This window comes from Salvelinus namaycush, chromosome 5 (assembly GCF_016432855.1).
Source record: "Salvelinus namaycush isolate Seneca chromosome 5, SaNama_1.0, whole genome shotgun sequence".
NCBI lineage: Eukaryota > Metazoa > Chordata > Actinopteri > Salmoniformes > Salmonidae > Salvelinus > Salvelinus namaycush.
In genome coordinates this window covers 49476133-49548011 of record NC_052311.1, presented here as the reverse complement: position 1 = coordinate 49548011, position 71879 = coordinate 49476133, and the positions used below count along the sequence as shown (strand labels likewise).

The following is a 71879-nucleotide window of genomic DNA, read 5'->3' as shown; positions in this document are numbered from 1 at the left end:
ATCAATAGGAAAGTTAAACTATGTGTCAATGCTTGGCATAGGTGTGCCGGTCTTCAGGAATCATGCTCAAAATCTGGAGAGAAAAGCTGCACAGTAATCTCAAATAAAGTGGTTGAATGCCTTATAATAACAGTTAACATTCAAATCCTTTATAATAACAGTTAACATTCAAATCCTTATTGGGGCGCAGGGTGTCAGTTTTCCCTACAGAGTAACACACTTGGACATTTACAAATAATATTGAGAACCTTGTTACAGAGCAAAACACACATTTATGGGCCACATCGCTATTAAATCTTAAAGGGGCAATCATCCATAGCACTGTTTGTGATTATTTATTTTTTCGTTACAAACGTTATCCCAGTGGGGTGTTTTTTGTTATGGTTTCTACTGCTGATTGCCCCTTTAATGATTGACAGTCAGTAAAAAGAAATACATAGAATATCATAATTAAATCAATAAAGTACTGTAGTCAGGCAGCAAGTGTAATCACTGGCCATGAATGCCACTATTTACAGACACGTTTCAGAGATGCTTGTATACAAGAGCTACATATTTATATGTCTGATATTGTCAAGGTCACAGGTAAAAATCTGTATAATATTGAATGAGATGCAACATTGGCATGTAAAACAAATGTCAATCTAAAGCCAAAAGGGATGATACATTTATCATGTCATAAAATGACTGAAATAGACAGAGGTTTGCGCAGCCATTCACACTGGGTCTGTTTATGCCTCATTTGGTTTCAGAACCGACCAAACTCAAGCAATATATTTAAAAAATCCCCTAGCATCCCTTGTCTGCAAACTCTAGTAGGCTAAATTATTGCGTCCTTGGTCAGACCACAATCCGTAGAGGATGGACCGTCATACAGACACTGCGTCATTTTCAAATACATGATGTCCAATTAACCAAGCCTAAATAAATATTTGATGTGTTTTATTGGAATATCTTAGATTATGTTTCTGCCAACCGTCTGTGTTGTAATTTCCAATGTTTGAGAAAAAAAATAATAACAACATATAGCAAATTTTGATGCTGACTTTAATTTACTTCTACATTTGTATTACTCCAACTGTAATTAATAACTATTGCAGTTGGGTAGGTCGAATAATATAATAATGATTTGTTTTTATTCATGCCCATGTATGATGGAGACGCACTGTATGGGTACATTTACGCACGCATTTGGCTAAGCCCCGTGAGTAACATTGGGCACACCTTGCAGTCCTGACCCCTGTCTTGTTGTTCGAGAAACCCATTCCTCTCTTACAACAGCACAGCGTTTCTTTACCTGGTAATGGCTCGACTTGTCCTTCACGCCCGATCAGCCCCAACAGCTGCAGTTAAGATTTTTTTTCTTCAGTTTTCCCACAGCTCTCTTTTCACTGTGATGTTGAGGAGAGGTCCAAAAAGAGAGCAGGATTCACCGCCACGCATTTAATATCTGCAGTTTTATACGTAGAGACAAAGAGAGAGAGGGGGAGATAGAGAGGGGGGGGGGGAGAGAGATAGAGAGAGGAGCGCACACTATGCGGTGGAATATCTTTGGATTCCTTCTCCCCTGTCTTAACCACCAGTGCTTACATTTATATGATTTTGGTAAGCTCTTATGAGAGTGGGAAAGATAGATGTGACTGTGCCTGACTAATTTTCACTGATTCTCAGGTACAGGCGTTTGGCTGAAGATCTTGGAAGAGACTATTGCGCACTTTGCGTGAAACAGCCAGCTCTTGAAAATGGGTGCGGAATGTGCACACATTGTCTATTCTGAAATGGTTAAAACAATTCGGTATGTACAACTCTTTTGTATAAATGTGTGATAGTGAGACGTGTGATAGTGTGACATGTTTTAGCAGTTAAGACATTGATCGATGGGTGAGACGTCGATACCTTTTACCGAGCGCATCTCCCTACAGGGAAAGCTTTTATGTACTACCTATAGCAGATCAAATATTTTCTAAGCTAATCTTTTTTGTTTAACCAACATTGTATTCAGGAGGTTTCTTATTGAAATCCAATTAATGAAGTGTTGTATACAATTTGAGAATGTTCATGACTGTTTGAAGCTTTTTGACCTCATAATCATATGAATATTGTGCCATATTGTGCCTCTAATATTGTATAGGCTTATATGACAGTTCAATTACATTGATGAAATTTGTCAATTTTTACAGTTTTTTACAATGAATTGAAACAACTCCCTAGTGTCTAAAACAATTAATTGCATCAGTTTTATTCTCTCTCTCTCTCTCCCTCTCTCTCTCTGTGCGCGCCATAGACTTGGTGCGCGAGCGCGCCTCGCCTCTCCCCATCCCGGCATGATCAGAAACCATTACGGAAATCATTATTTATAAATCATTATAATCTGCATATAGATTTGGTTAATGCACAATTATAACTTTCTATTCATTGATATGTTATGAAACGGATGACATAACACAATTGAATTTAACGGCATTTAATTGCCATTTAATAAAACATATATCCTATTTTCGGTGTCTTTAAAGCATGCAGCGGCCAGTCTCAAACGACGACTTCTGACTGATGCATAAAGGTGTGGGAGCTGCACATATAGGCCAACTGCACATGAAACAAGGGAATCCGACAAGTCATGAAGTTATGCAGGTAAGACAATATCTTATGTCTCAGACAGTTGGCCTACTTGTCTTAATACATCTCAGTTTTGGTCCACCGACTCAGGGGAGGGGAGTGTGGGGGGAAACCTGTTTTTCTGGCTGACATGGGGACATACCACAGAGGAGTAGCCTATATCTGTGTGCGCTGTCTAGATGTCTCTTCTTTAACAGTGCAGTGGCCTCAAACGAAAGCAGACTTTTAAGTAAGCCTACTCTCATAGTAACATATTTTCCCAAATTAATGTATTTTTCATTTAGACCCACCATGAGGCTTATCAAAACGGCCCATAGGCCTATACATTGACTTTGTAATACAGTTTGGTATACACCAGGCCCTCTGGTGGAAATATACAGTACACTCTTAGAAAAAAGGGTTATTTGGCTGTCCCCATAGGAGAACCCTTTTGGGTTCCATGTAGAATCCTCTGTAGAAAGGGTTCTACATGAAACCCAAATAGGTTCTACCTGGAAACAAGCATCTTCACGCAACAGCATCTGCTGGCAACAAGAAAATGATATTCACTAATACATCATAATGATTTATTATAACGATGTTATAACTACTTATGAGTTATGACAGCTAATAGCAAATATTAAAATGCACTTTATCATTAGGTATTAAATTCACTTATATGGCATCGTGTGTTGGTGCCTACAGTAGCAGTGTTACCAAATGTTTAGTTATCAGGATTCCAAGTCTATTCTGACACCTAGAGGTATGAAATTATATTACAGCAGGGATCTCCTACCCTGTTCCTGGAGAGCTACCCTCCTGTAGGTTTTCACTCAAACCCCAGTTGTAACTTATCAACTAGCTAATTATTAGAATCATGTGTGCTAGATTAGGGTTGGAGTGAAAACCTGCAGGTAGGTAGCTCTCCAGGAACAGGGATGGAGAGCCATGTACTACAGTCACTACCCGATTGGCTTTTTGCAACACATGGGCCAATCCCAAAAGGACCCTATACATTTATTTTAATTTTACCTTTATTTAAATAGGCAAATCAGTTATGAACAAATTCTTATTTTCAATGACGGCCTAGGAACATGCAGTTGAAGTCGGAAGTTTACATACACTTAGGTTGGAGTCATTAAAACTAGTTTTTCAACCACTCCACAAATTTCTTGTTAACAAATTATAGTTTTGGCAAGTCGGTTAGGACATCTACTTTGTGCATGACACAAGTCATTTTTTCCCAACAATTGTTTACAGACAGATTATGTCACTTATAATTCACTGTATCACAATTGCAGTGGGTCAGAAGTTTACATACACTAAGTTGACTGTGCATTTAAACAGCTTGAAAAATTCCAGAAAATGTCATGGCTTTAGAAACTTCTAATAGGCTAATTGACATCATTTGAGTCAACTAGAGGTGTACCTGTGGATGTATTTCAAGGCCAACCTTCAAACTCAGTGCCTCTTTGCTTGACATCATGGGGGAAAAAAATGTAAAATCAGCCAAGACCTCAAAAATAAATGTAGACCTCCACAAGTCTGGTTCATCCTTGGGAGCAGTTTCCAAACGCCTGAACGTACCACGTTCATCTATACAAACAATAGTAAGCAAGTATAAACACCATGGGACCACGCAGCCGTCATACCGCTCAGGAAGGAGACGCGTTCTGTCTCCTAGAGATGAACGTACTTTGGTGCAAAAAGTGCAAATCAATCCCAGAACAACAGCAAAGGACCTTGTGAAGATGCTGGAGGAAACAGGTACAAAAGTATCTATATCCACAGTAAAACGAGTCCTATATCGACATAACCTGAAAGGCTGCTCAGCTGGAAAAAGCCAATGCTCCAAAACTGCCATAAAAAAGTAAATAAATAAATAAATAAATAAAATGGTTTGGCCATAATGACCATCGTTATGTTTGGAGGAAAAAGGGGGAGGCTTGCAAGCCGAAGAACACCATCCCAACCGTGAAGCACGGGGGTGGCAGCATCATGTTGTGGCGGTGCTTTGCTGAAGGAGGGACTGGTGCACTTCACAAAATAGATGTCATCATGAAAAATGAGCAAAAAAGACTGTATAAAATAAATAATACAAATACTGAGCTACTGTGCCTATAGAAAGTCTACACTCCCTTTAACTTTTTTCACTAGAGATCTACATAATCTACTTCACATTTTCAAAGTGAAAGAAAGTTATACAAAAACATTTTTAAATAATAATAATAATACGGAAATATCATAATTGGATCATGTGTATTTTGGATTAAAATGTGTGTAATTGTCCTACAGAAAAAAAAATCCCAGGGTTTTCAAAAGACTGAGGTGAATTATTTTGATCCTAACGAACTCCCCAGTCTCTGCCGGTGACAACCATACCCATAACATGATGCTGCCACCACAATATTTTAAAATACAAAGGGATCAACAACATTGCATTCACTCCATATTACTGGCCTGTATGACAAAGGGGGAAAAAGAAGCCTGTGTTAAAAAAATCCACTCCAAATCATCCATTCTGTTTGCAACAAGGCCGTTAAGTAATACTGCAAGACAAAACAGAAAATAAATCAACTTTTTGGCCTAAATTCAAAACTACATTGTGGTGACAGCATTACATTATGGGTATGCTTGTCATCGGCAGGGACTGGTGAGTATGTCAGGATCAAAATAAATATTAATGGAGCAAAACCAAGGTAAAAAGTTCGAGAAAACCCTGCCTCAATCTTCTGAAAACCTAACCCTGGGATAGGGTTTTATTTTTCAGTGAGACAATTACACACATTTTAATGCCAAAGACACACCAGAATGGCTTTCCAAGAGTTGTATCTGAGTGGTCTAGTTTCAGTCCTGACTTAAATTCGCATGAAAATCAGAGACAATATTTGAATATTGATGTCCATCAATGATTCCCAACCAAATGTAATGAGCTTGAGCAATTTTGATAAAAACAATGGATATATGTTGCCCTAAGAGTTGTGCAAATTTGATGGAATCTTATTCCAGATGATTCACAGCTGTAATGGCTGACAAAGGTGATTCCACCAAGTATTAACTAAGGGGGGTGGAGACTTATCCAATTAGGATATTTCAGTTTATTTTGTATTTGTATAGAAACATTTCTATAACCTTCTTTCACTTTGAAAATGTTGAGTAGGTTGTGTAGATCTGTAGATTTTTTTAAATTTAATCCCTTTTTAGTTAAAATTTTAAGGCAGCAAAATTGAAGAGGGTGTAGACTATATTGCATGCTCAAAAACATTTGTCAATTATTCTTTTATACTAATACAATTGCTCAGAGAACGAGATTTTGTTTAACAAGTCTCAAAAGATAGGGTTAAAAATGCTAGATTTTTGCACCCGTTTTCAATACTCTAGCAGCCTCCCTTTGCGACGGTAACTACACTGAGCCTTTATCAAATTGTATTATTTATTGTATAGACTTTTTTATCAAGGGTGCCAAAAATCATGGACCTGACTGTATGTATTGCCCCTCATCATCATTTTGAGATAAACCAAGTTAAAATGATAATACTATTGTGAATGCCTCAAGATATTTGAATGCATAAAATCAATCTAATACAAGTGATATTTTACATTCAGTCTTTATTGATAGTGCTGCATAGTACAACCAGCCAACAAAGAACAACATAACAAAAAATAGGCTATGAAGTTTAGATGAGGAGCATATATTTTCAGAAAGCCCTAAAGTGGTAAATATATTCCCATCTATTAATTTTAACAATACAGAATTATAACTATTTAACAGCCATACATCTCGGTTGAAACAAAATGAAAGACAGGGACTGGTACCACAGAATAGCCATTCCATTGAATATAGGGTTATGAAACATAGATATGGAGAGCTCTCTTGGATCTGTGAGTATAGACATGGCATCAGTAACACTGGAAATCTGAGTAGTGGGGTTAATAGCACAGAAGAGATCAAATCAAACTGCAGTCCTTTAGAGCACAAGAACAAATGAAGTAAAGAACAGAAAACATAACTTTGCGAACCCTTTCTTAGGCAAAGACACAGTAAGTGGACACGGAACATGGACCACAGTGTAAGAGGAGACACTGTTGGTCAGTCATGAGAGGATTCTTATCAAAATAAAAACTACTATGAAAAATTAAGATATATAAAATCCCGAAAACATATACAAAACATCCCCATAATGTATTTGAGTATTTTTTTTATCTCTTACATTACTTTTGGTGTAAATTGCTTCAAAATATGAAAATAATATAATAGATTAAGTGAAAAGAAAGGGGGTCACAGAGCAAAAATAATTCCCCATAAATTGAATTATTTAGGGTGTGTTCGTAATTTGCGCGCTCTGGGCCTTCATATATTTTGAGTGTTGTCAGATTATCCGTTTGTATATTCAGAGCGTTTCGCTCTTGGAGCGTTTAGAGGGCACAATGGACGCTCTGGCCGCGGAGTAGGGTTGATCTGAGCGTTCTGACCTCACAACGGCAGTCAAGCACCTAAGCTAACTGGCTAAAGTTGGCTAGCTTGCTAGCTACTTCAAGACACAAATGAGAGAACACCTCACTCGTGTTGTCTAGAGTTTTGGTGACTAACTGTGCTGCTGGCAACAATTTAAATACGTTTTCTTTGCAGATGTTTATTGACACCGGTCATATTCAACGGGTGTTGAGTGTTCGAAAATTAATCAGTTATTCTGCGCTCTGACACACTCAGACTGCTCTGAAATCGTAGTAGATGGCCAGAGTGAATTTATGAACGCACCCTTGGTAAAAACAAACAAACATTTTTGCTAATACTTAATTTATCCGAGATACAAGAGAACCAATAAGAGAGGAAGCACTTAAAGGGGGGTTAACTATAGGATCCCCACCAAAAATACATTCTTAGATAACTTTGGATATTTGTTTTAAGTTAGATTTTGGTTAAGTTAGATTTTACAGTGCATTATTTATCAATCGTTTTTTTAATGCTATTTCCAATTAAATGCTAAATAACAGTTAATTTAGCTGCAGATATATAGTTACAAAGGACCTACAGTAATAAGTAAAGTAATACCAGTTAACCCACTGTAAAGTCAATTGTTTTTGTATTTAGGCAATTGGCATGCTATGTTAATAGTGTCCACAGTATAGGTAATGTTTTTTTTTTACTGAAAGTGCTAGGTTGCATCAGTGGCACTATTAGAATTGCATGGAGTATATATCTGTTCAAATAGATACCCATTATGGTGAATCTTACATTCATGCAACAGAATGAGCCTGTTCTCTGTGTCTCCCTCTAAATCACCAGCAAATACCAGCGAGAACAAATTTTTCAAAAGTGCTGAATATTGTCAGACATTAAAACCACTCCATCTTACTCTTTAGAAGATAGGAATGGCATAGTTAAATCTAATTGAGAGCCAGTCCAAATGTTGATCGTCAGACCGCTGTGTATGCAGGTTTCCATATCAACATGCACGTATTATATAGGTCTGTTCATTGACTACTGCTGTGGATGAGGCAAATAACTAACTGTTTTCATTCAATTTACTTACCTCTAACTCATAGATACCAACAGTGAATAGCCATGTGATCATTAAAGAATAATGAATTCACATCACATGAGGCTGATGAGGGGAGAAGGGCTCATTATAATAGCCAGAACTGAGCATATGGAATGGCAAACACCTGGAGACTGTGTTTGATGTATTGGATACCATTCCACTAATTCTGCTCCAGTCATTACCACGAGCCCGTCCTCCCCAGTTAAGGTGCCACCAACCTCCTATGATCCACATTGATAGTCAATTAACTGGTTGAATAAATAGAGACGTTGTATACACAGCTGTCCTGGAGTAAGGAGAAAAGTGATGGGGGGGTCCTAGAGGGAATGTGGAGAGGAGAGAGTCCTACGTATGGAGGATAAGTAGCAGCCTCTACACCTCCTTCTCCTCCTCTTCTTCACTTGCATTTCTGGAGGGCCTCCTGCATCCTCTCCTGCACGTGCTCCATCTTCTTGGTCCACTCGTCGCTGATGCCCTCCTCGTCGTCTCCGATGACAGCGGCGTAACCCATGAGGGCGATCAGGCCGATGCAGAAGAGGTATGTGAGGCGCGTGCACAGGTTCTCCATGGTGCGGCGGTCGCCCTGCGAGTGCTTCAGGTACACCTCCAGGATGGGCCGGCTGAACAGCTTGGGCTTGCCCACCACACCCTCGTAGAGTGTGTGCAGGTTCTGGTCGCCTAGGTCGTTGGAGTAGCTCTCCTCGAAGTCGTCCTTCTTGCGCTCACAGTGCTCGGGCCGTGCCTCCACCATCTCCATGAACTTGCGGAACTGGTTGCGCAGGTTTTCCTCCACACGGCAGTACTGACCGTCCAGCGTCTCCTTCTTGATCTGTAGCAGGGCGCCGCGGTTCTGCTGGGACAGCTGGTCCAGGGCACGGTTGACTGAGCCAAACTCGCGCTTCAGTGTCTGGATGTCCTCATCATCCACGTGGTGCAGCACCACTCGGATTAGAGAGCCGGCCAGGCCAAAAATGGGGTTGACCACAGCCGCAGCAGATGAGATGGTGGCCACACACTGCAGCACCTTCACCAGGCCCTGTTTCAGCTTGGCCCGGTCCTCCACGATCTCCATCTCCGACATGATGGCAAGCAGGGGGTCACGACACAGAAGTCAAAACCAGGTAGTGCTTGAAAGGGTTGGGAAGGATGGTAGCTTCTGATTGAGAGACAGGAGTCTAAGAGAAAGAGAGAGAGTAGAGCAATCTATTGACAAGTTCTTAAAAAAAGAAAAGTGAATGTTTTAAACTCTAATAGTGTTACATTTAAGACAAAAAAGTATCTATTGTTCCACACTACACAGAGTTAATGTTAGCTTTTTTAGGGGCGGCAGGTAGCCTAGTGGTTAGAGTGTTGGGCCAGTAACCGAAATGTTGCTGGATCGAATCCCAAAGCTGACAAGGTAAAATAAATCTGTTGTTCTGCCCCTGAACAAGGCAGTTCCCCGGTAGGCCGTAATTGTAAAAAAGAATGTGTTCTTAACCGACTTGCCTAGTTAAATTAAAAAATTAAACACTCACTGAAGTTCTGTAACTCTGTAAATAGTTTGAAATGAACACTGGCCAACACGGTTGAAAATCAACTTCATCAGTATGTTGTACGCTTTGTAACATTCTCTGTGTAAGTGTTTTGAACCTAATAAAGTGGACTATATTTTATCACCATTGGTGATTACATAACTCCATGTAAGAGCATAAAAATTAATAACAATTAATAACAAGTGCAAAAAAGCATTTATTTAGAAAAAGTCAAGAAGCAAAAGTACACTTAATCGAAGGTTACCATAAAGTATGCATTCAGACTCATTTCTGAAAATAAATGACAGAGTCGGCAGTGGTAAATAGAAAACATGAGGGCTGAAGTGCAATACTGATCATAGCAAAATATTATACAATCTAGATTTAATCCATTCCATTCATTGACAAAGAATATCGCCCACCACCCAAAAGGAAATTACTTTTCTTTTTAAATTGAGGGAAGAGGACTAGACTCCAAACAGCTTTTAACCTTACAGGGATACTTCTGGATTTTGCCAGTGAGGCCCTTTATCTACTTCCCCAGAGTTAGATGACTCGCAGATACCCATAGACTTCCAGTCATTGCGCTAATGCTAGTTAGCAATGACTCACAAAACTACCTCTAACTTCCTTCATACTGGACACAGACATAAAAATGGTACCCATGAGTTCATCTGACTCTGGTGAAGTAGATAAAGGGCCTCATTGCCAAAATCCCAAAGTATCCCTTTAAAGCCCTCATATGCACACCCGACCCTGGGAGTGGATGAGGATCAGTTCCCCTCACACTGGGCCAGCGCCTCATCCATCTTGGCCTGAATTTTCTTCACCCTGGGGGCCCATTTCTCCCTGACTTCAACCTCATCATCCTCTGTGACCACCGTATATGCCATTAGTGTCATCAGGCCCATGCGAAAGACATTAGACAGTTGGGAACACTTTTTCTCCATGACATCTCGGTTTTGCTTGTAGTGCTCTAGGTACACCTCCAGCAAACCCCTTTGTTCAAAAGTTTTATTCTCTTTTACGACACTGCTGTAGTATGTGTCTAGAGCAAGGGTATCCTTGTCTCTCTCATAGACTTCCTGGAAATCTTTCATGTAGCGCTCTCTTCCCTCAGGGTGGTTTTTGAACTGTTCCACCATGGTGTTGAGGGCAGTGTACTGGTGCTTGATATACTCCTCATACTTGCTGTACTTCTCATTGACCTCGTTCAGGTGAATCTGCTTCAGAATCTGTTGGTTTGTCTTGGAGATGCTTTCCAGCTTGGCGTGGATGTGGCCCAATTGTTGGGTGTCCAGGTCTTGGGTGAGGTCTTTGGCGACCAGGTTCTTTGTCACCTTCACCACTGCAGTGACTATGTCGAAGAGTGGGTTGATGGTGGCGGAGAAGGAGCAGACTTTCTCCATGGCTTGTAGGATTATGACCACTGTCTCCTTGTTCATAGCTGCTGCTACACATACGACTTCACTGTCGTCCTAGAGAGAGAAGAGAGTATTTTAGTATTTACATCGCTCATGTCTGCAAGTAGTGCCAACTTTATTGCATTTCAATCATATGGGGTGATTTGCTTTGACTTTTATTCAGAATATTCACAAAGCAGCCTCGTGAATCTTTGACAAACTTTTTAGTGTGTACGCACATTCTGCAACTGCATCTGGAATTTAGCTGAATAATAATAGAATATTGTCATACACCTGAAGAACAGATTACAGTCTGCTCTTTGAACATCGGCTGACTCTCTACAACATTGGGACACAACATTATGCCCCTTATTTTTAACAAACAGAACATTAAAAGTATTCTGCTGCAGCCAATGGTTGCTGTCCAGTTCTGAAACTGGAGTTTAAAATACCATGTATGTCACACATTAGATGGAAATGTTAGTTAAATAGTCTTCTCAGAGTATTTTTTAACTAGGCAAGTCAGTTAAGAACAAATTCTTATTTTCAATGATGGCCTAGGAACACTGGGTTAACTGCCTGTTCAGGAGCAGAACAACAGATTTGTACCTTGTCAGCTCGGGGATTTGAACTTGCAACCTTTCGATTACTAGTCCAACACTCTAACCACTAGGCAACCCTACCGCCCCATTGAGGAATGTACCATTTTTTATGTAATCATTGGAAGGGATTACGTCTTTTGATATCAGTGCGATCTACAACTAGAATTATTCAATCTGAAATTGTGACCAAAAAAAACATGTTATTGTGCTAGATAAATTCAATGTCCATTGATTTAATCTAAAATTATGATTAGTAATCGAATCTTACCTGAGTCAAGTCGGAAGCTGTTCCCCTCCTGGTTCTGTAGTAGTACTCTTGGTAATTGTGGTTCTGTAGTGGTAGTAGTAATAGTTGTAGTGGTCTTGGTATTGTGGCTCTGTTGTCTCTGAACTAGCAGCCTTTACATCCATCTGTAAGACCTTGGCCAGTCCTCCGTGCCATGTAAGGGCAGGGTGTAGGAGTGGCTCATGCATACACAATGCTGATTGGGTTACGGGGAAAAGGCTACTCTTCAATCCACTTTTGATTGGTTCACTATCCCACGGCTGCAGTGTTGAGTGATGCCAACTTCCATGGAAATCTTTCATTAATGTGAATGGAACTAGAGGAATGAGGAGTGACAATGACAAAGTGCTAAAAGATTTTTGAAATATTTTGTGGTTTTCTTTGGCTGTGTCTTCAGAAGGTTTACATGGAAATTATCTAGAAAGTTATGATGCAACTGCACACACAAAGAGCTACTGAGATGAGGGTGACCATGGTTGCTGTTTCGAGACAGCTTCTAATGTAGCACTTGGAGATATGTAAAACTTACTCCTCACCCTGGAGTCTCCCCACTTTGTGCCACCATATAGCTAGCTTTTTGTGTGGCGTGACTGGTAAGACGCGTCGGGAGGGCGGTCACATGTGCTAGAAAACAAGAGGTCCTGGGTTTGAGCCTCTGTGTGAGCCGAATCAGGAGGAAGTGGTACTCGCTAAGCAAGAAGCGTGACATCCATTATACTAACGCCAGTACCACAGCTGTCGTGCAACTGATACCCATTGTCAGCTAAGGGGTGCACAGAGCTATAGCAACAGCTAAAATAAAACTGTACACATTGCAGTAAAGTTACGTAAAACAGAAATATATGTAAAATTGTGACCGCTTTAATCAAAGTGGAGGTGATATGTAGGCTACATTAAGAAGTGTCAGAGCCTTTGTATCATTGTTGTGAATAAAATATCTAAGTAAAATGTTGTATCTTTAAAATTCTGTATTTGTATCTGTTGACAGGTGAGTGGATGAATTGTAATGGCTAGCTCCTGGTCTGTGACTCAGATGCCTATAGTGTCCCTTCAATTTCCAGATGATATTGGACAGCAGTGAAGGTGTTAATCGCCATCTCTGTTAGTGAAAGCTAAATCAGTGTGCCGCTAACAGCTTTGCTTCCTCCACTGTCCCTGCGTCCCCTTACTGGGCTCAAACCAGTGGTGGTCTAATCGCAAACACACGTGACCGCCACACGTGACCGCCCTCATTGACAACTTCCTAACCAGTTGCTCTATAGAAAATGATCCGATACGATAGCACCATTGGCGACATTTAAGCTAGTTGTGTGGAATAAGCTTATGTCACTTTCTTACCTCCGTTACATTAGCATAGCAGCCCTCCTTTCAGTATTTCAGCACAAGACCGATGTGAATGTGCCTTTATGGAGGGGACTGGTCGCTCCAGTGAGGAAGTCATACCTTTTGAGTGGTAGTTAGAAGCAATGGACGCTAACAGCCACTGGGCGGGACACAGTCATACAGAGAAGCAGGTAGAATATCTGAGCTCAGTTTTGGTGAAAGAGAAACCTGTTGTGGGCCAGCACGGTTGACTTATACTGTAGTGTACTACATAAAATACACTATACGATGCCAGATGATACAACTGCACACAAAAAGCTACTGGGATGAGGGTGTTCACAGCTGCCCTCAACCGTACCACAGCTATCGAGCAACTGACACCCAGAGTTGTAGCAACAAACAAAATAAGTTTCCATAAAACACACTTATTATTTGACAGAAATGTAGGTAAAATAGTGAAAGCTGTAATCAAAGCGGAGTATGTAGGCTATATTAAGAAGTGTCAGACAGAGCCTTTGTATTATCCATGTGAGTAAAATATCTAAGTAAAATGATCTGAGTAAAATTTGTAAAGAAGTATTTGTAGCCGTTGACAAGTGAGTGGAGGAATTGTAATTGCTTACGTTGGAGGGTTTGACAAGCTCCTGGACTGCGACTTCGTGCTCTGATCGATGTGACGCCTAAAGAAAAGACAACATCCATCAAGATTTGGGGAAAATATGACTGCATCTGTGCACAGCTAATAGTGTTCTTTCAATTTCTAGATGAGATTAGACAGCATTTCTCTCTACAGCCTTTCATGCAGTTTTTAACAGGGGATCACATTGCCTACTACACAAGGACATTGTATTTGTCAGTGAAGGAGTTAACAGCTATCTCTGTTAGCATAGCAGCCCCCCGTTCAACACTTCAGCACCACGCTGCTTTGAATGTGCCTCTATGGAAAAGAATGATCGCTCCAGAGTAGCCGTGATATCAGTGCTAGTAGGTGGAATGTGGAAGTAGAAGTGGTGGTCAGAACCAATGGAAGCTAACAGACACTGGGCAGGACCGAGTCATACAGAGAAGCAGAGACGACAACAGACTGAGCTTAATCTTGGTGGAAGAGAAACCTGTACTATGGCAACACAGTTGCTTAAACTGTTGTGTACTACATCAAAGACACTACTTTACATGAAGTGAAATAATTTCACAGTGCTAATTTAACCTGCATGAGTGAGAGTGATGGACCTTTTCAAAGAGTGGCAGTTGTTTCCAAAGGTGTACCTAGATCACTGCAACTGAAACTGAGGTGGCTTTAAGGTAAAATGCTGGGTCATCTCTTCCACATGTTTGAAATACAAATACAAAATATGTTGTTTCTTGTTTTTAGCTGTGTTTTTCTTCAGGTGTGGGTTTACATGGACATGATCTTGAAAGTTCTTATATATGATGCCACATGATGCACACAAAGACCTACTGAGATGAGGGTGTTCACTGTTGCGTTTCTGTTTTACAGCTACTAACAACAGTCACACAGCTGTCGTGCAACTGACTCCCATTGTCAGCTGTTTCTAAGGAGCGCACAGAAGAGATGTAGCCAAAATAATATGGGGGGGGGGGATACTCTTCAATCCACTTTTTGCTGCATCACATGGCTACTGCTGCAGTAGAACATACAGTAGCTACAAACCAAAACAGAAGTCTAAAATCTGGAGTAGCAGTGGCATTTGGCAGTGAAGGAGTTAACAATTTTCTCTTTAAGCATAGCAGCCCTCTGTTCAGCACTTCAGCACCAGGACGAGTTGAATGTGCCTCTATGGAAGAGACTGATAGCTCCAGTGTAGCTGCGATAGCAACGCTAGCAGGCTAAATGAGGAAATCATGCCCTTTGAGTGGTAGTTAGAAGCAATGTGCGCTAACAGCCACTGGGTGGGACACTGAGTCATACAGAGAAGCAGAGACGACAGACTGAGCTCAATATTGGTGGAAGAGAAACCTGTTTTAGGGCAGCACGGTTGACATAACTATAGTACTACATCAAAGACATTACTGTACATGAAGTTAGATCATTTCACCGTGTTCTAGTGGAGGAATTCAGAGGCTAAATTAACTTATATGAGTTGAGGATTAATGTCTGAGAAGTGATTTCTCATTCTTCACAGTGGTACTTGTGCTCATGTTCAAATATGTTACAGAAACACGTAATTGTAGTCTAAGGTGTTTTTGAAAAAGCACAGCCTTAATGTACCAAAGTCACGAGTTGAATTTGACAGATATCAGACTGAGAGCGGTGTCAAAGTGAGAGCCTGCTCATAATCTCTCTTTTAGTCTCTCACCTCATTGAGTGCAAATGACAGGATAGGAATGCCTGCTGAGACCACAGCCACTAAAAACATGCACCCCAGTTGTGGGATTACAACAGTGGCTAAATGTACATGGGTTCTGGCAGAGGTTCACCCACATGTACAGGCGGAGACAAGGGTTTATCAAGAATTGAGGCACTGCACACCATAGTGTGAGGAATACCCAGGTTGCCTGTTTGTCTTTGTTCCCACTCAATCTTGTGCCTGAATCTACCAGAGGGGGCAGTAAATGTACATATTTTTATGGGGGAAAAAACTCAGTCAGATTTCAGCACCAACTATATGGACTGCGTAGCAATGTCTCTCCAGAGCACGTTTTAACCCTTTACATTCAGGCAAATATTAGTTAGTGGGTTTGGATAGGATGCTATTTAAATTAATATGGGGGAAATAAGGCACTTGAAAAGAAGCAAATGGGGAGATAGCAGCTTAAAGAAATCTGATTAAAAGCCCAGTTTTCATGAGAATATGATCTGGCTTCCGGTGCCCCTTACCACACCGGTGAGACAACATATGTCACTTTCTGAGATCTGAAATATATCTATGGTTACAATTTCTAATTCATTTGGGTAATTATTTCTATTTTGGTGTCTTTCCCTTTACAGATAACACCGCATCTGAGAAATAATTTGTTACCCATCGGCCCTGACTCAACCCAATACGGCTTTGAAAAGTAGGTCATGAAAGGGTTAATTGTTTTCTTTAACCTGGGGGCCATTTTTTTTTACTTCTAAAACTACAAAAGCAGCAAAGAATTAAGTAAATTAAGAAACATAAAACACTATTACAGACATTTTCACATTAATACTCTGTCTATCATCATCACAGAAATGTAAGCAAGCGGCAATGTAATTTAACCCTTTGTGCAAATGAAGCCTGTGCTTAACTGTTCCTCCCAATTGAATGCTTTATAACTGGTGGTTTCAATTCTACCCATCCCATAGTAAACTGTTTCTACACAGTATAAAAGTGTATGCATGGAAAAGTTGATGTATATGGGCTGTCAACCTAATATGTTATTTCAGGGAAAGAGCTGACCAGGCCCCACGGCAGTTAAACTAACGTCTCCCTTTCTGGTTAACCGATCACCACTGTGCTACTGTATAGCTGAGCCTTCAGAGATTCAGAACATTGCAGCACTCCCTGTTTGAAGCAGTTAGTCTAGGCCCATGTCCTGTAACCTCAAATACCACCATTATTTCCAAAATAATTAACTTAATTCTAAGTTAAAGCTGGTAATTTGTATTCAAACAACACATTTTGCCTGAGCATGAATGCAAACAAAGCTGTTGCGATGGTGCTTCAATCAGGAAGTGGGCAGTTACTCTCACCACTCTCCCTACAGTGGAGCGGCCATCTTTACAGCTCTCTAAAAAAGCACATAGCAGAGCAAGCTAACAAAATTCTACATGTTATCTCACACTAAAATCTTTACAAAGTTTACCATTTGCATGTTTCCTCTTTATTTGAATAATTTGTCTCTTATTGTTCAATCATGACAGCTTCCCATCTTTCTTTACAGAGCACAGCCTGTGAGGCAGTTTGGGCACTTCCCTTTGGACAACAGCCCTGAGACCAATATAAATCTGACAATAACTGACTAATTAACACAATAGACAACAATACAGTTTCTTCCGGAGTTTTACTGACTTTGTGAGTACTAAATCCAACCAACATCTCCTCTGCAGTAGCATAGAGCCAGCAAGCTCCCTTCCTTTCCCAGCTATGGCTCCCCCTAGCCGTGCTTCCATATTTCCTTGTTTATGCACAGCATAATGGCCTGACCCTCCCTTCTCTATAACATTATACAGACACCACCTAGCACCTGAAAACCATAATTTTTCTGGATATATTTTGAGATTAGAGTCTCAATATACCCCATATTCATCCAATGGCACCCTAACCATAGTGGAACATAGCTTTTCTTACCTTTACAAAGTGCCTCTCTCTATACCTCTCTCTCTCCAAAGTCCCAACCTCGATAGCCTCCTTCTTCTTCCCAGAAATCCCTGCAAAAGGGGCACTTCCATGTAAGTTGAATGTGTAGGGGTGCTCATTTTGGACTCAACCATTACTGTAAAATACAGAAGTCCCCAGATGCTCAGTAAGGGCCTATTTGGGTACATAGTCCCACAGGCACCAACATGTCCCTTTCAAACGGTATGCCACTGGCCCTATAGCAAATAACCCTCCCCTAACTCCCTCTGTCCTCCCCCCCAATGGCTTTCACATCATATGGCCCATCCACCAGTCATACAGCCAATACTGAGAAGCAATTGTCACTTGCTGCACAAATGAGCTCTCAGAGAGTTTACACTGGGTTTTTGTGGATTCACCAAGCCTTGGGGCCTCTTAGAGTGGCCCAAAATCATTGCTAGGGGGTATTTTGGACACACAGAGACCCCGTTTTATTGAAACAGACCATTTGAATGCAGAGGAAAATATTATGGTGTGAATATGATGCAATCAAGCAAAAAGAGAGCATTGTCTCCAAGTGTCCCTCTCCAAAAGTGCAGAGATGTATCCACTGGGACAAGGAGCTTTCCACTCACACAATGAGAAGGTAATTAAGCTCCTGAAGTTTAAAATGTAATTTTTTAGAATGTTTTTCTTCATATATTACTAAACAAATCATCATTTTAAGGGGTGGCGGATGACAAATGCCAATTTTGGCGTCCGTGCTTTGAAGCCCAACAGGTAAGCTCACTAATTGACAGGACACATTGCAGTGCATAAGGTAAGGACTTCAATCTTGTTCAAAACTATATGTATATATTTAAATAAAATATTTATTTAAAATATTTTAAGATGTCATATATCAATGGTGTATCGTCTCAAACTGAATATTTACCATATAGTCTACAATGTACACCTACCACTTTATTATAATATTTTATTCAGCACTAGCCTATACTAGCCTACCGTTGAGAGCATGGTCCTGAAACAAGATAACATGATGTTTTTTAAAATAAACTTATCATAAAATGAACAAAACATAGCGTAGCAGTTTAAGACTTGACTGAACCAAATTTGATATAGCCTACCTGAATAAGCAGCTATATTTCAGGATCTGACAGTAGGCATCATCAAGACATGACATGAGTATGCTTTCAACATTTCCAATGTTTTAAAACCAAACACTAAAACCTTGTCTTATTTCACAGTATTTCCAAAGTAGAAGTGGTATGAAAAACAAATGCCAGTATTTGGTTTCCTGCGAGTCCAGACTTGAGATGATCTTTGTCCTAAAACAATAAGCCCCCAAACCAGTCATCAACTGCCCAAAGCAAAAGCAGATCAATCCCAACCTTCAGTATCAAAATATAGCGTAAAACGTGGTCTTCATTTTAAAACCTTGAATAACAAACGCCTAAACACCTGCCCAGAACGAATCTCGGCACTACAGCACAGATATGCTATTTAAAATGAATCATGTATTCGTAAACAATGTTAAATTATATTTAATCGAATAAAAATGAGACACTAGGTGCATTCAGAATATGGAGACAGGCTTCAGCGCAGGACTGGAGATGTCAGCTGCTGGCGCGCGCCTGTCGCGTTTGTTCACGAGAACAGCCGCAGCTGTCTGACTAGAATAGAGCACATTTGTGAGCGGAATAAGCACCAATAACAGAAAATAACTGGCCATTTATCTTAACAGTAGCCAATAGCCATGGTGGTAGTAAGCTTCATATTTTAGTTGTCTGACGGCGGTTTGAATGCGTAAATATTTACATGTAGGCCTACACAAACATGGACGTTGCGAAAGATAGACGCCCTTGTTGATGGGGGTTTGTTTGCACACAGGTAGACCATTGCATGGGCTACAAGGGAAACGCTAACCTAAATACCGGTGCATACTATTCGACAAATTAGGCCTCTTATAAGAGCATATGATTTGAGCATTTTACATTTTAAACCATTCCTTCTAGCTACCTAAAGTTGAAGTATGCATAAGGGATTAATGCAAGGCTAAATGTCGCCTTTCACTACAAGTCCTAACACATATCAATAAAATCAATCAATATCTGCAGTGTAACAGTATCGCATTCCCATAATGACATGAGGCAGTGCAGAGCATGCTATGTGGCTACGCTATGTTATGCGTGCGTAAAACACGCGCCAACGTCACTACGCTTCTACATTGGAACAGAGCATATGGATGAAATACAGTAATGAATGAATGCCTTCACTTTTGTTTAATTAATGTTCTTTATAATGTTGTAATTTTTGAATATCTGTACTATTTATCAGGGGGGTCATGTACTCCAAAAATATGAGGGGCACAAAGTATGTGAGGATGGCTTGGGGGTGGTCAGGAGGGGAACTTGGGTCCTGTTCATTAGTTGGAGAATTTGGAATTTTTCAAACACATTACACATATTTGTCTTGCCATCTAAAGCCATAATCATTATGCTTAATTCTATGTTAAACACTTTTGTTTTTCTGCATATCTAAGCATACCTTTTGAGCTGTCTGTATCCTCCTGATTAGTGGTTATTCTTTAAAGAAACTAAATATGCTTCTCTGCATCTCTGCTAAAATATGGGTAAAATATTGAAAGGAATGTGAGTCTTATTCAGTACATTTAGTTATTGCTTGCTTTTCTAAAGTCTACCGATCTTGCCAGCAGGCATGTCAGCGAAGATGATAGTTAGACAAGCTAGCTACTCTAACTTGATTGATTGCCTCAACCTATCTGGGATAGCTAAAGCCAACATAAAATTGCTAGGTGGCTAGTAGTATTGAATTGTTTTATTAAATTCAGATTGTGTGTCACTGATCTACACAGAATACCCCATAATATCAAAGTGGAATTGTGTTTTTAGAAATGTTAACGAATTAATAAAAAATTAAAAGCTGTCTTGAGTCAATAAGTATGCAATCTTTTTGTTATGGCAAGCCTAAATAAGTTGAGAAGTAAAAATGTGCTTAATTAACAAGTCACATAATAAGTTGCCTGGACTCGCTCTGTATACAATAATACTGTTTAACATGACTACTCCATCTCTGTACCTCACACATACAATTTTCTGTAAGGTCCCTAAGTCGAGCAGTGAATTTCAAGCACAGATTCAACTACAAAGACCAGGTAGGATTTTCTGTGTTTTGCAAAGAAGGGCACATATTGGTAGAAGGGTAAAAAAAAACTGACATTGAGCATTGTGCAGTTATTAATTGTACACATTAGATGATGTATCAATACACCCAGTCACTACAAAGATACAGGCATCCTTCCTAAATCAGTTGCCGGAGAGGAAGGAAACCACTCTTGGATTTCACCATGAGGCCAATGGTGACTTTAAAACAATAACAGAGTTTAATGGCTGTGATAGGAGATAACTGAGGATGGATCAACAACATCGTTACTCCGCAATAGTAACATAAATTACAGAGTGAAAAGAAGGAAGTCTGTACAGAATAACAAATATTCCAAAACATGCATCCTGTTTGCACTAAAGTAGCTGTATCATGTTATTGTTTGGAAATAACTAGGGAGTTTTTTTAGTATAAAAAGAAACGGAATAGAACTAAGCACAGGCAAAATCCTTGAGGAAAACCTGGTTCAGTCTGCTTTCCAACAGACACTGGGAGACAAATTTAAATTTCTACAGGACAATAATCTAAAACACAAGGCCAATTATGCACTGGAGTTGCTTACCAAGACATCATTGAATGTTCCTGAGTGGCTTAGTTACAGTTTTGACTTAAATCATCACCTTGAAAATCTATGGCAAGACTTGAACATCGCAGTCTAGCAGTGATCAATAACCAACTTGACAGAGCTTGACACATTTTTTAAAGAATATTGGGCAAATATTGCACAATCCAGGTGTGCAAATCTCTTAGAGGCTTTCCCAGAAAGACTCCCAGCTGTAATCACTGCCAAAGGGGATTCTAACATGTATTGACTCAGGGAGTTTAATACTTATCTAATCAAGATATATTAGTGTTTTATTTTCCATTAATACAAAATATATATACTTTTTCTTCCACTGACATAACATGGTATTTTGTGTATATCATTAACCAAAAAATGACAATGAAATCAATTTGAATCCCACTTTGTAACAAAACAAAATGTGGAAAAAGTTGAGTGTGAATACCATCTGAAGGCACTGTATATACTGTATATAATGTAAATATCTTTAAACAGGACAAATCTGAGGGGGGCATGTGCCCCTGTGACCCCTTTGGGCATGACACCTCTGCTATTTATGTTTGTGTTATTGTTATAATAAACAATGGGAAAATAAATACATCAGAGCAATATTTCAGGGTAAGGTTCTTCTGTCCATGATATGCCATAAATGTTGATGTTTCTATGTTCATTTATATGTTTTCTATAAACACTAGGGCTAGGCAATGGAAGATGGAGCCTATATGCAATAGATTATTACAAATGACATAGACTGGCTATACTGTATGCTGCTTTAGTGACGATATTCAATGCAACATTGTACAGAGAGTTGTTTTGTCAATAAAATGTAATATTTCAAGACGTTAAAGTGTAAAGTGTTAGATTGTTACTATAACCTCTTCTCATATACATTGTTTATAATTCAGACACAGTGGCGGATTTAGGTATAGGCGACATGGGCATTGCCGGGGGTGGTACAGGGCCCCCACACAATATTTTTTGGAATGGTGACATTTGCACAATAGGTTTTCTATCGTTCATTTGCACGTCACGTCAATGATATCATGTCACCGTGTGGGACTGTGGGTCAATTAACCTTGTCGGAGTGGGCGCCCTGATTCTAGTTTGTGAGCTAGGCAGGCTACTGCCTGGGAAGGTCTCCCACTCAGAAGTACTAGATGGGGAGGGGGGAGAGGGTAGGTTGACCTCAGGTATCCCCACTGGAAGCCAGAGGTAGGGGGAGCGGGGCAATCTATCAAATAGTGCACCTCTAACTTTGTACAGTACAAATGCAATTAGTAAAATCAGTCACACTATGAAATTCTACCAAATAAACCACAATTCAATCACAATACTGTGAATATATAGTTTCACAAACATTTTCTGGTTTGTGCGAAATTGTTAAGAATAATATAAAACCAGTCTGCACACCACCAAGGTGAATTGGTTTAGTCTTGACTTTTGGTTGACAGTGTTGGGGGATGGGTAATGTATTGATGCTCCAGTGCCAAATCAACACAAATGGATAAGAAAAGGTCTAAGCCATCAGTGCCCAGTTTAAGAAAAAGAGGAAAGAAGAGGAGAAACGTGCAAAAGATAAAGGTATGCAGCTATGTTACAGTGAGGGAAAAAAGTATTTGATCCCCTGCTGATTTTGTACGTTTGGCCACTGACAAATAAATTATCAGTCTATCATTTTAATGGTAGGTTTATTTGAACACTCTTAAAGGGAGTGCTCCTAATCTCAGTTTGTTACCTGTATAAAAGACACCTGTCCACAGAAGCAATCAATCAGATTCCAAACTCTCCACCATGGCCAAGACCAAAGAGCTCTCCAAAGGATGTCAGGGACAAGATTGTAGACCTACACACGGCTGGAATGGGCTACAAGACCATCGCCAAGCAGCTTGGTGAGAAGGTGACAACAGTTGGTGCGATTATTCGCAAATGGAAGAAACACAAAAGAACTGTCAATCTCCCTCGGCCTGGGGCTCCATGCAAGATCTCACCTCGTGGAGTTGCAATGATCATGAGAACGGTGAGGAATCAGCCCAGAACTACACGGGAGGGTCTTGTCAATGATCTCAAGGCAGCTGGGACCATAGTCACCAAGAAAACAATTGGTAACACACTACGCCATGAAGGACTGAAATCCTGCAGCGCCCGCAAGGTCCCCCTGCTCAAGAAAGCACATATACATGCCCGTCTGAAGTTTGCCAATGAACATCTGAATGATTCAGAGGACAACTGGGTGAAAGTGTTGTGGTCATATGAGACCAAAATTGAGCTCTTTGGCATCAACTCAACTCGCCGTGTTTGGAGGAGGAGGAATGCTGCCTATGACCCCAAGAACACCATCCCCACCGTCAAACATGGAGGTGGAAACATTATGCTTTGGAGGTATTTTTCTGCTAAGGGGACAGGATAACTTCACCACATCAAAGGGATGATGGACGGGGCCATGTACCGTCAAATCTTGGGTGAGAACCTCCTTCCCTCTGCCAGGGCATTGAAAATGGGTCGTGGGTGGTATTCCAGCATGACAATGACCCAAAACACACGGCCAAGGCAACAAAGGAGTGGCTCAAGAAGAAGCACATTAAGGTCCTGGAGTGGCCTAGCCAGTCTCCAGATCTTAATCCCATAGAAAATCTGTGGAGGGAGCTGAAGGTTCGAGTTGCCAAACATCAGCCTCGAAACCTTAATGACTTGGAAAAGATCTGGAAAGAGGAGTGGGACAAAATCCCTCCTGAGATGTGTGCAAACCTGGTGGCCAACTACAAGAAACGTCTGACCTCTGTGATTGCCAACAAGGGTTTTGCCACCAAGTACTAAGTCATGTTTTGCAGAGGGGGTCAAATACTTATTTCCCTCATTAAATGCAAATCAATTTATAACATTTTTGACATGCGTTTTTCTGGAATCTTTTGTTGTTATTCTGTCTCTCACTGTTCAAATAAACCTACCATTAAAATTATAGACTGATCATTTCTTTGTCAGTGGGCAAACGTACAAAATCAGCAGGGGATCAAATACTTTTTTCCCTCACTGTATCTCTTTATGAGTATAATATTATGCATGTAATGAAATAGGCTAGTATAACACTTTTGTTTGTTAGCCTATGTTGCTTGCTATGCTATTACACATAGGGCAACAATATTCAGTTTTCTGTCCAACTAGCTTACATAACATTGGATGTAATTTCACACAGTTTCATCATCATAATGTGTGTAGCCTGCAGCAAAACGATTACAACCTAACTAGCACATTATTGATTTGGTTAACTTTCATTGAGATGACATCATAAAGGTTTTCTGTGATTATATTGACTAGGTCCCAAGCTCAGTAAGGGGAATTTCCAATGCTGTAGGCTAACTTAAAAGACGTCTAAATTATGCAGTTTTTTTATGTTTTGTGATATATTGAGTATTTTGGGGTGAATAAAAATGACAGTTAGTGCAGAATGGTGTTTTTTTTGGGGGGGGGGGGGGCATATAAGCTAGAACCGCCACCGAGTCTGTAGAATACGATCTAATACAACCTATCATAATCAACATCTCATATCTCACAACCTGCCTTATTTCTGCTTGTGGTCCAAAAGGTGTTCCTGTATTGCCTGTTTGACTACACTGGTGCAACCTCTGAGTTACTCTGCATGCACATTTCCTTTCTACAGTTACAATCACTCCACACGTAAGGGTTGTCAAGATAGTTCATCTTCTCAATGTTGTATCAAGCTGCATTTAGTCATGATAAAATATTCATAATTAAGGAATTTGTGCTTCTTTTTCTGTGACGAGTAGAGAGTAGAGTAGTACTTTATTGATCCCGACTTGGGAAATGGTTTTAGCACTAAGCATCATCAATAAATTACGAGGACAAGAGAAGACATGTAACAAACACATGATGAAAACAGATAGACACATACAGTATGCGCCTTAGAGGCCATAAAATATAGAGTTCAATTCAAAGGAGTTAAGAAATGCTGTTGTCTATCCTACTCTGGGGAAACAAGCAGCAACAACAACATTCACAATAATCAGTTCATTATTAGACTCATTAAGTCTCATTGCTGTGGATAAGAACAACCGTCTAAACCTCTCTGTGCAGCTTCTTTGCAGGATGAACCTGCTACTGAAGCTGCCTCTGTTCTGCACTACAGTGCTGTGGAGTGGGTGCTGCATTACAGTGCTGTGGAGTGGGTGGGTGTCATTGTCCATGATCATGTGTGTCTTAGCTTGCAGCCCTTTTATGAATATGTCCTGCATTGATTCTAGACTGCAGCTGATTGTAGCACTGGCTTTCTTGATGATTCTGTCAAGCTGGTTTAAGTCCTCCTTGGCCCATTCCAGCACATCATTGTTGTAGAACATGCAAAGCATTTTGTCAACGACAATATCTAAGCTTCCCTAAAAATACAGTCTGGATTGGGCTTTTTTGTAGACACTGTGAATTCTCCTTCCAGTTCAGCTTGTTGTCCACTATTACACCCAAGTTCTTGTAAGAGTCAACAGTACTAAGGTCTTTACCATTAATACAAATTTGATTGAAAAACATTTTCCCCCTAAATCTACCACTAGCTTTTTGGTCTTTAGTAGATTCAGGTCCAGGTAGTTGGCCTCACACCATGTCACAAAGGACTCTGTTGTTTCCCTGTGGTGAGCATTGTCTCCTCTCATGATACAGCTTACTATAGCAGTCACCAGTTCATTGTTGTGTGTAAAGACATTTGTGTAACGGATAAACAGGAAAGGTGACAGGACCGTTTCTTGCGGGGGGCCCCCATGTTTGTACATATCCGATCTGATACTGCCTGGTTCAGTCTTCGAAACCGTGGTCTATTGATCATATCACAATCCATTTGATTATGCGTGGGTTGAGATTAATGTCCGTTAGCTTTTGGGCCAGCAGGTGGGGTTGTATGGTATTGAATGCACTGGAGAAGTCAAGGAATATTGTGCTCTGTGGGAGAGGATAGAGAAGAGCATCTTCAACAGCAGTTTTAGTGCGGTCTGCAAATAGCAAAGGATCCAGGTAGGCTGCCACCTCGGCTCTTAATAAGGGTATTCAAACTTGTTGGATCATAAGGTAATAAAGATATAATAAGTCATATTCTTCCAAAATCAAGGGATTTATTTTGGTCATAATTCTATAACACCTATCCAATTGTTTCAGATCAGACCATTTGAAATCCCCAAAAATACTTAAGTTTGTTAAATGTTATTCATTTGCAAAGATGGACAGTATGTTTAAATGAAAAAGGAAAAACATTTGTCTCGCTTTATTGCCATTACAAACTGTACAATATTTAATGCTAAATTGAAACAACTGATAGAATAACACTGCAAGTATGGATGATAAGGTACACCTGTAAGTTCAACCTGTCAGGAAACTCCTGAACATGCACAAACAGTGCAACCTGTTGATAGGCTCAATGACACTAATTACAGAGATGAACCAGGTATCTATTCAGTCCTGAAACTGTTAAAGGCCATGCTCAAGATCTCATTTAAAGTAAGTGGTCTGTATGGAATGTCAAAAGAACTGTCCAGTAGCTATCCAAACCTTCCACCCTACTGCCTGCCCCTGTGGCATCCCCTAGTCCCCCCAGGTGTCTCTGTGTTCTGGGGGAAGGTGGCAGGGCTGTGTGGGGTTCGTCTGAAGGGAGGACAATTCGCGGGCACGACGGCGTCTGGATGCTTCTCTCCAGGCCTCCCTCTGCTGTCTCTGGGTCTCTTCAGGTAGATCTGATATCAGCACCCTCTTCTGATAATACCTGAAGAGAGAATGAGTATGAACACAGGCTCCACAACACAGATACACACACTAAGGCTGTCGTAGTAGAGCCGCCCAACCTTTGCTTTGGATGTGCTTATTGTTTTCTAGGTATTATCACTGCACTGTTGAGATAGAAAACACAAGCAATTCGCTCCACCTGCGATAACATCTGCAAATAAACTTTGATTTTATAACCAGTCATAAATACAGACCGTGCGCAAATTGAAGTACGCCTAAACCTTGGTGGACAGTCATTGTTTTACATTTCAGTAGATGTATGTATTTTGTCTGATTGGTACATTTCCACAAGGAGATTAAAATAATGAATAATGCTGTTTTTCTGCCTTAAGTCGTTTATTTATCGGGCCTCTCGCACAGACAGATGCTTGATAGAAAACATGAACATGCATACAGCTGTTGCACAACATTTAAAAAAAATACTATTATGGCTAAGTTTGGAGAGCACACCTCTGTGGGTGTAGTGCAGCTTGCTCTACTTTGTCTTCTTGGCAGGTGGCTGGTAATCAGGTTCCTTGTCCTCTTCATGTCCCTCAGGTTCTATCACCATCATCTTCTCCCACTTCCACATCTGCAGCCCTTTCGTCCACTCCTTCCCCAGTGCTACGTCACCCTCGTCTCCGTCCTGTCCCGCTTGTCCTTCCAGGACACTACCACTGGTGGGCTTCTGTGGAGTTAGTGGGGGGCTGGTAGTCAGGCATATCTGTTTGAAAGAAAAATGGCAGGTATTTTTATAATAATAAAAGAATGTAGCATACATTCTGCAAATCTTCACCTTAATGTGTTGTTACAGAGGGGAGTTGTTGGTATATGCTGTTGTATGTATGTTGAACGTATACTGACTGTACAAAACATTAAGGATACCTACTACCAGTGAAAAGTACATATTTTGTCTTGCCCATTAAACCTCTGAATGGTACACATACACAATCCATATCTCAATTGTTACAAGGCTTACAAATCCTTCTTTAACCTGCCTCCTCCCCTTCATCTACACTGATTGAAGTGGATTGTACAAGTGACATCAATAAGGGATCATAGCTTTCACCTGGATTCACCTGGTCAGTTCATTTCATGGAAAGAGCAGGTGTCCTTAATGTTTTGTACACTCAGTGTATGTTGTGGATGCTGTTGAGAGTGGAGAGTAACTTACGCTTCAGTAAAGATTCATAGTATTTGAGCAGCTCCTGGAGGCAGTCCTCCTCCAGACCTGGCTGAGGGTTGGTGGGCATCATGATTTCTACTCCCCAGCAGCCTCCACGGGACTGCTTCCCTATGAGGAGGACGGGCCTAAAGCCCAGAGCATGCACTTTCCGGAGCTGAAGAAGACAAAAGGGTTTAGAGAATTATCATTTCAATCAGATGGCTGCAAATCATAAATAAAATGGGAATTAGTTCAATTCAAATGGAATAAAGCTAAGAATGTGTCCAGAAATGTAGAGAGTTACCATTATAAAAAGTGAGTCCAGGAACCTGGCAACGTTGTTGTGCAGGATGGTCTTTCTTGCCCACTCCATCAGTGTCTTGTCCATTGCCTTATTGCGTAATTTGTGGTATTTCTTGAAAGGCTGCACTGCTTTGCAGCTCTCACATATTTTAGAAGCACAATTTAACAACTTTTTGCAGTTGTCACACACCTTCGTTGAGCCATGAGTTCTATTGGTTAAATTTGATAAAGAATGAACAAAGAAACAAACAGAAGCGTGTCAAGAAGAGCACATGGATAGTACATTTGATTTGACAATAAACAGTAGATGCAGTCAAAATGACCTCTTGAACAGGTAACCTGAGTGTCACCTAATAGAATCAGCTAGATTGGGTGAGTTTGATCATAGCCTCCCAACTCACTATTAATCCATTCAAGTGAAACAGTTTTTAAATAAACTACTCAGCAGCAGAACACACACATCAAGTACAGGTTGAATGAATGGGGGATTAATGGAGATTTTATTGATTTATGGCCAATTGTACTTAATTTTTTTAAACATTTTACTGTAATTTAAGGTGTGAAATTAATCGGCTACCAGTCAGAGAAAAACACCTCACTGTAAGGAGTAGACAAATTCCATTCCTCAAGCTAGACTGGCAATGGCAAAATGCAGTTTAATCCAAAACAGGACGTTTTATCACAAATAAGTAATATTGAAAAAGATAACAGCTTAAGCCCCCATGCACTCTTTGTAATTCTATTTTTAAATCATCACCATATGTATAAAAATTCACTGTATTTAATGAAAAATAACTCCAACATATACTGTATGTTTAACCATTTATTTCCTTGAGCCTCCTTTGGCCCTAAAAATGCTCAGTTTGATCATGTGGGCATTAGGAAACACATTTGAGTATACATTATTTACATACACAGACCAGATCGGCTGACAGGATGGTCTAGAGCCCACCCCCTTACCCAGATGAACAATCATTGATCTATTATAATTAGATCACATTGCGACGTCATGAGGTGGGACAAAAAGTTCCATCCCAACTAGACTGGCTGCAATTCCAGGCAATTTTCAAACAGCTCTTACACAAAAAAGGACATAAGTTTTATTTCAACCTCATCGTGTGGAAATATATAACAAAGCAGGAAAATCAAGTTTAACTGCACTGCCCCTTTAACACTGTAGGGAAATGGGAACTCGGTACGAACAAAATAGAATTTATCACACTGATTTTGTTTACAATAAGTCTACAAAACGTCTTAAATTTGTCAACAAAAAAAACACTTCCAGTAATCATTTAGAACATCATTATAACATAAAAGTTATAAAATCACGTTTCCCCATCACAGACAGGACCAGCCAACAGAAACATAGGACAAATATTCCAAGATGACAGATCTCAATTGCAATCTGTAGTGGTGATTGATTGATATTAAATAAGAGCAACATTACAACATTTGAAGCTATGCATCATGTATGTGCATCCTTGTTTGTGTGTTTGCATCTCCTATGAAACTGGTTCACCATTCAAATTCAGTCAGGTCTTTGAGGAAGGCGGCAACTGCATCGGTCTTCCTTTGCACAACTCTTCCAGTCCTGCGGCTCACCCCGGCTTCTGAATCAAGGTATGAAGAGCATTTGGTTCCTTCATTTGGGTTGATCCCTACTAGACACCTAAACAGTCAACATAGAAGAGTTAGTCAATCCAGGCATTGCTTTCACAATTCTTTCAATTCGGGTTGCAAAGCTACCGGTAATTTACCAATCTACCAGAATCTTCAGTAATTTTGGTAGTTAGGAGAAAATGTATGGCAATCTATTGTAACTTTGGTAATTTATACTTGAATAACTTTAAAACATATGTATTCATATATAGTATAATTTTTTTATATATGTGTCCATATTGTCCATGAGTTTCTTGTAGATAGACTATAAGGTTCAAGAGAAAATAGCCGAATTAATGAAAAAAATCGAATTATATTTAGGATGTTTTACAGCTTTGTTTTTCTATTTTAAAATCATCTTCTTTAATTATTTCATATATTTACATGTGAAAAGGCCACACAGAGGGCCAGAGATAATTACAGACACCTGTGGTAATCTGAGGTACCCAAAAGGGCCACTATATGTATTGTAATAGATTACATAAAATCCTTGAAAGATACCAAAAATCTGGTAGTTTACTGGTAAACTAAAGTTTCCAGTAATATACCCTCCCTTTGCAACACTAAGTAAGTCTCTCAAAACTGAGATAAGCAAAAACAAAATGTAATTTAACTGCAAGGCATGCAAGACAAATGTAAGTGCTGGATCAATAAATGTTCAATACTTGCCTCTGAATAAACTCCAGTGTTGCTGAGGCTGTCTCCTGGTACTCTGTATTGAACACGTAGAAACAGCCGAAGAGCACAGAGAGGGCAGCAGCAAAGTTGGACTGATTTTCCAAAACACAGACCACTCTTCCCTCGATCGACACCATCCATTTAGATGAAGCCAGCAGGGAACTCCCTGAGGTATACAGTAATAATGATTGTGTTACACAAGATATTTTCTAATATAGGCCTACACAATATATTACTGTTCCACCACAATTAAATATTACAGTATTTAGACTAGAATTCATCTTATTGTTCTATTCTTCTGTGCAGCGTTAACATTATGTAGTTAAGTACCAGTACGTATTTCTGGTGGCAGTCAAGCACCTAAGCTAACTGGCTAAAGTTGGCTAGCTTGCTAGCTACTTCAAGACACAAATGAGAGAACACCTCACTCGTGTTGTCTAGAGTTTTGGTGACTAACTGTGCTGCTGGCAACAATTTAAATACGTTTTCTTTGCAGATGTTTATTGACACCGGTCATATTCAACGGGTGTTGAGTGTTCGAAAATTAATCAGTTATTCTGCGCTCTGACACACTCAGACTGCTCTGAAATCGTAGTAGATGGCCAGAGTGAATTTATGAACGCACCCTTGGTAAAAACAAACAAACATTTTTGCTAATACTTAATTTATCCGAGATACAAGAGAACCAATAAGAGAGGAAGCACTTAAAGGGGGGTTAACTATAGGATCCCCACCAAAAATACATTCTTAGATAACTTTGGATATTTGTTTTAAGTTAGATTTTGGTTAAGTTAGATTTTACAGTGCATTATTTATCAATCGTTTTTTTAATGCTATTTCCAATTAAATGCTAAATAACAGTTAATTTAGCTGCAGATATATAGTTACAAAGGACCTACAGTAATAAGTAAAAGTAATACCAGTTAACCCACTGTAAAGTCAATTGTTTTTGTATTTAGGCAATTGGCATGCTATGTTAATAGTGTCCACAGTATAGGTAATGTTTTTTTTTTACTGAAAGTGCTAGGTTGCATCAGTGGCACTATTAGAATTGCATGGAGTATATATCTGTTCAAATAGATACCCATTATGGTGAATCTTACATTCATGCAACAGAATGAGCCTGTTCTCTGTGTCTCCCTCTAAATCACCAGCAAATACCAGCGAGAACAAATTTTTCAAAAGTGCTGAATATTGTCAGACATTAAAACCACTCCATCTTACTCTTTAGAAGATAGGAATGGCATAGTTAAATCTAATTGAGAGCCAGTCCAAATGTTGATCGTCAGACCGCTGTGTATGCAGGTTTCCATATCAACATGCACGTATTATATAGGTCTGTTCATTGACTACTGCTGTGGATGAGGCAAATAACTAACTGTTTTCATTCAATTTACTTACCTCTAACTCATAGATACCAACAGTGAATAGCCATGTGATCATTAAAGAATAATGAATTCACATCACATGAGGCTGATGAGGGGAGAAGGGCTCATTATAATAGCCAGAACTGAGCATATGGAATGGCAAACACCTGGAGACTGTGTTTGATGTATTGGATACCATTCCACTAATTCTGCTCCAGTCATTACCACGAGCCCGTCCTCCCCAGTTAAGGTGCCACCAACCTCCTATGATCCACATTGATAGTCAATTAACTGGTTGAATAAATAGAGACGTTGTATACACAGCTGTCCTGGAGTAAGGAGAAAAGTGATGGGGGGGGTCCTAGAGGGAATGTGGAGAGGAGAGAGTCCTACGTATGGAGGATAAGTAGCAGCCTCTACACCTCCTTCTCCTCCTCTTCTTCACTTGCATTTCTGGAGGGCCTCCTGCATCCTCTCCTGCACGTGCTCCATCTTCTTGGTCCACTCGTCGCTGATGCCCTCCTCGTCGTCTCCGATGACAGCGGCGTAACCCATGAGGGCGATCAGGCCGATGCAGAAGAGGTATGTGAGGCGCGTGCACAGGTTCTCCATGGTGCGGCGGTCGCCCTGCGAGTGCTTCAGGTACACCTCCAGGATGGGCCGGCTGAACAGCTTGGGCTTGCCCACCACACCCTCGTAGAGTGTGTGCAGGTTCTGGTCGCCTAGGTCGTTGGAGTAGCTCTCCTCGAAGTCGTCCTTCTTGCGCTCACAGTGCTCGGGCCGTGCCTCCACCATCTCCATGAACTTGCGGAACTGGTTGCGCAGGTTTTCCTCCACACGGCAGTACTGACCGTCCAGCGTCTCCTTCTTGATCTGTAGCAGGGCGCCGCGGTTCTGCTGGGACAGCTGGTCCAGGGCACGGTTGACTGAGCCAAACTCGCGCTTCAGTGTCTGGATGTCCTCATCATCCACGTGGTGCAGCACCACTCGGATTAGAGAGCCGGCCAGGCCAAAAATGGGGTTGACCACAGCCGCAGCAGATGAGATGGTGGCCACACACTGCAGCACCTTCACCAGGCCCTGTTTCAGCTTGGCCCGGTCCTCCACGATCTCCATCTCCGACATGATGGCAAGCAGGGGGTCACGACACAGAAGTCAAAACCAGGTAGTGCTTGAAAGGGTTGGGAAGGATGGTAGCTTCTGATTGAGAGACAGGAGTCTAAGAGAAAGAGAGAGAGTAGAGCAATCTATTGACAAGTTCTTAAAAAAAGAAAAGTGAATGTTTTAAACTCTAATAGTGTTACATTTAAGACAAAAAAGTATCTATTGTTCCACACTACACAGAGTTAATGTTAGCTTTTTTAGGGGCGGCAGGTAGCCTAGTGGTTAGAGTGTTGGGCCAGTAACCGAAATGTTGCTGGATCGAATCCCAAAGCTGACAAGGTAAAATAAATCTGTTGTTCTGCCCCTGAACAAGGCAGTTCCCCGGTAGGCCGTAATTGTAAAAAAGAATGTGTTCTTAACCGACTTGCCTAGTTAAATTAAAAAATTAAACACTCACTGAAGTTCTGTAACTCTGTAAATAGTTTGAAATGAACACTGGCCAACACGGTTGAAAATCAACTTCATCAGTATGTTGTACGCTTTGTAACATTCTCTGTGTAAGTGTTTTGAACCTAATAAAGTGGACTATATTTTATCACCATTGGTGATTACATAACTCCATGTAAGAGCATAAAAATTAATAACAATTAATAACAAGTGCAAAAAAGCATTTATTTAGAAAAAGTCAAGAAGCAAAAGTACACTTAATCGAAGGTTACCATAAAGTATGCATTCAGACTCATTTCTGAAAATAAATGACAGAGTCGGCAGTGGTAAATAGAAAACATGAGGGCTGAAGTGCAATACTGATCATAGCAAAATATTATACAATCTAGATTTAATCCATTCCATTCATTGACAAAGAATATCGCCCACCACCCAAAAGGAAATTACTTTTCTTTTTAAATTGAGGGAAGAGGACTAGACTCCAAACAGCTTTTAACCTTACAGGGATACTTCTGGATTTTGCCAGTGAGGCCCTTTATCTACTTCCCCAGAGTTAGATGACTCGCAGATACCCATAGACTTCCAGTCATTGCGCTAATGCTAGTTAGCAATGACTCACAAAACTACCTCTAACTTCCTTCATACTGGACACAGACATAAAAATGGTACCCATGAGTTCATCTGACTCTGGTGAAGTAGATAAAGGGCCTCATTGCCAAAATCCCAAAGTATCCCTTTAAAGCCCTCATATGCACACCCGACCCTGGGAGTGGATGAGGATCAGTTCCCCTCACACTGGGCCAGCGCCTCATCCATCTTGGCCTGAATTTTCTTCACCCTGGGGGCCCATTTCTCCCTGACTTCAACCTCATCATCCTCTGTGACCACCGTATATGCCATTAGTGTCATCAGGCCCATGCGAAAGACATTAGACAGTTGGGAACACTTTTTCTCCATGACATCTCGGTTTTGCTTGTAGTGCTCTAGGTACACCTCCAGCAAACCCCTTTGTTCAAAAGTTTTATTCTCTTTTACGACACTGCTGTAGTATGTGTCTAGAGCAAGGGTATCCTTGTCTCTCTCATAGACTTCCTGGAAATCTTTCATGTAGCGCTCTCTTCCCTCAGGGTGGTTTTTGAACTGTTCCACCATGGTGTTGAGGGCGGTGTACTGGTGCTTGATATACTCCTCATACTTGCTGTACTTCTCATTGACCTCGTTCAGGTGAATCTGCTTCAGAATCTGTTGGTTTGTCTTGGAGATGCTTTCCAGCTTGGCGTGGATGTGGCCCAATTGTTGGGTGTCCAGGTCTTGGGTGAGGTCTTTGGCGACCAGGTTCTTTGTCACCTTCACCACTGCAGTGACTATGTCGAAGAGTGGGTTGATGGTGGCGGAGAAGGAGCAGACTTTCTCCATGGCTTGTAGGATTATGACCACTGTCTCCTTGTTCATAGCTGCTGCTACACATACGACTTCACTGTCGTCCTAGAGAGAGAAGAGAGTATTTTAGTATTTACATCGCTCATGTCTGCAAGTAGTGCCAACTTTATTGCATTTCAATCATATGGGGTGATTTGCTTTGACTTTTATTCAGAATATTCACAAAGCAGCCTCGTGAATCTTTGACAAACTTTTTAGTGTGTACGCACATTCTGCAACTGCATCTGGAATTTAGCTGAATAATAATAGAATATTGTCATACACCTGAAGAACAGATTACAGTCTGCTCTTTGAACATCGGCTGACTCTCTACAACATTGGGACACAACATTATGCCCCTTATTTTTAACAAACAGAACATTAAAAGTATTCTGCTGCAGCCAATGGTTGCTGTCCAGTTCTGAAACTGGAGTTTAAAATACCATGTATGTCACACATTAGATGGAAATGTTAGTTAAATAGTCTTCTCAGAGTATTTTTTAACTAGGCAAGTCAGTTAAGAACAAATTCTTATTTTCAATGATGGCCTAGGAACACTGGGTTAACTGCCTGTTCAGGAGCAGAACAACAGATTTGTACCTTGTCAGCTCGGGGATTTGAACTTGCAACCTTTCGATTACTAGTCCAACACTCTAACCACTAGGCAACCCTACCGCCCCATTGAGGAATGTACCATTTTTTATGTAATCATTGGAAGGGATTACGTCTTTTGATATCAGTGCGATCTACAACTAGAATTATTCAATCTGAAATTGTGACCAAAAAAAACATGTTATTGTGCTAGATAAATTCAATGTCCATTGATTTAATCTAAAATTATGATTAGTAATCGAATCTTACCTGAGTCAAGTCGGAAGCTGTTCCCCTCCTGGTTCTGTAGTAGTACTCTTGGTAATTGTGGTTCTGTAGTGGTAGTAGTAATAGTTGTAGTGGTCTTGGTATTGTGGCTCTGTTGTCTCTGAACTAGCAGCCTTTACATCCATCTGTAAGACCTTGGCCAGTCCTCCGTGCCATGTAAGGGCAGGGTGTAGGAGTGGCTCATGCATACACAATGCTGATTGGGTTACGGGGAAAAGGCTACTCTTCAATCCACTTTTGATTGGTTCACTATCCCACGGCTGCAGTGTTGAGTGATGCCAACTTCCATGGAAATCTTTCATTAATGTGAATGGAACTAGAGGAATGAGGAGTGACAATGACAAAGTGCTAAAAGATTTTTGAAATATTTTGTGGTTTTCTTTGGCTGTGTCTTCAGAAGGTTTACATGGAAATTATCTAGAAAGTTATGATGCAACTGCACACACAAAGAGCTACTGAGATGAGGGTGACCATGGTTGCTGTTTCGAGACAGCTTCTAATGTAGCACTTGGAGATATGTAAAACTTACTCCTCACCCTGGAGTCTCCCCACTTTGTGCCACCATATAGCTAGCTTTTTGTGTGGCGTGACTGGTAAGACGCGTCGGGAGGGCGGTCACATGTGCTAGAAAACAAGAGGTCCTGGGTTTGAGCCTCTGTGTGAGCCGAATCAGGAGGAAGTGGTACTCGCTAAGCAAGAAGCGTGACATCCATTATACTAACGCCAGTACCACAGCTGTCGTGCAACTGATACCCATTGTCAGCTAAGGGGTGCACAGAGCTATAGCAACAGCTAAAATAAAACTGTACACATTGCAGTAAAGTTACGTAAAACAGAAATATATGTAAAATTGTGACCGCTTTAATCAAAGTGGAGGTGATATGTAGGCTACATTAAGAAGTGTCAGAGCCTTTGTATCATTGTTGTGAATAAAATATCTAAGTAAAATGTTGTATCTTTAAAATTCTGTATTTGTATCTGTTGACAGGTGAGTGGATGAATTGTAATGGCTAGCTCCTGGTCTGTGACTCAGATGCCTATAGTGTCCCTTCAATTTCCAGATGATATTGGACAGCAGTGAAGGTGTTAATCGCCATCTCTGTTAGTGAAAGCTAAATCAGTGTGCCGCTAACAGCTTTGCTTCCTCCACTGTCCCTGCGTCCCCTTACTGGGCTCAAACCAGTGGTGGTCTAATCGCAAACACACGTGACCGCCACACGTGACCGCCCTCATTGACAACTTCCTAACCAGTTGCTCTATAGAAAATGATCCGATACGATAGCACCATTGGCGACATTTAAGCTAGTTGTGTGGAATAAGCTTATGTCACTTTCTTACCTCCGTTACATTAGCATAGCAGCCCTCCTTTCAGTATTTCAGCACAAGACCGATGTGAATGTGCCTTTATGGAGGGGACTGGTCGCTCCAGTGAGGAAGTCATACCTTTTGAGTGGTAGTTAGAAGCAATGGACGCTAACAGCCACTGGGCGGGACACAGTCATACAGAGAAGCAGGTAGAATATCTGAGCTCAGTTTTGGTGAAAGAGAAACCTGTTGTGGGCCAGCACGGTTGACTTATACTGTAGTGTACTACATAAAATACACTATACGATGCCAGATGATACAACTGCACACAAAAAGCTACTGGGATGAGGGTGTTCACAGCTGCCCTCAACCGTACCACAGCTATCGAGCAACTGACACCCAGAGTTGTAGCAACAAACAAAATAAGTTTCCATAAAACACACTTATTATTTGACAGAAATGTAGGTAAAATAGTGAAAGCTGTAATCAAAGCGGAGTATGTAGGCTATATTAAGAAGTGTCAGACAGAGCCTTTGTATTATCCATGTGAGTAAAATATCTAAGTAAAATGATCTGAGTAAAATTTGTAAAGAAGTATTTGTAGCCGTTGACAAGTGAGTGGAGGAATTGTAATTGCTTACGTTGGAGGGTTTGACAAGCTCCTGGACTGCGACTTCGTGCTCTGATCGATGTGACGCCTAAAGAAAAGACAACATCCATCAAGATTTGGGGAAAATATGACTGCATCTGTGCACAGCTAATAGTGTTCTTTCAATTTCTAGATGAGATTAGACAGCATTTCTCTCTACAGCCTTTCATGCAGTTTTTAACAGGGGATCACATTGCCTACTACACAAGGACATTGTATTTGTCAGTGAAGGAGTTAACAGCTATCTCTGTTAGCATAGCAGCCCCCCGTTCAACACTTCAGCACCACGCTGCTTTGAATGTGCCTCTATGGAAAAGAATGATCGCTCCAGAGTAGCCGTGATATCAGTGCTAGTAGGTGGAATGTGGAAGTAGAAGTGGTGGTCAGAACCAATGGAAGCTAACAGACACTGGGCAGGACCGAGTCATACAGAGAAGCAGAGACGACAACAGACTGAGCTTAATCTTGGTGGAAGAGAAACCTGTACTATGGCAACACAGTTGCTTAAACTGTTGTGTACTACATCAAAGACACTACTTTACATGAAGTGAAATAATTTCACAGTGCTAATTTAACCTGCATGAGTGAGAGTGATGGACCTTTTCAAAGAGTGGCAGTTGTTTCCAAAGGTGTACCTAGATCACTGCAACTGAAACTGAGGTGGCTTTAAGGTAAAATGCTGGGTCATCTCTTCCACATGTTTGAAATACAAATACAAAATATGTTGTTTCTTGTTTTTAGCTGTGTTTTTCTTCAGGTGTGGGTTTACATGGACATGATCTTGAAAGTTCTTATATATGATGCCACATGATGCACACAAAGACCTACTGAGATGAGGGTGTTCACTGTTGCGTTTCTGTTTTACAGCTACTAACAACAGTCACACAGCTGTCGTGCAACTGACTCCCATTGTCAGCTGTTTCTAAGGAGCGCACAGAAGAGATGTAGCCAAAATAATATGGGGGGGGGGGATACTCTTCAATCCACTTTTTGCTGCATCACATGGCTACTGCTGCAGTAGAACATACAGTAGCTACAAACCAAAACAGAAGTCTAAAATCTGGAGTAGCAGTGGCATTTGGCAGTGAAGGAGTTAACAATTTTCTCTTTAAGCATAGCAGCCCTCTGTTCAGCACTTCAGCACCAGGACGAGTTGAATGTGCCTCTATGGAAGAGACTGATAGCTCCAGTGTAGCTGCGATAGCAACGCTAGCAGGCTAAATGAGGAAATCATGCCCTTTGAGTGGTAGTTAGAAGCAATGTGCGCTAACAGCCACTGGGTGGGACACTGAGTCATACAGAGAAGCAGAGACGACAGACTGAGCTCAATATTGGTGGAAGAGAAACCTGTTTTAGGGCAGCACGGTTGACATAACTATAGTACTACATCAAAGACATTACTGTACATGAAGTTAGATCATTTCACCGTGTTCTAGTGGAGGAATTCAGAGGCTAAATTAACTTATATGAGTTGAGGATTAATGTCTGAGAAGTGATTTCTCATTCTTCACAGTGGTACTTGTGCTCATGTTCAAATATGTTACAGAAACACGTAATTGTAGTCTAAGGTGTTTTTGAAAAAGCACAGCCTTAATGTACCAAAGTCACGAGTTGAATTTGACAGATATCAGACTGAGAGCGGTGTCAAAGTGAGAGCCTGCTCATAATCTCTCTTTTAGTCTCTCACCTCATTGAGTGCAAATGACAGGATAGGAATGCCTGCTGAGACCACAGCCACTAAAAACATGCACCCCAGTTGTGGGATTACAACAGTGGCTAAATGTACATGGGTTCTGGCAGAGGTTCACCCACATGTACAGGCGGAGACAAGGGTTTATCAAGAATTGAGGCACTGCACACCATAGTGTGAGGAATACCCAGGTTGCCTGTTTGTCTTTGTTCCCACTCAATCTTGTGCCTGAATCTACCAGAGGGGGCAGTAAATGTACATATTTTTATGGGGGAAAAAACTCAGTCAGATTTCAGCACCAACTATATGGACTGCGTAGCAATGTCTCTCCAGAGCACGTTTTAACCCTTTACATTCAGGCAAATATTAGTTAGTGGGTTTGGATAGGATGCTATTTAAATTAATATGGGGGAAATAAGGCACTTGAAAAGAAGCAAATGGGGAGATAGCAGCTTAAAGAAATCTGATTAAAAGCCCAGTTTTCATGAGAATATGATCTGGCTTCCGGTGCCCCTTACCACACCGGTGAGACAACATATGTCACTTTCTGAGATCTGAAATATATCTATGGTTACAATTTCTAATTCATTTGGGTAATTATTTCTATTTTGGTGTCTTTCCCTTTACAGATAACACCGCATCTGAGAAATAATTTGTTACCCATCGGCCCTGACTCAACCCAATACGGCTTTGAAAAGTAGGTCATGAAAGGGTTAATTGTTTTCTTTAACCTGGGGGCCATTTTTTTTTACTTCTAAAACTACAAAAGCAGCAAAGAATTAAGTAAATTAAGAAACATAAAACACTATTACAGACATTTTCACATTAATACTCTGTCTATCATCATCACAGAAATGTAAGCAAGCGGCAATGTAATTTAACCCTTTGTGCAAATGAAGCCTGTGCTTAACTGTTCCTCCCAATTGAATGCTTTATAACTGGTGGTTTCAATTCTACCCATCCCATAGTAAACTGTTTCTACACAGTATAAAAGTGTATGCATGGAAAAGTTGATGTATATGGGCTGTCAACCTAATATGTTATTTCAGGGAAAGAGCTGACCAGGCCCCACGGCAGTTAAACTAACGTCTCCCTTTCTGGTTAACCGATCACCACTGTGCTACTGTATAGCTGAGCCTTCAGAGATTCAGAACATTGCAGCACTCCCTGTTTGAAGCAGTTAGTCTAGGCCCATGTCCTGTAACCTCAAATACCACCATTATTTCCAAAATAATTAACTTAATTCTAAGTTAAAGCTGGTAATTTGTATTCAAACAACACATTTTGCCTGAGCATGAATGCAAACAAAGCTGTTGCGATGGTGCTTCAATCAGGAAGTGGGCAGTTACTCTCACCACTCTCCCTACAGTGGAGCGGCCATCTTTACAGCTCTCTAAAAAAGCACATAGCAGAGCAAGCTAACAAAATTCTACATGTTATCTCACACTAAAATCTTTACAAAGTTTACCATTTGCATGTTTCCTCTTTATTTGAATAATTTGTCTCTTATTGTTCAATCATGACAGCTTCCCATCTTTCTTTACAGAGCACAGCCTGTGAGGCAGTTTGGGCACTTCCCTTTGGACAACAGCCCTGAGACCAATATAAATCTGACAATAACTGACTAATTAACACAATAGACAACAATACAGTTTCTTCCGGAGTTTTACTGACTTTGTGAGTACTAAATCCAACCAACATCTCCTCTGCAGTAGCATAGAGCCAGCAAGCTCCCTTCCTTTCCCAGCTATGGCTCCCCCTAGCCGTGCTTCCATATTTCCTTGTTTATGCACAGCATAATGGCCTGACCCTCCCTTCTCTATAACATTATACAGACACCACCTAGCACCTGAAAACCATAATTTTTCTGGATATATTTTGAGATTAGAGTCTCAATATACCCCATATTCATCCAATGGCACCCTAACCATAGTGGAACATAGCTTTTCTTACCTTTACAAAGTGCCTCTCTCTATACCTCTCTCTCTCCAAAGTCCCAACCTCGATAGCCTCCTTCTTCTTCCCAGAAATCCCTGCAAAAGGGGCACTTCCATGTAAGTTGAATGTGTAGGGGTGCTCATTTTGGACTCAACCATTACTGTAAAATACAGAAGTCCCCAGATGCTCAGTAAGGGCCTATTTGGGTACATAGTCCCACAGGCACCAACATGTCCCTTTCAAACGGTATGCCACTGGCCCTATAGCAAATAACCCTCCCCTAACTCCCTCTGTCCTCCCCCCCAATGGCTTTCACATCATATGGCCCATCCACCAGTCATACAGCCAATACTGAGAAGCAATTGTCACTTGCTGCACAAATGAGCTCTCAGAGAGTTTACACTGGGTTTTTGTGGATTCACCAAGCCTTGGGGCCTCTTAGAGTGGCCCAAAATCATTGCTAGGGGGTATTTTGGACACACAGAGACCCCGTTTTATTGAAACAGACCATTTGAATGCAGAGGAAAATATTATGGTGTGAATATGATGCAATCAAGCAAAAAGAGAGCATTGTCTCCAAGTGTCCCTCTCCAAAAGTGCAGAGATGTATCCACTGGGACAAGGAGCTTTCCACTCACACAATGAGAAGGTAATTAAGCTCCTGAAGTTTAAAATGTAATTTTTTAGAATGTTTTTCTTCATATATTACTAAACAAATCATCATTTTAAGGGGTGGCGGATGACAAATGCCAATTTTGGCGTCCGTGCTTTGAAGCCCAACAGGTAAGCTCACTAATTGACAGGACACATTGCAGTGCATAAGGTAAGGACTTCAATCTTGTTCAAAACTATATGTATATATTTAAATAAAATATTTATTTAAAATATTTTAAGATGTCATATATCAATGGTGTATCGTCTCAAACTGAATATTTACCATATAGTCTACAATGTACACCTACCACTTTATTATAATATTTTATTCAGCACTAGCCTATACTAGCCTACCGTTGAGAGCATGGTCCTGAAACAAGATAACATGATGTTTTTAAAATAAACTTATCATAAAATGAACAAAACATAGCGTAGCAGTTTAAGACTTGACTGAACCAAATTTGATATAGCCTACCTGAATAAGCAGCTATATTTCAGGATCTGACAGTAGGCATCATCAAGACATGACATGAGTATGCTTTCAACATTTCCAATGTTTTAAAACCAAACACTAAAACCTTGTCTTATTTCACAGTATTTCCAAAGTAGAAGTGGTATGAAAAACAAATGCCAGTATTTGGTTTCCTGCGAGTCCAGACTTGAGATGATCTTTGTCCTAAAACAATAAGCCCCCAAACCAGTCATCAACTGCCCAAAGCAAAAGCAGATCAATCCCAACCTTCAGTATCAAAATATAGCGTAAAACGTGGTCTTCATTTTAAAACCTTGAATAACAAACGCCTAAACACCTGCCCAGAACGAATCTCGGCACTACAGCACAGATATGCTATTTAAAATGAATCATGTATTCGTAAACAATGTTAAATTATATTTAATCGAATAAAAATGAGACACTAGGTGCATTCAGAATATGGAGACAGGCTTCAGCGCAGGACTGGAGATGTCAGCTGCTGGCGCGCGCCTGTCGCGTTTGTTCACGAGAACAGCCGCAGCTGTCTGACTAGAATAGAGCACATTTGTGAGCGGAATAAGCACCAATAACAGAAAATAACTGGCCATTTATCTTAACAGTAGCCAATAGCCATGGTGGTAGTAAGCTTCATATTTTAGTTGTCTGACGGCGGTTTGAATGCGTAAATATTTACATGTAGGCCTACACAAACATGGACGTTGCGAAAGATAGACGCCCTTGTTGATGGGGGTTTGTTTGCACACAGGTAGACCATTGCATGGGCTACAAGGGAAACGCTAACCTAAATACCGGTGCATACTATTCGACAAATTAGGCCTCTTATAAGAGCATATGATTTGAGCATTTTACATTTTAAACCATTCCTTCTAGCTACCTAAAGTTGAAGTATGCATAAGGGATTAATGCAAGGCTAAATGTCGCCTTTCACTACAAGTCCTAACACATATCAATAAAATCAATCAATATCTGCAGTGTAACAGTATCGCATTCCCATAATGACATGAGGCAGTGCAGAGCATGCTATGTGGCTACGCTATGTTATGCGTGCGTAAAACACGCGCCAACGTCACTACGCTTCTACATTGGAACAGAGCATATGGATGAAATACAGTAATGAATGAATGCCTTCACTTTTGTTTAATTAATGTTCTTTATAATGTTGTAATTTTTGAATATCTGTACTATTTATCAGGGGGGTCATGTACTCCAAAAATATGAGGGGCACAAAGTATGTGAGGATGGCTTGGGGGTGGTCAGGAGGGGAACTTGGGTCCTGTTCATTAGTTGGAGAATTTGGAATTTTTCAAACACATTACACATATTTGTCTTGCCATCTAAAGCCATAATCATTATGCTTAATTCTATGTTAAACACTTTTGTTTTTCTGCATATCTAAGCATACCTTTTGAGCTGTCTGTATCCTCCTGATTAGTGGTTATTCTTTAAAGAAACTAAATATGCTTCTCTGCATCTCTGCTAAAATATGGGTAAAATATTGAAAGGAATGTGAGTCTTATTCAGTACATTTAGTTATTGCTTGCTTTTCTAAAGTCTACCGATCTTGCCAGCAGGCATGTCAGCGAAGATGATAGTTAGACAAGCTAGCTACTCTAACTTGATTGATTGCCTCAACCTATCTGGGATAGCTAAAGCCAACATAAAATTGCTAGGTGGCTAGTAGTATTGAATTGTTTTATTAAATTCAGATTGTGTGTCACTGATCTACACAGAATACCCCATAATATCAAAGTGGAATTGTGTTTTTAGAAATGTTAACGAATTAATAAAAAATTAAAAGCTGTCTTGAGTCAATAAGTATGCAATCTTTTTGTTATGGCAAGCCTAAATAAGTTGAGAAGTAAAAATGTGCTTAATTAACAAGTCACATAATAAGTTGCCTGGACTCGCTCTGTATACAATAATACTGTTTAACATGACTACTCCATCTCTGTACCTCACACATACAATTTTCTGTAAGGTCCCTAAGTCGAGCAGTGAATTTCAAGCACAGATTCAACTACAAAGACCAGGTAGGATTTTCTGTGTTTTGCAAAGAAGGGCACATATTGGTAGAAGGGTAAAAAAAACTGACATTGAGCATTGTGCAGTTATTAATTGTACACATTAGATGATGTATCAATACACCCAGTCACTACAAAGATACAGGCATCCTTCCTAAATCAGTTGCCGGAGAGGAAGGAAACCACTCTTGGATTTCACCATGAGGCCAATGGTGACTTTAAAACAATAACAGAGTTTAATGGCTGTGATAGGAGATAACTGAGGATGGATCAACAACATCGTTACTCCGCAATAGTAACATAAATTACAGAGTGAAAAGAAGGAAGTCTGTACAGAATAACAAATATTCCAAAACATGCATCCTGTTTGCACTAAAGTAGCTGTATCATGTTATTGTTTGGAAATAACTAGGGAGTTTTTTTAGTATAAAAAGAAACGGAATAGAACTAAGCACAGGCAAAATCCTTGAGGAAAACCTGGTTCAGTCTGCTTTCCAACAGACACTGGGAGACAAATTTAAATTTCTACAGGACAATAATCTAAAACACAAGGCCAATTATGCACTGGAGTTGCTTACCAAGACATCATTGAATGTTCCTGAGTGGCTTAGTTACAGTTTTGACTTAAATCATCACCTTGAAAATCTATGGCAAGACTTGAACATCGCAGTCTAGCAGTGATCAATAACCAACTTGACAGAGCTTGACACATTTTTTAAAGAATATTGGGCAAATATTGCACAATCCAGGTGTGCAAATCTCTTAGAGGCTTTCCCAGAAAGACTCCCAGCTGTAATCACTGCCAAAGGGGATTCTAACATGTATTGACTCAGGGAGTTTAATACTTATCTAATCAAGATATATTAGTGTTTTATTTTCCATTAATACAAAATATATATACTTTTTCTTCCACTGACATAACATGGTATTTTGTGTATATCATTAACCAAAAAATGACAATGAAATCAATTTGAATCCCACTTTGTAACAAAACAAAATGTGGAAAAAGTTGAGTGTGAATACCATCTGAAGGCACTGTATATACTGTATATAATGTAAATATCTTTAAACAGGACAAATCTGAGGGGGGCATGTGCCCCTGTGACCCCTTTGGGCATGACACCTCTGCTATTTATGTTTGTGTTATTGTTATAATAAACAATGGGAAAATAAATACATCAGAGCAATATTTCAGGGTAAGGTTCTTCTGTCCATGATATGCCATAAATGTTGATGTTTCTATGTTCATTTATATGTTTTCTATAAACACTAGGGCTAGGCAATGGAAGATGGAGCCTATATGCAATAGATTATTACAAATGACATAGACTGGCTATACTGTATGCTGCTTTAGTGACGATATTCAATGCAACATTGTACAGAGAGTTGTTTTGTCAATAAAATGTAATATTTCAAGACGTTAAAGTGTAAAGTGTTAGATTGTTACTATAACCTCTTCTCATATACATTGTTTATAATTCAGACACAGTGGCGGATTTAGGTATAGGCGACATGGGCATTGCCGGGGGTGGTACAGGGCCCCCACACAATATTTTTTGGAATGGTGACATTTGCACAATAGGTTTTCTATCGTTCATTTGCACGTCACGTCAATGATATCATGTCACCGTGTGGGACTGTGGGTCAATTAACCTTGTCGGAGTGGGCGCCCTGATTCTAGTTTGTGAGCTAGGCAGGCTACTGCCTGGGAAGGTCTCCCACTCAGAAGTACTAGATGGGGAGGGGGGAGAGGGTAGGTTGACCTCAGGTATCCCCACTGGAAGCCAGAGGTAGGGGGAGCGGGGCAATCTATCAAATAGTGCACCTCTAACTTTGTACAGTACAAATGCAATTAGTAAAATCAGTCACACTATGAAATTCTACCAAATAAACCACAATTCAATCACAATACTGTGAATATATAGTTTCACAAACATTTTCTGGTTTGTGCGAAATTGTTAAGAATAATATAAAACCAGTCTGCACACCACCAAGGTGAATTGGTTTAGTCTTGACTTTTGGTTGACAGTGTTGGGGGATGGGTAATGTATTGATGCTCCAGTGCCAAATCAACACAAATGGATAAGAAAAGGTCTAAGCCATCAGTGCCCAGTTTAAGAAAAAGAGGAAAGAAGAGGAGAAACGTGCAAAAGATAAAGGTATGCAGCTATGTTACAGTGAGGGAAAAAAGTATTTGATCCCCTGCTGATTTTGTACGTTTGGCCACTGACAAATAAATTATCAGTCTATCATTTTAATGGTAGGTTTATTTGAACACTCTTAAAGGGAGTGCTCCTAATCTCAGTTTGTTACCTGTATAAAAGACACCTGTCCACAGAAGCAATCAATCAGATTCCAAACTCTCCACCATGGCCAAGACCAAAGAGCTCTCCAAAGGATGTCAGGGACAAGATTGTAGACCTACACACGGCTGGAATGGGCTACAAGACCATCGCCAAGCAGCTTGGTGAGAAGGTGACAACAGTTGGTGCGATTATTCGCAAATGGAAGAAACACAAAAGAACTGTCAATCTCCCTCGGCCTGGGGCTCCATGCAAGATCTCACCTCGTGGAGTTGCAATGATCATGAGAACGGTGAGGAATCAGCCCAGAACTACACGGGAGGGTCTTGTCAATGATCTCAAGGCAGCTGGGACCATAGTCACCAAGAAAACAATTGGTAACACACTACGCCATGAAGGACTGAAATCCTGCAGCGCCCGCAAGGTCCCCCTGCTCAAGAAAGCACATATACATGCCCGTCTGAAGTTTGCCAATGAACATCTGAATGATTCAGAGGACAACTGGGTGAAAGTGTTGTGGTCATATGAGACCAAAATTGAGCTCTTTGGCATCAACTCAACTCGCCGTGTTTGGAGGAGGAGGAATGCTGCCTATGACCCCAAGAACACCATCCCCACCGTCAAACATGGAGGTGGAAACATTATGCTTTGGAGGTATTTTTCTGCTAAGGGGACAGGATAACTTCACCACATCAAAGGGATGATGGACGGGGCCATGTACCGTCAAATCTTGGGTGAGAACCTCCTTCCCTCTGCCAGGGCATTGAAAATGGGTCGTGGGTGGTATTCCAGCATGACAATGACCCAAAACACACGGCCAAGGCAACAAAGGAGTGGCTCAAGAAGAAGCACATTAAGGTCCTGGAGTGGCCTAGCCAGTCTCCAGATCTTAATCCCATAGAAAATCTGTGGAGGGAGCTGAAGGTTCGAGTTGCCAAACATCAGCCTCGAAACCTTAATGACTTGGAAAAGATCTGGAAAGAGGAGTGGGACAAAATCCCTCCTGAGATGTGTGCAAACCTGGTGGCCAACTACAAGAAACGTCTGACCTCTGTGATTGCCAACAAGGGTTTTGCCACCAAGTACTAAGTCATGTTTTGCAGAGGGGTCAAATACTTATTTCCCTCATTAAAATGCAAATCAATTTATAACATTTTTGACATGCGTTTTTCTGGAATCTTTTGTTGTTATTCTGTCTCTCACTGTTCAAATAAACCTACCATTAAAATTATAGACTGATCATTTCTTTGTCAGTGGGCAAACGTACAAAATCAGCAGGGGATCAAATACTTTTTTCCCTCACTGTATCTCTTTATGAGTATAATATTATGCATGTAATGAAATAGGCTAGTATAACACTTTTGTTTGTTAGCCTATGTTGCTTGCTATGCTATTACACATAGGGCAACAATATTCAGTTTTCTGTCCAACTAGCTTACATAACATTGGATGTAATTTCACACAGTTTCATCATCATAATGTGTGTAGCCTGCAGCAAAACGATTACAACCTAACTAGCACATTATTGATTTGGTTAACTTTCATTGAGATGACATCATAAAGGTTTTCTGTGATTATATTGACTAGGTCCCAAGCTCAGTAAGGGGAATTTCCAATGCTGTAGGCTAACTTAAAAGACGTCTAAATTATGCAGTTTTTTTATGTTTTGTGATATATTGAGTATTTTGGGGTGAATAAAAATGACAGTTAGTGCAGAATGGTGTTTTTTTTTGGGGGGGGGGGGCATATAAGCTAGAACCGCCACCGAGTCTGTAGAATACGATCTAATACAACCTATCATAATCAACATCTCATATCTCACAACCTGCCTTATTTCTGCTTGTGGTCCAAAAGGTGTTCCTGTATTGCCTGTTTGACTACACTGGTGCAACCTCTGAGTTACTCTGCATGCACATTTCCTTTCTACAGTTACAATCACTCCACACGTAAGGGTTGTCAAGATAGTTCATCTTCTCAATGTTGTATCAAGCTGCATTTAGTCATGATAAAATATTCATAATTAAGGAATTTGTGCTTCTTTTTTCTGTGACGAGTAGAGAGTAGAGTAGTACTTTATTGATCCCGACTTGGGAAATGGTTTTAGCACTAAGCATCATCAATAAATTACGAGGACAAGAGAAGACATGTAACAAACACATGATGAAAACAGATAGACACATACAGTATGCGCCTTAGAGGCCATAAAATATAGAGTTCAATTCAAAGGAGTTAAGAAATGCTGTTGTCAATCCTACTCTGGGGAAACAAGCAGCAACAACAACATTCACAATAAATCAGTTCATTATTAGACTCATTAAGTCTCATTGCTGTGGATAAGAACAACCGTCTAAACCTCTCTGTGCAGCTTCTTTGCAGGATGAACCTGCTACTGAAGCTGCCTCTGTTCTGCACTACAGTGCTGTGGAGTGGGTGCTGCATTACAGTGCTGTGGAGTGGGTGGGTGTCATTGTCCATGATCATGTGTGTCTTAGCTTGCAGCTCTTTTATGAATATGTCCTGCATTGATTCTTGACTGCAGCTGATTGTAGCACTGGCTTTCTTGATGATTCTGTCAAGCTGGTTTAAGTCCTCCTTGGCCCATTCCAGCACATCATTGTTGTAGAACATGCAAAGCATTTTGTCAACGACAATATCTAAGCTTCCCTAAAAAATACAGTCTGGATTGGGCTTTTTTGTAGACACTGTGAATTCTCCTTCCAGTTCAGCTTGTTGTCCACTATTACACCCAAGTTCTTGTAAGAGTCAACAGTACTAAGGTCTTTACCATTAATACAAATTTGATTGAAAAACATTTTCCCCCTAAAATCTACCACTAGCTTTTTGGTCTTTAGTAGATTCAGGTCCAGGTAGTTGGCCTCACACCATGTCACAAAGGACTCTGTTGTTCCCCTGTGGTGAGCATTGTCTCCTCTCATGATACAGCTTACTATAGCAGTCACCAGTTCATTGTTGTGTGTAAAGACATTTGTGTAAAGGATAAACAGGAAAGGTGACAGGACCGTTTCTTGCGGGGGCCCCCATGTTTGTACATATCCGATCTGATACTGCCTGGTTCAGTCTTCGAAACCGTGGTCTATTGATCATATCACAATCCATTTGATTATGCGTGGGTTGAGATTAATGTCCGTTAGCTTTTGGGCCAGCAGGTGGGGTTGTATGGTATTGAATGCACTGGAGAAGTCAAGGAATATTGTGCTCTGTGGGAGAGATAGAGAAGAGCATCTTCAACAGCAGTTTTAGTGCGGTCTGCAAATAGCAAAGGATCCAGGTAGGCTGCCACCTCGGCTCTTAATAAGGGTATTCAAACTTGTTGGATCATAAGGTAATAAAGATATAAATAAGTCATATTCTTCCAAAATCAAGGGATTTATTTTGGTCATAATTCTATAACACCTATCCAATTGTTTCAGATCAGGACCATTTGAAATCCCCAAAAATACTTAAGTTTGTTAAATGTTATTCATTTGCAAAAGATGGACAGTATGTTTAAATGAAAAAGGAAAAACATTTGTCTCGCTTTATTGCCATTACAAACTGTACAATATTTAATGCTAAATTGAACAACTGATAGAATAACACTGCAAGTATGGATGATAAGGTACACCTGTAAGTTCAACCTGTCAGGAAACTCCTGAACATGCACAAACAGTGCAACCTGTTGATAGGCTCAATGACACTAATTACAGAGATGAACCAGGTATCTATTCAGTCCTGAAACTGTTAAAGGCCATGCTCAAGATCTCATTTAAAGTAAGTGGTCTGTATGGAATGTCAAAAGAACTGTCCAGTAGCTATCCAAACCTTCCACCCTACTGCCTGCCCCTGTGGCATCCCCTAGTCCCCCCAGGTGTCTCTGTGTTCTGGGGGAGGTGGCAGGGCTGTGTGGGGTTCGTCTGAAGGGAGGACAATTCGCGGGCACGACGGCGTCTGGATGCTTCTCTCCAGGCCTCCCTCTGCTGTCTCTGGGTCTCTTCAGGTAGATCTGATATCAGCACCCTCTTCTGATAATACCTGAAGAGAGAATGAGTATGAACACAGGCTCCACAACACAGATACACACACTAAGGCTGTCGTAGTAGAGCCGCCCAACCTTTGCTTTTGGATGTGCTTATTGTTTTCTAGGTATTATCACTGCACTGTTGGAGATAGAAACACAAGCAATTCGCTCCACCTGCGATAACATCTGCAAATAAACTTTGATTTTATAACCAGTCATAAATACAGACCGTGCGCAAATTGAAGTACGCCTAAACCTTGGTGGACAGTCATTGTTTTACATTTCAGTAGATGTATGTATTTTGTCTGGATTGGTACATTTCCACAAGGAGATTAAAATAATGAATAATGCTGTTTTTCTGCCTTAAGTCGTTTATTTATCGGGCCTCTCGCACAGACAGATGCTTGATAGAAAACATGAACATGCCTACAGCTGTTGCACAACATTAAAAAAAATACTATTATGGCTAAGTTTGGAGAGCACACCTCTGTGGTGTAGTGCAGCTTGCTCTACTTTGTCTTCTTGGCAGGTGGCTGGTAATCAGGTTCCTTGTCCTCTTCATGTCCCTCAGTTCTATCACCATCATCTTCTCCCACTTCCACATCTGCAGCCCTTTCGTCCACTCCTTCCCCAGTGCTAACGTCACCCTCGTCTCCGTCCTGTCCCGCTTGTCCTTCCAGGACACTACCACTGGTGGCTTCTGTGGAGTTAGTGGGGGGCTGGTAGTCAGGCATATCTGTTTGAAGAAAAATGGCAGGTATTTTTTATAAATAATAAAAGAATGTAGCATACATTCTGCAATCTTCACCTTAATGTGTTGTTACAGAGGGGAGTTGTTGGTATATGCTGTTGTATGTATGTTGAACGTATACTGACTGTACAAAACATTAAGGATACCTACTACCAGTGAAAAGTACATATTTTGTCTTGCCCATTAAACCTCTGAATGGTACACATACACAATCCATATCTCAATTGTTACAAGGCTTACAAATCCTTCTTTAACCTGCCTCCTCCCCTTCATCTACACTGATTGAAGTGGATTGTACAAGTGACATCAATAAGGGATCATAGCTTTCACCTGGATTCACCTGGTCAGTTCATTTCATGGAAAGAGCAGGTGTCCTTAATGTTTTGTACACTCAGTGTATGTTGTGGATGCTGTTGAGAGTGGAGAGTAACTTACGCTTCAGTAAAGATTCATAGTATTTGAGCAGCTCCTGGAGGCAGTCCTCCTCCAGACCTGGCTGAGGGTTGGTGGGCATCATGATTTCTACTCCCCAGCAGCCTCCACGGGACTGCTTCCCTATGAGGAGGACGGGCCTAAAGCCCAGAGCATGCACTTTCCGGAGCTGAAGAAGACAAAAGGGTTTAGAGAATTATCATTTCAATCAGATGGCTGCAAATCATAAATAAAATGGGAATTAGTTCAATTCAAATGGAATAAAGCTAAGAATGTGTCCAGAAATGTAGAGAGTTACCATTATAAAAAGTGAGTCCAGGAACCTGGCAACGTTGTTGTGCAGGATGGTCTTTCTTGCCCACTCCATCAGTGTCTTGTCCATTGCCTTATTGCGTAATTTGTGGTATTTCTTGAAAGGCTGCACTGCTTTGCAGCTCTCACATATTTTAGAAGCACAATTTAACAACTTTTTGCAGTTGTCACACACCTTCGTTGAGCCATGAGTTCTATTGGTTAAATTTGATAAAGAATGAACAAAGAAACAAACAGAAGCGTGTCAAGAAGAGCACATGGATAGTACATTTGATTTGACAATAAACAGTAGATGCAGTCAAAATGACCTCTTGAACAGGTAACCTGAGTGTCACCTAATAGAATCAGCTAGATTGGGTGAGTTTTGATCATAGCCTCCCAACTCACTATTAATCCCATTCAAGTGAAACAGTTTTTAAATAAACTACTCAGCAGCAGAACACACACATCAAGTACAGGTTGAATGAATGGGGGATTAATGGAGATTTTATTGATTTATGGCCAATTGTACTTAATTTTTTTAAACATTTTACTGTAATTTAAGGTGTGAAATTAATCGGCTACCAGTCAGAGAAAAACACCTCACTGTAAGGAGTAGACAAATTCCATTCCTCAAGCTAGACTGGCAATGGCAAAATGCAGTTTAATCCAAAACAGGACGTTTTATCACAAATAAGTAATATTGAAAAAGATAACAGCTTAAGCCCCCATGCACTCTTTGTAATTCTATTTTTAAATCATCACCATATGTATAAAAATTCACTGTATTTAATGAAAAATAACTCCAACATATACTGTATGTTTAACCATTTATTTCCTTGAGCCTCCTTTGGCCCTAAAAATGCTCAGTTTGATCATGTGGGCATTAGGAAACACATTTGAGTATACATTATTTACATACACAGACCAGATCGGCTGACAGGATGGTCTAGAGCCCACCCCCTTACCCAGATGAACAATCATTGATCTATTATAATTAGATCACATTGCGACGTCATGAGGTGGGACAAAAAGTTCCATCCCAACTAGACTGGCTGCAATTCCAGGCAATTTTCAAACAGCTCTTACACAAAAAAGGGCATAATTTTCACAATTTCTGAGTTTTATTTCAACCTCATCGTGTGGAAATATATAACAAAGCAGGAAAATCAAGTTTAACTGCACTGCCCCTTTAACACTGTAGGGAAATGGGAACTCGGTACGAACAAAATAGAATTTATCACACTGATTTTGTTTACAATAAGTCTACAAAACGTCTTAAATTTGTCAACAAAAAAAACACTTCCAGTAATCATTTAGAACATCATTATAACATAAAAGTTATAAAATCACGTTTCCCCATCACAGACAGGACCAGCCAACAGAAACATAGGACAAATATTCCAAGATGACAGATCTCAATTGCAATCTGTAGTGGTGATTGATTGATATTAAATAAGAGCAACATTACAACATTTGAAGCTATGCATCATGTATGTGCATCCTTGTTTGTGTGTTTGCATCTCCTATGAAACTGGTTCACCATTCAAATTCAGTCAGGTCTTTGAGGAAGGCGGCAACTGCATCGGTCTTCCTTTGCACAACTCTTCCAGTCCTGCGGCTCACCCCGGCTTCTGAATCAAGGTATGAAGAGCATTTGGTTCCTTCATTTGGGTTGATCCCTACTAGACACCTAAACAGTCAACATAGAAGAGTTAGTCAATCCAGGCATTGCTTTCACAATTCTTTCAATTCGGGTTGCAAAGCTACCGGTAATTTACCAATCTACCAGAATCTTCAGTAATTTTGGTAGTTAGGAGAAAATGTATGGCAATCTATTGTAACTTTGGTAATTTATACTTGAATAACTTTAAAACATATGTATTCATATATAGTATAATTTTTTTATATATGTGTCCATATTGTCCATGAGTTTCTTGTAGATAGACTATAAGGTTCAAGAGAAAATAGCCGAATTAATGAAAAAAATCGAATTATATTTAGGATGTTTTACAGCTTTGTTTTTCTATTTTAAAATCATCTTCTTTAATTATTTCATATATTTACATGTGAAAAGGCCACACAGAGGGCCAGAGATAATTACAGACACCTGTGGTAATCTGAGGTACCCAAAAGGGCCACTATATGTATTGTAATAGATTACATAAAATCCTTGAAAGATACCAAAAATCTGGTAGTTTACTGGTAAACTAAAGTTTCCAGTAATATACCCTCCCTTTGCAACACTAAGTAAGTCTCTCAAAACTGAGATAAGCAAAAACAAAATGTAATTTAACTGCAAGGCATGCAAGACAAATGTAAGTGCTGGATCAATAAATGTTCAATACTTGCCTCTGAATAAACTCCAGTGTTGCTGAGGCTGTCTCCTGGTACTCTGTATTGAACACGTAGAAACAGCCGAAGAGCACAGAGAGGGCAGCAGCAAAGTTGGACTGATTTTCCAAAACACAGACCACTCTTCCCTCGATCGACACCATCCATTTAGATGAAGCCAGCAGGGAACTCCCTGAGGTATACAGTAATAATGATTGTGTTACACAAGATATTTTCTAATATAGGCCTACACAATATATTACTGTTCCACCACAATTAAATATTACAGTATTTAGACTAGAATTCATCTTATTGTTCTATTCTTCTGTGCAGCGTTAACATTATGTAGTTAAGTACCAGTACGTATTTCTGGTGGCAGTCAAGCACCTAAGCTAACTGGCTAAAGTTGGCTAGCTTGCTAGCTACTTCAAGACACAAATGAGAGAACACCTCACTCGTGTTGTCTAGAGTTTTGGTGACTAACTGTGCTGCTGGCAACAATTTAAATACGTTTTCTTTGCAGATGTTTATTGACACCGGTCATATTCAACGGGTGTTGAGTGTTCGAAAATTAATCAGTTATTCTGCGCTCTGACACACTCAGACTGCTCTGAAATCGTAGTAGATGGCCAGAGTGAATTTATGAACGCACCCTTGGTAAAAACAAACAAACATTTTTGCTAATACTTAATTTATCCGAGATACAAGAGAACCAATAAGAGAGGAAGCACTTAAAGGGGGGTTAACTATAGGATCCCCACCAAAAATACATTCTTAGATAACTTTGGATATTTGTTTTAAGTTAGATTTTGGTTAAGTTAGATTTTACAGTGCATTATTTATCAATCGTTTTTTTAATGCTATTTCCAATTAAATGCTAAATAACAGTTAATTTAGCTGCAGATATATAGTTACAAAGGACCTACAGTAATAAGTAAAGTAATACCAGTTAACCCACTGTAAAGTCAATTGTTTTTGTATTTAGGCAATTGGCATGCTATGTTAATAGTGTCCACAGTATAGGTAATGTTTTTTTTTTACTGAAAGTGCTAGGTTGCATCAGTGGCACTATTAGAATTGCATGGAGTATATATCTGTTCAAATAGATACCCATTATGGTGAATCTTACATTCATGCAACAGAATGAGCCTGTTCTCTGTGTCTCCCTCTAAATCACCAGCAAATACCAGCGAGAACAAATTTTTCAAAAGTGCTGAATATTGTCAGACATTAAAACCACTCCATCTTACTCTTTAGAAGATAGGAATGGCATAGTTAAATCTAATTGAGAGCCAGTCCAAATGTTGATCGTCAGACCGCTGTGTATGCAGGTTTCCATATCAACATGCACGTATTATATAGGTCTGTTCATTGACTACTGCTGTGGATGAGGCAAATAACTAACTGTTTTCATTCAATTTACTTACCTCTAACTCATAGATACCAACAGTGAATAGCCATGTGATCATTAAAGAATAATGAATTCACATCACATGAGGCTGATGAGGGGAGAAGGGCTCATTATAATAGCCAGAACTGAGCATATGGAATGGCAAACACCTGGAGACTGTGTTTGATGTATTGGATACCATTCCACTAATTCTGCTCCAGTCATTACCACGAGCCCGTCCTCCCCAGTTAAGGTGCCACCAACCTCCTATGATCCACATTGATAGTCAATTAACTGGTTGAATAAATAGAGACGTTGTATACACAGCTGTCCTGGAGTAAGGAGAAAAGTGATGGGGGGGTCCTAGAGGGAATGTGGAGAGGAGAGAGTCCTACGTATGGAGGATAAGTAGCAGCCTCTACACCTCCTTCTCCTCCTCTTCTTCACTTGCATTTCTGGAGGGCCTCCTGCATCCTCTCCTGCACGTGCTCCATCTTCTTGGTCCACTCGTCGCTGATGCCCTCCTCGTCGTCTCCGATGACAGCGGCGTAACCCATGAGGGCGATCAGGCCGATGCAGAAGAGGTATGTGAGGCGCGTGCACAGGTTCTCCATGGTGCGGCGGTCGCCCTGCGAGTGCTTCAGGTACACCTCCAGGATGGGCCGGCTGAACAGCTTGGGCTTGCCCACCACACCCTCGTAGAGTGTGTGCAGGTTCTGGTCGCCTAGGTCGTTGGAGTAGCTCTCCTCGAAGTCGTCCTTCTTGCGCTCACAGTGCTCGGGCCGTGCCTCCACCATCTCCATGAACTTGCGGAACTGGTTGCGCAGGTTTTCCTCCACACGGCAGTACTGACCGTCCAGCGTCTCCTTCTTGATCTGTAGCAGGGCGCCGCGGTTCTGCTGGGACAGCTGGTCCAGGGCACGGTTGACTGAGCCAAACTCGCGCTTCAGTGTCTGGATGTCCTCATCATCCACGTGGTGCAGCACCACTCGGATTAGAGAGCCGGCCAGGCCAAAAATGGGGTTGACCACAGCCGCAGCAGATGAGATGGTGGCCACACACTGCAGCACCTTCACCAGGCCCTGTTTCAGCTTGGCCCGGTCCTCCACGATCTCCATCTCCGACATGATGGCAAGCAGGGGGTCACGACACAGAAGTCAAAACCAGGTAGTGCTTGAAAGGGTTGGGAAGGATGGTAGCTTCTGATTGAGAGACAGGAGTCTAAGAGAAAGAGAGAGAGTAGAGCAATCTATTGACAAGTTCTTAAAAAAAGAAAAGTGAATGTTTTAAACTCTAATAGTGTTACATTTAAGACAAAAAAGTATCTATTGTTCCACACTACACAGAGTTAATGTTAGCTTTTTTAGGGGCGGCAGGTAGCCTAGTGGTTAGAGTGTTGGGCCAGTAACCGAAATGTTGCTGGATCGAATCCCAAAGCTGACAAGGTAAAATAAATCTGTTGTTCTGCCCCTGAACAAGGCAGTTCCCCGGTAGGCCGTAATTGTAAAAAAGAATGTGTTCTTAACCGACTTGCCTAGTTAAATTAAAAAATTAAACACTCACTGAAGTTCTGTAACTCTGTAAATAGTTTGAAATGAACACTGGCCAACACGGTTGAAAATCAACTTCATCAGTATGTTGTACGCTTTGTAACATTCTCTGTGTAAGTGTTTTGAACCTAATAAAGTGGACTATATTTTATCACCATTGGTGATTACATAACTCCATGTAAGAGCATAAAAATTAATAACAATTAATAACAAGTGCAAAAAAGCATTTATTTAGAAAAAGTCAAGAAGCAAAAGTACACTTAATCGAAGGTTACCATAAAGTATGCATTCAGACTCATTTCTGAAAATAAATGACAGAGTCGGCAGTGGTAAATAGAAAACATGAGGGCTGAAGTGCAATACTGATCATAGCAAAATATTATACAATCTAGATTTAATCCATTCCATTCATTGACAAAGAATATCGCCCACCACCCAAAAGGAAATTACTTTTCTTTTTAAATTGAGGGAAGAGGACTAGACTCCAAACAGCTTTTAACCTTACAGGGATACTTCTGGATTTTGCCAGTGAGGCCCTTTATCTACTTCCCCAGAGTTAGATGACTCGCAGATACCCATAGACTTCCAGTCATTGCGCTAATGCTAGTTAGCAATGACTCACAAAACTACCTCTAACTTCCTTCATACTGGACACAGACATAAAAATGGTACCCATGAGTTCATCTGACTCTGGTGAAGTAGATAAAGGGCCTCATTGCCAAAATCCCAAAGTATCCCTTTAAAGCCCTCATATGCACACCCGACCCTGGGAGTGGATGAGGATCAGTTCCCCTCACACTGGGCCAGCGCCTCATCCATCTTGGCCTGAATTTTCTTCACCCTGGGGGCCCATTTCTCCCTGACTTCAACCTCATCATCCTCTGTGACCACCGTATATGCCATTAGTGTCATCAGGCCCATGCGAAAGACATTAGACAGTTGGGAACACTTTTTCTCCATGACATCTCGGTTTTGCTTGTAGTGCTCTAGGTACACCTCCAGCAAACCCCTTTGTTCAAAAGTTTTATTCTCTTTTACGACACTGCTGTAGTATGTGTCTAGAGCAAGGGTATCCTTGTCTCTCTCATAGACTTCCTGGAAATCTTTCATGTAGCGCTCTCTTCCCTCAGGGTGGTTTTTGAACTGTTCCACCATGGTGTTGAGGGCGGTGTACTGGTGCTTGATATACTCCTCATACTTGCTGTACTTCTCATTGACCTCGTTCAGGTGAATCTGCTTCAGAATCTGTTGGTTTGTCTTGGAGATGCTTTCCAGCTTGGCGTGGATGTGGCCCAATTGTTGGGTGTCCAGGTCTTGGGTGAGGTCTTTGGCGACCAGGTTCTTTGTCACCTTCACCACTGCAGTGACTATGTCGAAGAGTGGGTTGATGGTGGCGGAGAAGGAGCAGACTTTCTCCATGGCTTGTAGGATTATGACCACTGTCTCCTTGTTCATAGCTGCTGCTACACATACGACTTCACTGTCGTCCTAGAGAGAGAAGAGAGTATTTTAGTATTTACATCGCTCATGTCTGCAAGTAGTGCCAACTTTATTGCATTTCAATCATATGGGGTGATTTGCTTTGACTTTTATTCAGAATATTCACAAAGCAGCCTCGTGAATCTTTGACAAACTTTTTAGTGTGTACGCACATTCTGCAACTGCATCTGGAATTTAGCTGAATAATAATAGAATATTGTCATACACCTGAAGAACAGATTACAGTCTGCTCTTTGAACATCGGCTGACTCTCTACAACATTGGGACACAACATTATGCCCCTTATTTTTAACAAACAGAACATTAAAAGTATTCTGCTGCAGCCAATGGTTGCTGTCCAGTTCTGAAACTGGAGTTTAAAATACCATGTATGTCACACATTAGATGGAAATGTTAGTTAAATAGTCTTCTCAGAGTATTTTTTAACTAGGCAAGTCAGTTAAGAACAAATTCTTATTTTCAATGATGGCCTAGGAACACTGGGTTAACTGCCTGTTCAGGAGCAGAACAACAGATTTGTACCTTGTCAGCTCGGGGATTTGAACTTGCAACCTTTCGATTACTAGTCCAACACTCTAACCACTAGGCAACCCTACCGCCCCATTGAGGAATGTACCATTTTTTATGTAATCATTGGAAGGGATTACGTCTTTTGATATCAGTGCGATCTACAACTAGAATTATTCAATCTGAAATTGTGACCAAAAAAAACATGTTATTGTGCTAGATAAATTCAATGTCCATTGATTTAATCTAAAATTATGATTAGTAATCGAATCTTACCTGAGTCAAGTCGGAAGCTGTTCCCCTCCTGGTTCTGTAGTAGTACTCTTGGTAATTGTGGTTCTGTAGTGGTAGTAGTAATAGTTGTAGTGGTCTTGGTATTGTGGCTCTGTTGTCTCTGAACTAGCAGCCTTTACATCCATCTGTAAGACCTTGGCCAGTCCTCCGTGCCATGTAAGGGCAGGGTGTAGGAGTGGCTCATGCATACACAATGCTGATTGGGTTACGGGGAAAAGGCTACTCTTCAATCCACTTTTGATTGGTTCACTATCCCACGGCTGCAGTGTTGAGTGATGCCAACTTCCATGGAAATCTTTCATTAATGTGAATGGAACTAGAGGAATGAGGAGTGACAATGACAAAGTGCTAAAAGATTTTTGAAATATTTTGTGGTTTTCTTTGGCTGTGTCTTCAGAAGGTTTACATGGAAATTATCTAGAAAGTTATGATGCAACTGCACACACAAAGAGCTACTGAGATGAGGGTGACCATGGTTGCTGTTTCGAGACAGCTTCTAATGTAGCACTTGGAGATATGTAAAACTTACTCCTCACCCTGGAGTCTCCCCACTTTGTGCCACCATATAGCTAGCTTTTTGTGTGGCGTGACTGGTAAGACGCGTCGGGAGGGCGGTCACATGTGCTAGAAAACAAGAGGTCCTGGGTTTGAGCCTCTGTGTGAGCCGAATCAGGAGGAAGTGGTACTCGCTAAGCAAGAAGCGTGACATCCATTATACTAACGCCAGTACCACAGCTGTCGTGCAACTGATACCCATTGTCAGCTAAGGGGTGCACAGAGCTATAGCAACAGCTAAAATAAAACTGTACACATTGCAGTAAAGTTACGTAAAACAGAAATATATGTAAAATTGTGACCGCTTTAATCAAAGTGGAGGTGATATGTAGGCTACATTAAGAAGTGTCAGAGCCTTTGTATCATTGTTGTGAATAAAATATCTAAGTAAAATGTTGTATCTTTAAAATTCTGTATTTGTATCTGTTGACAGGTGAGTGGATGAATTGTAATGGCTAGCTCCTGGTCTGTGACTCAGATGCCTATAGTGTCCCTTCAATTTCCAGATGATATTGGACAGCAGTGAAGGTGTTAATCGCCATCTCTGTTAGTGAAAGCTAAATCAGTGTGCCGCTAACAGCTTTGCTTCCTCCACTGTCCCTGCGTCCCCTTACTGGGCTCAAACCAGTGGTGGTCTAATCGCAAACACACGTGACCGCCACACGTGACCGCCCTCATTGACAACTTCCTAACCAGTTGCTCTATAGAAAATGATCCGATACGATAGCACCATTGGCGACATTTAAGCTAGTTGTGTGGAATAAGCTTATGTCACTTTCTTACCTCCGTTACATTAGCATAGCAGCCCTCCTTTCAGTATTTCAGCACAAGACCGATGTGAATGTGCCTTTATGGAGGGGACTGGTCGCTCCAGTGAGGAAGTCATACCTTTTGAGTGGTAGTTAGAAGCAATGGACGCTAACAGCCACTGGGCGGGACACAGTCATACAGAGAAGCAGGTAGAATATCTGAGCTCAGTTTTGGTGAAAGAGAAACCTGTTGTGGGCCAGCACGGTTGACTTATACTGTAGTGTACTACATAAAATACACTATACGATGCCAGATGATACAACTGCACACAAAAAGCTACTGGGATGAGGGTGTTCACAGCTGCCCTCAACCGTACCACAGCTATCGAGCAACTGACACCCAGAGTTGTAGCAACAAACAAAATAAGTTTCCATAAAACACACTTATTATTTGACAGAAATGTAGGTAAAATAGTGAAAGCTGTAATCAAAGCGGAGTATGTAGGCTATATTAAGAAGTGTCAGACAGAGCCTTTGTATTATCCATGTGAGTAAAATATCTAAGTAAAATGATCTGAGTAAAATTTGTAAAGAAGTATTTGTAGCCGTTGACAAGTGAGTGGAGGAATTGTAATTGCTTACGTTGGAGGGTTTGACAAGCTCCTGGACTGCGACTTCGTGCTCTGATCGATGTGACGCCTAAAGAAAAGACAACATCCATCAAGATTTGGGGAAAATATGACTGCATCTGTGCACAGCTAATAGTGTTCTTTCAATTTCTAGATGAGATTAGACAGCATTTCTCTCTACAGCCTTTCATGCAGTTTTTAACAGGGGATCACATTGCCTACTACACAAGGACATTGTATTTGTCAGTGAAGGAGTTAACAGCTATCTCTGTTAGCATAGCAGCCCCCCGTTCAACACTTCAGCACCACGCTGCTTTGAATGTGCCTCTATGGAAAAGAATGATCGCTCCAGAGTAGCCGTGATATCAGTGCTAGTAGGTGGAATGTGGAAGTAGAAGTGGTGGTCAGAACCAATGGAAGCTAACAGACACTGGGCAGGACCGAGTCATACAGAGAAGCAGAGACGACAACAGACTGAGCTTAATCTTGGTGGAAGAGAAACCTGTACTATGGCAACACAGTTGCTTAAACTGTTGTGTACTACATCAAAGACACTACTTTACATGAAGTGAAATAATTTCACAGTGCTAATTTAACCTGCATGAGTGAGAGTGATGGACCTTTTCAAAGAGTGGCAGTTGTTTCCAAAGGTGTACCTAGATCACTGCAACTGAAACTGAGGTGGCTTTAAGGTAAAATGCTGGGTCATCTCTTCCACATGTTTGAAATACAAATACAAAATATGTTGTTTCTTGTTTTTAGCTGTGTTTTTCTTCAGGTGTGGGTTTACATGGACATGATCTTGAAAGTTCTTATATATGATGCCACATGATGCACACAAAGACCTACTGAGATGAGGGTGTTCACTGTTGCGTTTCTGTTTTACAGCTACTAACAACAGTCACACAGCTGTCGTGCAACTGACTCCCATTGTCAGCTGTTTCTAAGGAGCGCACAGAAGAGATGTAGCCAAAATAATATGGGGGGGGGGGATACTCTTCAATCCACTTTTTGCTGCATCACATGGCTACTGCTGCAGTAGAACATACAGTAGCTACAAACCAAAACAGAAGTCTAAAATCTGGAGTAGCAGTGGCATTTGGCAGTGAAGGAGTTAACAATTTTCTCTTTAAGCATAGCAGCCCTCTGTTCAGCACTTCAGCACCAGGACGAGTTGAATGTGCCTCTATGGAAGAGACTGATAGCTCCAGTGTAGCTGCGATAGCAACGCTAGCAGGCTAAATGAGGAAATCATGCCCTTTGAGTGGTAGTTAGAAGCAATGTGCGCTAACAGCCACTGGGTGGGACACTGAGTCATACAGAGAAGCAGAGACGACAGACTGAGCTCAATATTGGTGGAAGAGAAACCTGTTTTAGGGCAGCACGGTTGACATAACTATAGTACTACATCAAAGACATTACTGTACATGAAGTTAGATCATTTCACCGTGTTCTAGTGGAGGAATTCAGAGGCTAAATTAACTTATATGAGTTGAGGATTAATGTCTGAGAAGTGATTTCTCATTCTTCACAGTGGTACTTGTGCTCATGTTCAAATATGTTACAGAAACACGTAATTGTAGTCTAAGGTGTTTTTGAAAAAGCACAGCCTTAATGTACCAAAGTCACGAGTTGAATTTGACAGATATCAGACTGAGAGCGGTGTCAAAGTGAGAGCCTGCTCATAATCTCTCTTTTAGTCTCTCACCTCATTGAGTGCAAATGACAGGATAGGAATGCCTGCTGAGACCACAGCCACTAAAAACATGCACCCCAGTTGTGGGATTACAACAGTGGCTAAATGTACATGGGTTCTGGCAGAGGTTCACCCACATGTACAGGCGGAGACAAGGGTTTATCAAGAATTGAGGCACTGCACACCATAGTGTGAGGAATACCCAGGTTGCCTGTTTGTCTTTGTTCCCACTCAATCTTGTGCCTGAATCTACCAGAGGGGGCAGTAAATGTACATATTTTTATGGGGGAAAAAACTCAGTCAGATTTCAGCACCAACTATATGGACTGCGTAGCAATGTCTCTCCAGAGCACGTTTTAACCCTTTACATTCAGGCAAATATTAGTTAGTGGGTTTGGATAGGATGCTATTTAAATTAATATGGGGGAAATAAGGCACTTGAAAAGAAGCAAATGGGGAGATAGCAGCTTAAAGAAATCTGATTAAAAGCCCAGTTTTCATGAGAATATGATCTGGCTTCCGGTGCCCCTTACCACACCGGTGAGACAACATATGTCACTTTCTGAGATCTGAAATATATCTATGGTTACAATTTCTAATTCATTTGGGTAATTATTTCTATTTTGGTGTCTTTCCCTTTACAGATAACACCGCATCTGAGAAATAATTTGTTACCCATCGGCCCTGACTCAACCCAATACGGCTTTGAAAAGTAGGTCATGAAAGGGTTAATTGTTTTCTTTAACCTGGGGGCCATTTTTTTTTACTTCTAAAACTACAAAAGCAGCAAAGAATTAAGTAAATTAAGAAACATAAAACACTATTACAGACATTTTCACATTAATACTCTGTCTATCATCATCACAGAAATGTAAGCAAGCGGCAATGTAATTTAACCCTTTGTGCAAATGAAGCCTGTGCTTAACTGTTCCTCCCAATTGAATGCTTTATAACTGGTGGTTTCAATTCTACCCATCCCATAGTAAACTGTTTCTACACAGTATAAAAGTGTATGCATGGAAAAGTTGATGTATATGGGCTGTCAACCTAATATGTTATTTCAGGGAAAGAGCTGACCAGGCCCCACGGCAGTTAAACTAACGTCTCCCTTTCTGGTTAACCGATCACCACTGTGCTACTGTATAGCTGAGCCTTCAGAGATTCAGAACATTGCAGCACTCCCTGTTTGAAGCAGTTAGTCTAGGCCCATGTCCTGTAACCTCAAATACCACCATTATTTCCAAAATAATTAACTTAATTCTAAGTTAAAGCTGGTAATTTGTATTCAAACAACACATTTTGCCTGAGCATGAATGCAAACAAAGCTGTTGCGATGGTGCTTCAATCAGGAAGTGGGCAGTTACTCTCACCACTCTCCCTACAGTGGAGCGGCCATCTTTACAGCTCTCTAAAAAAGCACATAGCAGAGCAAGCTAACAAAATTCTACATGTTATCTCACACTAAAATCTTTACAAAGTTTACCATTTGCATGTTTCCTCTTTATTTGAATAATTTGTCTCTTATTGTTCAATCATGACAGCTTCCCATCTTTCTTTACAGAGCACAGCCTGTGAGGCAGTTTGGGCACTTCCCTTTGGACAACAGCCCTGAGACCAATATAAATCTGACAATAACTGACTAATTAACACAATAGACAACAATACAGTTTCTTCCGGAGTTTTACTGACTTTGTGAGTACTAAATCCAACCAACATCTCCTCTGCAGTAGCATAGAGCCAGCAAGCTCCCTTCCTTTCCCAGCTATGGCTCCCCCTAGCCGTGCTTCCATATTTCCTTGTTTATGCACAGCATAATGGCCTGACCCTCCCTTCTCTATAACATTATACAGACACCACCTAGCACCTGAAAACCATAATTTTTCTGGATATATTTTGAGATTAGAGTCTCAATATACCCCATATTCATCCAATGGCACCCTAACCATAGTGGAACATAGCTTTTCTTACCTTTACAAAGTGCCTCTCTCTATACCTCTCTCTCTCCAAAGTCCCAACCTCGATAGCCTCCTTCTTCTTCCCAGAAATCCCTGCAAAAGGGGCACTTCCATGTAAGTTGAATGTGTAGGGGTGCTCATTTTGGACTCAACCATTACTGTAAAATACAGAAGTCCCCAGATGCTCAGTAAGGGCCTATTTGGGTACATAGTCCCACAGGCACCAACATGTCCCTTTCAAACGGTATGCCACTGGCCCTATAGCAAATAACCCTCCCCTAACTCCCTCTGTCCTCCCCCCCAATGGCTTTCACATCATATGGCCCATCCACCAGTCATACAGCCAATACTGAGAAGCAATTGTCACTTGCTGCACAAATGAGCTCTCAGAGAGTTTACACTGGGTTTTTGTGGATTCACCAAGCCTTGGGGCCTCTTAGAGTGGCCCAAAATCATTGCTAGGGGGTATTTTGGACACACAGAGACCCCGTTTTATTGAAACAGACCATTTGAATGCAGAGGAAAATATTATGGTGTGAATATGATGCAATCAAGCAAAAAGAGAGCATTGTCTCCAAGTGTCCCTCTCCAAAAGTGCAGAGATGTATCCACTGGGACAAGGAGCTTTCCACTCACACAATGAGAAGGTAATTAAGCTCCTGAAGTTTAAAATGTAATTTTTTAGAATGTTTTTCTTCATATATTACTAAACAAATCATCATTTTAAGGGGTGGCGGATGACAAATGCCAATTTTGGCGTCCGTGCTTTGAAGCCCAACAGGTAAGCTCACTAATTGACAGGACACATTGCAGTGCATAAGGTAAGGACTTCAATCTTGTTCAAAACTATATGTATATATTTAAATAAAATATTTATTTAAAATATTTTAAGATGTCATATATCAATGGTGTATCGTCTCAAACTGAATATTTACCATATAGTCTACAATGTACACCTACCACTTTATTATAATATTTTATTCAGCACTAGCCTATACTAGCCTACCGTTGAGAGCATGGTCCTGAAACAAGATAACATGATGTTTTTAAAATAAACTTATCATAAAATGAACAAAACATAGCGTAGCAGTTTAAGACTTGACTGAACCAAATTTGATATAGCCTACCTGAATAAGCAGCTATATTTCAGGATCTGACAGTAGGCATCATCAAGACATGACATGAGTATGCTTTCAACATTTCCAATGTTTTAAAACCAAACACTAAAACCTTGTCTTATTTCACAGTATTTCCAAAGTAGAAGTGGTATGAAAAACAAATGCCAGTATTTGGTTTCCTGCGAGTCCAGACTTGAGATGATCTTTGTCCTAAAACAATAAGCCCCCAAACCAGTCATCAACTGCCCAAAGCAAAAGCAGATCAATCCCAACCTTCAGTATCAAAATATAGCGTAAAACGTGGTCTTCATTTTAAAACCTTGAATAACAAACGCCTAAACACCTGCCCAGAACGAATCTCGGCACTACAGCACAGATATGCTATTTAAAATGAATCATGTATTCGTAAACAATGTTAAATTATATTTAATCGAATAAAAATGAGACACTAGGTGCATTCAGAATATGGAGACAGGCTTCAGCGCAGGACTGGAGATGTCAGCTGCTGGCGCGCGCCTGTCGCGTTTGTTCACGAGAACAGCCGCAGCTGTCTGACTAGAATAGAGCACATTTGTGAGCGGAATAAGCACCAATAACAGAAAATAACTGGCCATTTATCTTAACAGTAGCCAATAGCCATGGTGGTAGTAAGCTTCATATTTTAGTTGTCTGACGGCGGTTTGAATGCGTAAATATTTACATGTAGGCCTACACAAACATGGACGTTGCGAAAGATAGACGCCCTTGTTGATGGGGGTTTGTTTGCACACAGGTAGACCATTGCATGGGCTACAAGGGAAACGCTAACCTAAATACCGGTGCATACTATTCGACAAATTAGGCCTCTTATAAGAGCATATGATTTGAGCATTTTACATTTTAAACCATTCCTTCTAGCTACCTAAAGTTGAAGTATGCATAAGGGATTAATGCAAGGCTAAATGTCGCCTTTCACTACAAGTCCTAACACATATCAATAAAATCAATCAATATCTGCAGTGTAACAGTATCGCATTCCCATAATGACATGAGGCAGTGCAGAGCATGCTATGTGGCTACGCTATGTTATGCGTGCGTAAAACACGCGCCAACGTCACTACGCTTCTACATTGGAACAGAGCATATGGATGAAATACAGTAATGAATGAATGCCTTCACTTTTGTTTAATTAATGTTCTTTATAATGTTGTAATTTTTGAATATCTGTACTATTTATCAGGGGGGTCATGTACTCCAAAAATATGAGGGGCACAAAGTATGTGAGGATGGCTTGGGGGTGGTCAGGAGGGGAACTTGGGTCCTGTTCATTAGTTGGAGAATTTGGAATTTTTCAAACACATTACACATATTTGTCTTGCCATCTAAAGCCATAATCATTATGCTTAATTCTATGTTAAACACTTTTGTTTTTCTGCATATCTAAGCATACCTTTTGAGCTGTCTGTATCCTCCTGATTAGTGGTTATTCTTTAAAGAAACTAAATATGCTTCTCTGCATCTCTGCTAAAATATGGGTAAAATATTGAAAGGAATGTGAGTCTTATTCAGTACATTTAGTTATTGCTTGCTTTTCTAAAGTCTACCGATCTTGCCAGCAGGCATGTCAGCGAAGATGATAGTTAGACAAGCTAGCTACTCTAACTTGATTGATTGCCTCAACCTATCTGGGATAGCTAAAGCCAACATAAAATTGCTAGGTGGCTAGTAGTATTGAATTGTTTTATTAAATTCAGATTGTGTGTCACTGATCTACACAGAATACCCCATAATATCAAAGTGGAATTGTGTTTTTAGAAATGTTAACGAATTAATAAAAAATTAAAAGCTGTCTTGAGTCAATAAGTATGCAATCTTTTTGTTATGGCAAGCCTAAATAAGTTGAGAAGTAAAAATGTGCTTAATTAACAAGTCACATAATAAGTTGCCTGGACTCGCTCTGTATACAATAATACTGTTTAACATGACTACTCCATCTCTGTACCTCACACATACAATTTTCTGTAAGGTCCCTAAGTCGAGCAGTGAATTTCAAGCACAGATTCAACTACAAAGACCAGGTAGGATTTTCTGTGTTTTGCAAAGAAGGGCACATATTGGTAGAAGGGTAAAAAAAACTGACATTGAGCATTGTGCAGTTATTAATTGTACACATTAGATGATGTATCAATACACCCAGTCACTACAAAGATACAGGCATCCTTCCTAAATCAGTTGCCGGAGAGGAAGGAAACCACTCTTGGATTTCACCATGAGGCCAATGGTGACTTTAAAACAATAACAGAGTTTAATGGCTGTGATAGGAGATAACTGAGGATGGATCAACAACATCGTTACTCCGCAATAGTAACATAAATTACAGAGTGAAAAGAAGGAAGTCTGTACAGAATAACAAATATTCCAAAACATGCATCCTGTTTGCACTAAAGTAGCTGTATCATGTTATTGTTTGGAAATAACTAGGGAGTTTTTTTAGTATAAAAAGAAACGGAATAGAACTAAGCACAGGCAAAATCCTTGAGGAAAACCTGGTTCAGTCTGCTTTCCAACAGACACTGGGAGACAAATTTAAATTTCTACAGGACAATAATCTAAAACACAAGGCCAATTATGCACTGGAGTTGCTTACCAAGACATCATTGAATGTTCCTGAGTGGCTTAGTTACAGTTTTGACTTAAATCATCACCTTGAAAATCTATGGCAAGACTTGAACATCGCAGTCTAGCAGTGATCAATAACCAACTTGACAGAGCTTGACACATTTTTTAAAGAATATTGGGCAAATATTGCACAATCCAGGTGTGCAAATCTCTTAGAGGCTTTCCCAGAAAGACTCCCAGCTGTAATCACTGCCAAAGGGGATTCTAACATGTATTGACTCAGGGAGTTTAATACTTATCTAATCAAGATATATTAGTGTTTTATTTTCCATTAATACAAAATATATATACTTTTTCTTCCACTGACATAACATGGTATTTTGTGTATATCATTAACCAAAAAATGACAATGAAATCAATTTGAATCCCACTTTGTAACAAAACAAAATGTGGAAAAAGTTGAGTGTGAATACCATCTGAAGGCACTGTATATACTGTATATAATGTAAATATCTTTAAACAGGACAAATCTGAGGGGGGCATGTGCCCCTGTGACCCCTTTGGGCATGACACCTCTGCTATTTATGTTTGTGTTATTGTTATAATAAACAATGGGAAAATAAATACATCAGAGCAATATTTCAGGGTAAGGTTCTTCTGTCCATGATATGCCATAAATGTTGATGTTTCTATGTTCATTTATATGTTTTCTATAAACACTAGGGCTAGGCAATGGAAGATGGAGCCTATATGCAATAGATTATTACAAATGACATAGACTGGCTATACTGTATGCTGCTTTAGTGACGATATTCAATGCAACATTGTACAGAGAGTTGTTTTGTCAATAAAATGTAATATTTCAAGACGTTAAAGTGTAAAGTGTTAGATTGTTACTATAACCTCTTCTCATATACATTGTTTATAATTCAGACACAGTGGCGGATTTAGGTATAGGCGACATGGGCATTGCCGGGGGTGGTACAGGGCCCCCACACAATATTTTTTGGAATGGTGACATTTGCACAATAGGTTTTCTATCGTTCATTTGCACGTCACGTCAATGATATCATGTCACCGTGTGGGACTGTGGGTCAATTAACCTTGTCGGAGTGGGCGCCCTGATTCTAGTTTGTGAGCTAGGCAGGCTACTGCCTGGGAAGGTCTCCCACTCAGAAGTACTAGATGGGGAGGGGGGAGAGGGTAGGTTGACCTCAGGTATCCCCACTGGAAGCCAGAGGTAGGGGGAGCGGGGCAATCTATCAAATAGTGCACCTCTAACTTTGTACAGTACAAATGCAATTAGTAAAATCAGTCACACTATGAAATTCTACCAAATAAACCACAATTCAATCACAATACTGTGAATATATAGTTTCACAAACATTTTCTGGTTTGTGCGAAATTGTTAAGAATAATATAAAACCAGTCTGCACACCACCAAGGTGAATTGGTTTAGTCTTGACTTTTGGTTGACAGTGTTGGGGGATGGGTAATGTATTGATGCTCCAGTGCCAAATCAACACAAATGGATAAGAAAAGGTCTAAGCCATCAGTGCCCAGTTTAAGAAAAAGAGGAAAGAAGAGGAGAAACGTGCAAAAGATAAAGGTATGCAGCTATGTTACAGTGAGGGAAAAAAGTATTTGATCCCCTGCTGATTTTGTACGTTTGGCCACTGACAAATAAATTATCAGTCTATCATTTTAATGGTAGGTTTATTTGAACACTCTTAAAGGGAGTGCTCCTAATCTCAGTTTGTTACCTGTATAAAAGACACCTGTCCACAGAAGCAATCAATCAGATTCCAAACTCTCCACCATGGCCAAGACCAAAGAGCTCTCCAAAGGATGTCAGGGACAAGATTGTAGACCTACACACGGCTGGAATGGGCTACAAGACCATCGCCAAGCAGCTTGGTGAGAAGGTGACAACAGTTGGTGCGATTATTCGCAAATGGAAGAAACACAAAAGAACTGTCAATCTCCCTCGGCCTGGGGCTCCATGCAAGATCTCACCTCGTGGAGTTGCAATGATCATGAGAACGGTGAGGAATCAGCCCAGAACTACACGGGAGGGTCTTGTCAATGATCTCAAGGCAGCTGGGACCATAGTCACCAAGAAAACAATTGGTAACACACTACGCCATGAAGGACTGAAATCCTGCAGCGCCCGCAAGGTCCCCCTGCTCAAGAAAGCACATATACATGCCCGTCTGAAGTTTGCCAATGAACATCTGAATGATTCAGAGGACAACTGGGTGAAAGTGTTGTGGTCATATGAGACCAAAATTGAGCTCTTTGGCATCAACTCAACTCGCCGTGTTTGGAGGAGGAGGAATGCTGCCTATGACCCCAAGAACACCATCCCCACCGTCAAACATGGAGGTGGAAACATTATGCTTTGGAGGTAT

General features: G+C 40.5%; 3 protein-coding genes across 16 annotated transcripts; all 3 read right to left on the bottom strand.

The window, feature by feature from the left end:
- Window positions 1–6184: 6184 nt before the first annotated feature.
- On the bottom strand, window positions 6185–17623 carry LOC120048400 (protein rapunzel-like). Of its 4 annotated transcripts, none has more exons than XM_038994346.1 (5): window positions 17541–17601; window positions 13890–13946; window positions 13282–13426; window positions 11926–12259; window positions 6185–9313 (listed from the first exon to the last, which is right to left on the bottom strand). In XM_038994346.1, exon 5 carries the CDS (start codon window positions 9217–9219, stop codon window positions 8536–8538), a length of 684 nt encoding a protein of 227 aa, XP_038850274.1. In that variant the 5' UTR covers window positions 9220–9313; window positions 11926–12259; window positions 13282–13426; window positions 13890–13946; window positions 17541–17601; the 3' UTR covers window positions 6185–8535. The 4 variants fall into 4 exon arrangements, with proteins under 4 accessions (XP_038850274.1, XP_038850273.1, XP_038850275.1 ...); XM_038994349.1 differs by lacking the exon at window positions 6185–9313 and adding an exon at window positions 10297–11130 and having other exon boundaries at window positions 17541–17623; XM_038994345.1 differs by lacking the exons at window positions 11926–12259; window positions 13282–13426 and having other exon boundaries at window positions 17541–17623.
- Window positions 17624–29591: 11968 nt separating this feature from the next.
- LOC120048397 (protein rapunzel-like) lies at window positions 29592–41728 on the bottom strand. Of its 6 annotated transcripts, XM_038994340.1 has the most exons (7): window positions 41646–41702; window positions 37995–38051; window positions 37387–37531; window positions 36031–36364; window positions 32649–33418; window positions 30824–30998; window positions 29592–30164 (listed from the first exon to the last, which is right to left on the bottom strand). In XM_038994340.1, exons 5-7 carry the CDS (start codon window positions 33322–33324, stop codon window positions 30011–30013), a joined length of 1005 nt encoding a protein of 334 aa, XP_038850268.1. In that variant the 5' UTR covers window positions 33325–33418; window positions 36031–36364; window positions 37387–37531; window positions 37995–38051; window positions 41646–41702; the 3' UTR covers window positions 29592–30010. The 6 variants fall into 6 exon arrangements, with proteins under 6 accessions (XP_038850268.1, XP_038850267.1, XP_038850269.1 ...); XM_038994339.1 differs by lacking the exons at window positions 36031–36364; window positions 37387–37531 and having other exon boundaries at window positions 41646–41728; XM_038994344.1 differs by lacking the exons at window positions 29592–30164; window positions 30824–30998; window positions 32649–33418 and adding an exon at window positions 34402–35235 and having other exon boundaries at window positions 41646–41728.
- An 11683-nt stretch (window positions 41729–53411) lies between these two features.
- On the bottom strand, window positions 53412–65848 carry LOC120048396 (protein rapunzel-like). 6 transcript variants are annotated; one of them, XM_038994333.1, is made up of 7 exons: window positions 65766–65822; window positions 62115–62171; window positions 61507–61651; window positions 60151–60484; window positions 56769–57538; window positions 54946–55120; window positions 53412–54286 (listed from the first exon to the last, which is right to left on the bottom strand). In XM_038994333.1, exons 5-7 carry the CDS (start codon window positions 57442–57444, stop codon window positions 54133–54135), a joined length of 1005 nt encoding a protein of 334 aa, XP_038850261.1. In that variant the 5' UTR covers window positions 57445–57538; window positions 60151–60484; window positions 61507–61651; window positions 62115–62171; window positions 65766–65822; the 3' UTR covers window positions 53412–54132. The 6 variants fall into 6 exon arrangements, with proteins under 6 accessions (XP_038850261.1, XP_038850260.1, XP_038850262.1 ...); XM_038994332.1 differs by lacking the exons at window positions 60151–60484; window positions 61507–61651 and having other exon boundaries at window positions 65766–65848; XM_038994338.1 differs by lacking the exons at window positions 53412–54286; window positions 54946–55120; window positions 56769–57538 and adding an exon at window positions 58522–59355 and having other exon boundaries at window positions 65766–65848.
- Between the last annotated feature and the right edge of the window lie 6031 nt (window positions 65849–71879).

Coding starts and splice junctions, on each gene's coding strand:
- LOC120048396 (XM_038994332.1), bottom strand. CDS start 57,444: ATGTCGGAGATGGAGATCGTGGAGGACCGGGCCAAGCTGAAACAGGGC. Junction 55,121..56,768: donor GCAGGAGGCCCTCCAGAAAT/GCAAGTGAAGAA, acceptor TGTATACCTCAG/GGAGTTCCCTGCTGGCTTCA. Junction 54,287..54,945: donor ACACTGGAGTTTATTCAGAG/GCAAGTATTGAA, acceptor TTGACTGTTTAG/GTGTCTAGTAGGGATCAACC.
- LOC120048400 (XM_038994345.1), bottom strand. CDS start 9,219: ATGTCGGAGATGGAGATCGTGGAGGACCGGGCCAAGCTGAAACAGGGC.
- LOC120048397 (XM_038994339.1), bottom strand. CDS start 33,324: ATGTCGGAGATGGAGATCGTGGAGGACCGGGCCAAGCTGAAACAGGGC. Junction 30,999..32,648: donor GCAGGAGGCCCTCCAGAAAT/GCAAGTGAAGAA, acceptor TGTATACCTCAG/GGAGTTCCCTGCTGGCTTCA. Junction 30,165..30,823: donor ACACTGGAGTTTATTCAGAG/GCAAGTATTGAA, acceptor TTGACTGTTTAG/GTGTCTAGTAGGGATCAACC.